At 36.6% G+C, this 72,089-nt stretch overlaps 2 protein-coding genes, 1 long non-coding RNA gene and 1 pseudogene across 9 annotated transcripts; 3 read left to right on the top strand and 1 right to left on the bottom strand.

The window, feature by feature from the left end:
- Positions 1-235: 235 nt before the first annotated feature.
- On the top strand, positions 236-3,878 carry LOC147516148 (uncharacterized). The gene is made up of 3 exons (XR_015213602.1): positions 236-1,402; positions 1,964-2,782; positions 3,337-3,878. It is a non-coding gene; the product is annotated as an uncharacterized LOC147516148 (long non-coding RNA).
- A 16,603-nt stretch (positions 3,879-20,481) lies between these two features.
- Positions 20,482-34,440, bottom strand: LOC147516149 (uncharacterized; annotated as a pseudogene). Its single transcript, XR_015213019.1, has 8 exons — positions 34,366-34,440; positions 33,624-33,989; positions 27,507-27,576; positions 27,312-27,379; positions 26,266-26,381; positions 26,071-26,194; positions 22,385-22,513; positions 20,482-20,907 (listed from the first exon to the last, which is right to left on the bottom strand). The product of XR_015213019.1 is annotated as an uncharacterized LOC147516149 (transcript).
- Positions 34,441-35,975: 1,535 nt separating this feature from the next.
- Positions 35,976-40,795, top strand: LOC147516150 (uncharacterized). Of its 6 annotated transcripts, none has more exons than XM_086588804.1 (10): positions 35,976-36,447; positions 36,593-36,674; positions 36,785-36,875; positions 37,281-37,424; positions 37,873-37,931; positions 38,477-38,544; positions 38,642-38,693; positions 39,034-39,186; positions 39,450-40,010; positions 40,454-40,795. In XM_086588804.1, the coding sequence occupies exons 1-10, from the start codon at positions 36,440-36,442 to the stop codon at positions 40,667-40,669; spliced, it is 1,434 nt and encodes a 477-aa protein (XP_086444930.1). In that variant the 5' UTR covers positions 35,976-36,439; the 3' UTR covers positions 40,670-40,795. The 6 variants fall into 6 exon arrangements, with proteins under 6 accessions (XP_086444930.1, XP_086444927.1, XP_086444928.1 ...); XM_086588801.1 differs by having other exon boundaries at positions 36,010-36,447; positions 36,776-36,875; positions 39,037-39,186; XM_086588802.1 differs by having other exon boundaries at positions 36,027-36,447; positions 36,779-36,875.
- A 522-nt stretch (positions 40,796-41,317) lies between these two features.
- On the top strand, positions 41,318-48,187 carry LOC147516151 (histidine kinase CKI1-like). Its single transcript, XM_086588806.1, is given in 9 exon segments — positions 41,318-41,461; positions 41,548-43,577; positions 43,665-44,354; positions 44,507-44,882; positions 45,051-45,625; positions 45,818-46,724; positions 46,726-46,922; positions 47,138-47,358; positions 47,636-48,187. Coding segments are annotated over 7 exon segments (2,784 nt in total). The 5' UTR covers positions 41,318-41,461; positions 41,548-43,577; positions 43,665-43,877; the 3' UTR covers positions 47,667-48,187.
- Positions 48,188-72,089: the final 23,902 nt, after the last annotated feature.

Genomic DNA, 72,089 nt, shown 5'->3' on the forward strand with positions numbered 1-72,089 from the left:
CAACTACTTGCATGAGCTAGGACAACTGGTGTTTGTAAATCCTTTCTCACACGAAACTGTGAGTAATTTTTGAAATGATACTCGAGGCAGGATGTAAGTTTAGATACAACCCAATATGTTTTCTTATAAATACTTTGTGTGTAGTAGATGAACTAGCTATTCATTATGCCAAAGAAAGAGAACAAAAAATCTTTGATATACATTATTGATTGTATGGCATGGAGCCAAGGATCAAGTTTTAATGGTCTTAATTACTCTCAATGTCAAACCCAGAGACAATGGCATAGTGCTACGTTGCACTTTATTCATTCTCATACATTGAAATTAAACATACTTTGCTTTTTATAAGTTGGAAATAAAGTAAAGTAGTTTGCTTAAAACCTTAATCTAATTTGCCCATTAATCTCTCAATTACGTTTAAAACCTTAAAATGTCTTTCTTCTTCTTTCTTTGTGTTTCTTTCTTTTGCCCAAAATCTCACGTTAATTGTCTAAGCTTTCCAAGCATAGTCATGATTGCAATTTTGTCAATGGTAACACTAACACCACACACCAGATAAGGGGTTATAGGGTTTAGTTTGTCACTGAAAACAAATGTCTGAGAACCACTTGAACTATTCTTCCCCAGAAACGTCTGTCTGTTCTAACTTTTTTAAGGTACTTTCTCTTTTGTTCAAACTGTATTCATTTTCATTTGGAAGATTTTGATTCCAATTTCAGAGTTTGAATCCATTATGTAGGTATGTGCTTCCTTATTTTAATTGTTTTATTTTCCCTTGGCAAATTTTGACTCAAATTTTTGAATCTACAATTTGAGTAATAGCTTTCGATCCCATTTGGTAAATTTTTACATCCATTTTTCGCTTTTTAATTGGAATTTGGTTATTTCATTCAGATTTCAGCTTGAGACGGAGACAAGATATTCATTTTTTTTTTTTCTGGTAAAGATATCAATTTTAGATTTTATGTTTACTTTGATTGTCGTAAAAGTAGCTATTAGTTTCGACTTTTTCTTCCAGCACAGATATTGAATTTATGTATAGTTGTTTATGTGTATTTTATTTAAATTATGATAAATTTTCTATCGACTTCAAACCATTAGCTGTTTTTTCTAGAAATTGACTTTATGTATCAATGAATGATTTATTTGTTAATTGCCTTCTATAAGAAATTGTTCTCACTTGGGAATGAAGTCTTTGTATTAAATTTAGTGGGTTTTTGGTTAAATTATATTTGATCTTCTGAATTCAATAGTAGGTGCTTATTGAAATGGATTCTATGTACTAACTTCTGTCTTTATTTGCAGGTTGCTTTTGATAAGGAGTTAGCCAGCTAATTCTCCCGCCTTGCCAATCTCTTTGTTTTCCACTTTTATCAGACCTCCCATCAAGCCAATCATTCAGGTACATCATGTTCTAAGCTCTTTTGGGCTATGTATTGAAGTCATTGCAGGCTAAATTTTTTTAAAGCCCTACCTCTGACTCAAATTCTACCTTCACAATAATTTGTCCTCTCTGATGACTCCTCCCTCCCCTACCTATGTTGAGTATGGAAAGTATTGTGTTTTGAAGAGGAATAAAGTTGGAAGATTTTGGGTTTCTAAAATTCAGTCATATGGTTACTTATTAATATGCAATTAATCAATTAGGTCTTCCTCTTGCTGCCTTAGATCATTGCTCATCAAACATAGTGAACAATGGAACTTCGAAGCTGCGTGCAAATGGTCTTCAGTAGCATTTGAAACTCAAGTAGTTTAAGTGTCAGATATTCTTCCTTTGCAACTTGATTTGAGTAACATCAGATTTTGACTTTTACTACATATGTTCAAACTTGATCTAACAGACATAACATTTCAAAAATGTATATGATGTATAATACACAATATCCTAGGTGTTTGTCATATATAAAGATTAGTTAATATCAACTTTGAATTTTAGGTTTACCGGTGATATTTTCTCTAAAAGTTATATTATGCCCTAGAAGGAATGTTCTCCGTCTCCTCAGTATTTACTAAATCAAGAACAAAATTGCGTAGGGTATTAAGTTAGGTGGGGCATACCCATGGGAATGGCACATGCACCTTACAATTGCAAAGCTCTTCCACTGATATGGCAGAGTGCTTACATACGGTATTAAATATTCAAATGAGAAGGGCTGGTTTGAGCCTGGTTTGAGTTATGGTTATCCTTATTACCCATCACCAACCCCTCCTAGCTATTCAAAGCGAATTATTTTATCATAGCTAATAAGCCAGCTTTGTCAATTGAAGTGCCTAATGGAATTATGGAAATGTTAAGGGAAGTGCCAGTGGAAACAATAATGGGTTAATGCCGTCGAAACCAAGCCACCCAAACTCAAAGGGGTTTGTAGTATGGAGGCATCCTTGCTTCTGGCTATCAGGACCCCATATTCAATTTTGATGGGGTGAAGTCGCTCTTATACCTTGGCTGGGGCCCAACTTTGATTGATGGGAAACATACACCTACACCTGCCACAAGTTTGCACGCTGTATTCTCCAATATCACATGCCAACAACATTTAGGATGGAAGAAATTAGAACCTTTGCCCCCTTCCGAATCTTATGGTGAGCATTGTCTACTTCCATAATTTATTTTCTAACTTTCATGTGAATTAACTTGCTATGGAACTGCTCATTAAACTGCTTTACTATTTGAGATTTCATTACATTAGTACTATTGTGTTTAGCGTGCAATCTCACTTGATACAGGAGGTTGTCGATTGATAACAAGTACAAACCTTAAAAGCCAAGGAACTGGTTAGAGGTTTCTTACTCTCTTTTTCTCCTGCTCTCTCTCTTCAATCTTATTTTGTTTTATTTTTCTTTTTGTGTGCAAGTGGTGATTCAATGTTTTTTCTTTTAAAATGTGTAAATATTTTAGTTAAGTGGAAAGGTTGTTTAACAAAGAATCCAAGTATTGGGTATTTGGTACAGCTTCCTTAGGTAAGGTCCAAAAGTATAAATAAATTATTTCTGATAAGTATTTCTTTTCTCAAACAAACACAAAACCATCTTTTTTTCACAGTATATATGCGGTTAATGGTGTACCAGTTTTGATGTTTTGATGTTTCTTTTTCTATTTTTGGATGAACCGTTTTATATGGTTGTGTTATGTGATAATTGGTATGGGTTATGTGAAAATAGGCGCCTTTTCACATGGCTTTGAAAGAGGTTTTTAAGAGTTTGTGAAAATAGTTGTTTTTCGCACCAAAGCATTGTGCCATTGTTCTTTTGGTTTGATTTGAATGCTTAATAATTTTTTGTGCAAAAAATCTATTAAATTAGACATAATTTTCATTGTTTCTGCCTCTATTGCAGGTTATCTAAACATAGACACAATGGATTGGGTTTTTCACTTCGCTAGAGGAACTGTGACCTTCCACCCTTTGAACCATGTGACAGATTTTGTATGATAAATGCAGTTTGTCACCCTGTAACAAGTGTTCAAATATTTTAAATTTTGTATATACATATTACATTTTGTTATCATGGTGTCTTATTAGTTCATATCTTTAGTATGCCAATTTCAAATACTACTCTGAATGGTAAGTATGCATACACAATTTCATAAAAGAATTTTTGAAACCAAAATTATGTCCACAAACTCTTCAATGTGTGATTATCAAAAAAAAAAAAACTCTTCAATGTGTTTTATTTGCTATTTGTTGCATTTTGAATAGACCATAACAATTTATGTTGTTTGCGCTGGTTTAGTATCTCTTTTTTATCGTTGGATTTTCTTAATAATTCCCTATATATCATTTCTTTTTCTACTTTGGAAAAGTGGTGTATGAAGCCAACATATTTTCCGTTTACAACCATTTCGATATGGATGCACATGAGGGCCACCCAAGTTTGAGTTCCCTTAGTGATCGTGACGTGCATCAGCAACAACAACAAAACCGGGCGAATCCGAGAAGAGAAAAAAGGAAGCAATATGAGCTCAGAACTGATAGCCCAACGAAGGGAGCGTAGGCGAATAAATTATTATCAACGAATCCAAAACCAAAGAAATGAAGAATTGACTGAACGCATTCGTGTAGCATGGCGTGCCCCTTAATCGATTCTCGCTGATGGATCGTTGAACTCCAACAATTCGACGCCTCACGAGTTAATTCAAGGCCGACACCCATCTAGAGATGTTTCACACCTATTACTTTATGGAGAACGTGCAATGGTGTGCAACGAAGACGTCTGACTCATATAAAACAATATGCTCGGAATTGTATTAATGCAACGTCAGCTACATCAGAAAGTGCTGGCAATGACGGTAACTACCCCTACTAATTACTTATCCGCTTAGATTCACAACCAATTATTTATCTAGGGAAAAAAATGTATTTAATCAGGTTTGGGCATCCTTGCTGATGATATTCCTGACGACTATGCTATCAATAACGTTGGCTCGCATGGGGTTGACAACCAGATCAGCAGTTAAGTTGCCAAAGAGTACAAGTTACTTGGTTGAATGATGGGTCATCCTTTCAGCGTATTTAGAGAGCAATGGAGCAAGGATCTCTTAAAATATGGATTGAATCTGAATCCACTCCAGCCATACAAACTTTGGACGTTAAGATGCAAAAAAACACGAGCTATGAAAATTTCACAAAAGACACTATGGTTAAATATGGAGCAGCTTAGCTTTCCTCTTGATAACTATGTTCACATTCTCTTCAATAAGTTTTGTGTATCATTCATGTGCAGAGCACGTGCATTTTGCTAGTGAGTAATAGTTGGTTAATGAGTTGGTAGTTGAATAAGTCATATAGAGGTCATGTAGTGGATAAGTCTATACTAGTTTAGATAAGTCAGGTTAGTAGAGTCTGGTATATATTTCTGTTGAGAGTCATCTCCTATTTCTTGGGGATAGTTAGTTGTAACTCTTCCTATTTAAAGGATCACGTGAATAAACAAATAAGGAATTGACTAGTTTTCGAACCCGTCCTACGAACGGGTGTCGTTATATTAAATTATTTTAAAAAATATTAGCAACTATGCAGAGCTATGAAATAGGGAAATTATATTAATCACTCATTCAAGTTTCTTGCGCTACTCTCTATAAAAAAAAACACTAAACCTTGATAAAACTCATCAACTAATTTTTGTTGTTAGATTTAATAATATAAGTTTGATTGAAATTTTGTGCGAATGCCCAATGTGGCGAAGATGATATTAAAGCTACTTGAATAGCAAGACATTCCCAATTATAATAAAATAATTATAATAAACACTATTTGAAATGCAAAACTATACTTGTCGAGACATTATATTCTCCATATATATAATATAACTATGTTTCAGGGTTAGTTTAATGCATTTGCATCAAGTTTCCGATTTTACTTTAATTATTATTTGAGGTTAGTTCAATGTAGTTGCATCTAGTTTCCGATTCCCCATTAATTATTCTTTGAGGTTAATTCAATGTAGTTGTATCAAGTTTCTGATTTCCCTTTAATTATTTATTAAGGTTAATTCAATGCAGTTGCATATAGTTTTCAATGTTTCGTTAATTACTCTTTGAGATTAGCTCATTACATTTACATCCATGTTCCAATTTCCTGTTAATTACTCTTTGACGTTAGTTCAATACATCTGCATCCAGTTTCTGATTTCCCGTTAATTATTTTTCAAGGTTAGTTCGCATCTAGCTTCCAATTTTCGGTTATTTATGTTTTGAGGGTAGTTCAATGCACTTACATCTGGTTTTCGATTTCTAGTTAACTATACTCTGAGGTTATTTCAATGCATTTAAATCTAGTTTCTGATTTTCTGTTAAATATTGATTAAGGATATTACATCTAATTTTTTATTTCAATGCAGTTGCATCCAGTTTCTGATTTTCCGTTAATTATTGTTTGAGGTTAGTTCAATGTAATTGCATCTAATTTCTGATTTTCCGTTAATTGTTCTTTGAAGTTAGTTCAATGCATTTGCAGCAAGTTTTTAATTTCCCGTTAATTATTTTTTAAGGGTTGTTCAATGCAGTTGTATCAAATTTATGATTTCCCGTTAATTATTCATTGAGGTTAGTTCAGTGTAGTTGTATCCATTTTTCGATGTTTTGTTAATTAATCTTTAGATTAATTTATTGCATTTGCATCCAGTTTCCGATTTCTCATTAATAATTATTTGAGGTTAGTTCAATACATTTGCATCTAGTTTATGATTTATGATTATTTATGTTTTGAGGTTAGTTCAATGCAATTTCATCCGGTTTCTGATATCTTGTTAACTATTCTTTGAGGTTATTTCTATACATTTGCATCTAGTTTTTGATTTCCCGCTAATTATTCTATGAGGTTAGTTCAATAAAATTGCATTCGGTTTTTGATTTCTTGTTAATTATATTTTGAGATTAGTTCAATGCATTTGCATCCAGTTTCCGATTCTCCGTTAATTATTATTTGAGGTTTGTTTGATGCATTTTTGCATACCGTTTCCGATTTCCCGTTAAATATTTTTTAAGGATTTGCATCCAATTTCAAATTTCCCGTTAGTTATTCTCTAACGTTAGTTTAATGCAATTGCAGCAGTTTCTGATTTCTAGTTAATTACTTTTTAAGTTTAGTTTATCGTATATGCATAAAGTTTCTGATTTCCTATTAATTACTCTTTGAGCTCAGTTAAATGTATTTGAATCAAGTTTTCGATTTTCTTTTAATTATCCAATGTGGTTTGTAATACCAACTTTCTACTAATCTATATGTAGCGTCCTTAGTTGCAAACATGACATAAAAATAAATTATGCTTGATTTACTATATGGGATCATCAAAGATTATCCAGTTCCTGATTTTCTGTTAATTATTCTTTAAATTATACCTGACTCACTATGTGGGATCTTCAAAGATTATCTATGAACAGGTTCTATCATATTAATTATTCTGAAAAATACATGCAACTATATATGCAGAACTATTATATACAAATATTGTATTGATCACTCATCCAAATTTCTTATAACATGAAAACCCCACGTACTCTCTATTAAAAAAATATAACTCACCATTGATAAAACCCTTCAACTTCATTTTGTTATTTAATAATAGAAGTTTGATTGAAGTTATGTGAGATTGTTTAATAAGAAGTTCATATTGAAGCTACTTAAATAGCAAGGTGTTCCCAATCATAAGAAAAAAGATAAGATAAGCACCGTTTTCAATACAAAACTATACTTATCGAGACATTCCCACAACATATAACACAACTATATTTTGAGATTAGTTCAATGCATTTGCATCAAGTTTCTGATTTTCTGTTATTTATTTTTTGAGGTTAGTTCAATGCAGTTGTATTCAGTTTTCGATTTCTTGTTTATTATTCTTTGCAGTTAGTTCAATGCATTTGCATCCAATTTCCAATTTCCTGTTAATTGTTCTTCGAGATCAATTCAATGTATTTGCATCCAGTTTTCGATTTCCCGTTAATCATTTTTTAAGATTAGTTTAATACATTTGCATCCAGTTTCTAATTTCTCATTTATTATTCGATGAGGCTGTATTTGCATCTAGTTTTCGATTTCCCATTAATTATTGTTTGAGGTTAGTTCAATGAATTTCATCCAGTTTCCGATTTTCCGTTAATTATTTCTTGAGATTAGTTCAATGCTTTGCATCCAATTTATTTTTTGGAATTAGTTCAGTGTAGTTGCATCTAGTTTCCGATTTCCTGTTAATTATTTTTTAAGATTAGTTTCACGCATTTGCATCCTGTTTCCAATTTATAGTTAATTTTTTTTAGGTTAGTTCAATACAGTTGCATCCAGTTTCCGATTTCATTTTAATTTAATCTCTGAGGATTAGTTCAATGCATTTGCATCCAGTTTCTGATTTCCCGACAATTATTTTTTTATGTTAGTTTGATGTATTTGCATCCAAATTTTGATTTTCTGTCAATTATTTTTTGAGGTTAGTTTAATGCAGTTGTATCCATATTCCGATTGTTCATTAATTACTTTTTAAGATTAGTTTAATGCTTGCATGTGCATCCAATTTTCGATTTGCCGTTAAATATTATTTGAGATTAATGCATCTAGTTTTCTGTTTCCCGTTAATTGTTCTTTGACGTTAGTTTCATGCAGTATTATATATATTTTATAATATTTGTCATTATTGGTTTGCCGTTATTTTATTTTATTTTTATTTTCTATTATATATTTTGTGATGTTATTTTTTGTATAATTTAATTTTCCACATGTAATTTGTTTTGATTTGGTATAGAATTTATTTAAGCCCAACATCCACTTTAACTAAGTAAACAGTTATATAATTTATTTAAGTCAATGTCCGTTTTAATTGAATCTCATTATTCCGCTAAAATTGGAAATTATAAAATCCAGAAATTTAATTGGAATATGTCGTAATTATTGTGGTCGGAATTGTAGTTTTTGAAATCCTTAACTATGACTAAATGTCTAAATCCCACGGTGGATGACACATAAAATTGATACAACTTTATTTGTTAGGCCCATATATATAGTGCATACAATACAATTTTATTTGTTTTGGGTGTACACCCGTACTATTACTTATTTTATGATTAGTTTATTTTTTTTTCCCCAATCACATGTGTGGTTAACAATTGCATAAAGTAAATGTTCAAGCAACTCAATTTATTTTTTCCTTTATTTTTTCATAGTTTCATTGTCATTTTCTAGAAAGAAACTTTGTTATGTTGAACTTCACCTGAGATTAGTGTGGAAACTATTCTTTGTCACGTAAGGGTTTTAGGAAAATCATTTTTGGTTAAAACTATTGTTTTTAGCAATTTAATTTTTTGTATATTTTTTTTTTCCCCATAATTAGCTATATTGTTTAGGAAAAGTTGGAGACTTTGTGAAACTCTAGATGGGATTGGTTCTTTATTTATATCCTACTTTTTCGTAATTAGTAAATAGTAATAGACTTTGGAAAAAACTGGAGTCTCGGTGAGTGTTTCAAAAAATAGATTGGTGAGGGGTATAACTATAATATACTAGCCATTTGGCCCGGCCTATGGCCGGACTTGCTACATAGATAGCTAAATACTCAAAAGCCTAAAGTCCACTTAAATAAATAATATATTTATATTGATAGAACGGGGTGACGTGGCTTTTTGGGAGCATTCTCAACTACTCAGTATTAATGACCAATAAAACAACAGAAAAAAAAATATAATAAATAAATAAACTAACTCCCAAAATAGCACTTCATCTAAAACAAAACCAATCTACCTAGACAAAAAGAGGTGTTTTGTTGCTTCAATAAGGGTCTTGTCCAACCATATCTACCCACTAAATCAGCTTCGAGTTTTTGCCTCCCTAAATTTTCTATAATCTTCGGCTAGCTGTTGTAGACTGTAATAGGGTACCTGACTTCCATCTAGCAATTAGAACAAAAGACATCTTCTAACCACTAAAGGCAAGCATCTTAGGCTTGAAATATGTTTCGGTCTATAACTTGCACTAATTTTTGCGTAACAACATTCTCCATTCTTGTATACTGTAAAAAAACAAATGTTAGATACAAAAGTGAATTGAAAACTTGAAGCCAACTGAAGGAAAGCATGCTACCGGTACATACGTTCCTGAAAGTCTAAAGAATTAAAATGTAAATATTATACTTTTATAGCTACCAACTCACCTCCATTTCTATTGAAGAAGGTGTGAGACTGATACTCAACATTTATGTCCTTGCAAAGAGTAATAGATGTAAAGCATCAAAGCTTGATGAAAACACTCTCCATTGTTCATTCAAATAAATTCTCTTTTGGATGATCATACATGGTCTATATCTCATAGTGTCATACGTTCTTACAATTATAGCATATCTTCAATTAATCCTGGATTTTTTTTTTTCGCTAAAGTACGAAAACAACTTTAGTCTGATGTGCCTCATGGCCCGCCGTTAACGATATGTGCAGTTTGTGCACTCTTCTTTCTCTATTTACATGTGACCCTCCCAAGTAAAAGATTAGCACTTGCTTGATTTGAGAGAATAAGAATGTTCAAGAGAGGCCTTGAATGTGTTTTCCTGTGTCATTAGAACATTTATACGAAACGTTTCTCAGATTTTTCTTCGCCTCATTTTTCACATGGTTATAGTAGGATTTGAGTTGCAAACTACTAACTAAATAATGATTGCATCATTAAATTCGAATCTTAAAAGCACACATATTATTGATCTTTGGGATCAATTAGGTTCAATCCTTCACTGATCCTAAAGACTCAACTAACTGTGAAGGAAACTTAACTATCTTAGTTCGACTAAGCATAATCTCCACTGAAAATGGCCAAAGAAAGGTTCAACAACTAAAGAGACTGGAGAAGAATAAATTTGCACACCCAAAGGACCCAGTGTCAATAATCTTTGTGACTTACACTAATATCAGTTCAGGAAGAGGTGAGCTTCCCACAATCAAAGTCAGATTTCTTGAGTAACAAACCAGCTAGGTACGACGACAAAAACTTGTCTCTAAAGAAGTTCATGATCTTCCCATTGCTCTGTTGTAACATACCAACAATATAAGATGTAGCAATGAGCTCAAAACTTCTCCACTTTCTTTCCTTAGCAAACTTCTTAATACCTTTCCTCATCCTCTTATATTCTTCTTCATCATCTGTTTTTTTCTTTAGTTTGCTTTTTCGGAAAGACTTCAGAAAGACATCTTGCTAAAACAACACCATCTTCTAAGGCCGCACAACCCCCTTGGCCAATATCAGGAGTCATACGATGCAGAGCCTCTCATGCTACACATAAATTTTCTTTGTAGATAGCACCTGGCCATAGTACATTCAATGGATGCCCGGATCTTAATGGAGCTGAGATAATGCTTTCCAAACCGGTTTTTTCTATGACACCCAGTACTTCTTTGGGAACTTTACCAAGATTTTTAGCACGAATTGTTTTATTTGGCTAAGGTCTTCTTCCTCTCTTGCTTCTTTCTCTACAACCACACGTCATACCATTAGTTTAAGAAAAAAAAATTGTTGAGCAGTGTCCTGCAACAATGTAGTTTCTGTTTCAAATCTCAAGACGAAAAACATACGTTGTGTTTAAGTACAATACTTGTTGATGTTGAAATGTCAAAGTAGAAAAGCATAGTCGAAATTAGATATTTACCAAAAGAAAACCACGCAATAGAAATTCTTACTTATATTGAGCAGATGGAGTGTAAGTGAAGAACCAGTACATGTGCTTCGCTTTCGCAGGAAGGAATCCCCGAAAAAAAGCCATTTCCGAAAAACAGCAGGAACTTTGGTTCAAAATTATGACCATCTGGAAACTCTACAAAACCTCTGATTGCCGCCCTTATGATTTAAAAGATCTCCTCAAGGAAAGCTAGGCTCCTTTCCATTGCTTTGAAGTGTACCAATATATCAAGAATGACTTAGTATCGACTACCTGAAAACCACATTAAGACAGAAAACCATGAGAAAAAAATATAAAAAATTTATTCCACTCATAAAAAAAAATGGAAACAAAGGATAAAATAGGATTATAAGATTTTGAATATATCATTATTTTTGTATGCAGCCTGAAAAAAAATAAGTTTCTCAAGAAAACCTTAAATATTAAAAGGTGCAATCACCAAGCAAATGTACTCCACTGAAAATAGATAATTCGAATAGAAAATAACTAAGCAAGAAGAAGCTTGTATGAATGGAAACTAACTTGTTAGCGCAGCTAGCTAGCTAATCAGAGTGAACCAAATATAGCAAATGAGAGCAATATATATATGAAATTGGGGTGTAGTTAAGAAAAAAAAAAGTCCATCCTTATATAAGGAGGGTTGCCATAGATGGGACAGTTCGAACTACTACTAAGAGTATTCTCAAAAAATCTGAAAGGGTTCCTGGATCTAAAGGAATCCACAAAGGATGGAATAGCCGGACTGTGATCAGATATGGTACCATTAAGTAGGAATTATTCCACTGTAGTCTCCTGTGGAACATAGACCATTATCCTTAATGAGAACCCTCTCAAGTTTTGACCATTTTCTAGGAGGCACATCTCCCATACTTGACCATCGTAAAACTTGCTTCTTGTGGCTCTATGATCAAAGAGTCCTACAACATTTAAACATGATGAAAAGGGTTGAGTTTCTCTTTGTAAGGCGATCATTTGCACCCACCCTTTCTGAAGACAAAAAGTGATTCAAATTATAGAAGTGATCCAAATTACCAATACATTGTTTTTTTTCAATTGCACACAGTCAATATGTTGATAAATATATTAGCACCATAAATTTGATAACTGAGCTCGTCCATAATGAGTCAAGATCTTTGTAGTTCTTGAACTTAGGACGATTAGGTTACAAAGTCTGGATATTTGTTACATTCTATTGATCAGATGTGTGTGTATGGAAACACAATAGACCCAATTAGAAACGGGACTTCAACTATTATTAAATGTATTAATACCGGACTGTGACACAACAATGTCAATCAAAGATATCACATTCGCATTAGGGGGAATGTTGGCTCCTAAAACACCCTGACAAAATGTAAGATAAGAAACACAGTTGGTGGTGGGCACAGTCTCAACCGTAACACCTAGTAGTACTGGTAAATTAGAGAGTTAAGTTTAGGACCTCTTAGAACCTGATTCCATTCTTCCTTAACCACCTTGTGACTTTCCGCATCCATATAAATTACAAACAAATACCATGGGAAAACACCTAACAGCTCATATCCGTGGCTAAAAATACCGAGAATCCGTGGCATAAAGTCAATTTTTTTTGTAGTGTATCATAGACATTTTTTAGAACACTAACCGAAATAGATGACACCAAGTTTCATAGGTAACTGGACATTGCACAGTCTCCCTATACTACAATATAGAGTCAGTGTTGAATAAAGAATCACCTAAGGATCTTTAAGAGTTTCAGTAGCGACCATATGGTTCTTAGCAATAAGGATTAATAATTGAAAACCAATTACATCAATCTAATCCTTGTTAAGTACATAAAGTAGCGAGCTGGCCATATGGTTCTTTAGGAACGATCCACTCTCCACTAACTATAATCCGACTCAATTTTGATTTGCATCATCTGCAATTACCCATTGATGCCTGCAACTGATCTCCTTCAGAGCCCCCATGATACACCTTCCTATTTCCCATAATACACCTGTTAGTTAGTTTCTTTAAATCAGTCAATGGGCCAAGGATGGTCTTTTACTTCAGCAAAGCAAGAGAACATAATATGCAATGAAGATCCAAAACATATATTAGGCTCCAAAACACCTTGTAGTTGGGTTTCCAATTTTCTGCCGTAGCTCTCAAAATTTAGTAGACACTAAGAATTAAATTTTCCAACTCATCATCCCAGTCCTCAATACAGCTATTTCAGTGCTCAATGACAAAGAGTACCTATTCAAGCAAATTCCAAAACAATTAATACCTGATTTTCATTGGGAAAGAAAGTTTTAATAGCAGCTTTAACTATCTCAACTAAATAAATAAATGAAAAACAAACTATGAGAAAGAGAATATATAAACAGTCTTTCCAGGTTACAAAAGTGAGGAGAGCGGTACCAAAATGGGGTCACATTGTAAGAGCAACCACAAAAGTATGCCCTCAATACATCATACAAAAAAGACAAGAGAAAAAGAGTACACAACATCATATACAATCATAACTTTCCCATAAACCCCATAAGAAGACCCTAATCAGGACATATCCTCTACATGATGAAGCAATAAATAGGTAGCATGCTGTGTTGCATGGGTACGGGACGGAGTGTCTGGTTTGGACACGGGTACGACGATTTGGACACGGCAAGATCTGAGAATTAGGGTACTGTTTTGCTTGTGTCCGTGTCCGTATCCGTGTCCGCACGACACGGGTACGCGATACAAAGGAAATTAGGGCGTACCCATGCAACAGAGGTAGCATGTGTGTAAAGAGGGAGAGTAAATAGAGAGAGAGACAATTTTGATTTCGAATTTTTATGTAGAATAATATAAAGTGTTTTTAATTTTCAAAATGGATCCATATGAAATTCATCCCACACTTATTTTGTTCTGCCTTATCCCCTTGTCTGAAACTTTCCTTCCTCTTTCTTTAAATTTAAGAAGATTTAATAACAGTACGCTAAAACGGAGTATAGTGATAACGAAGTATAGTGATTAATAGAAAAGTAAGTATACATAAATAAGTAATTCATCCGCAGAGTATTTCTAATGTTTGTTTGGAATGAAATGTCTTATTGTTCATCTTGGATTTGTATCTCTCTTATAACAGTCTGATGGCCATTCTTTTTTGTAACATTCTTTAGTTTGTTCCACACAATTATCCGTCCGACTACATCTGTAAATAAAAAGAACAGCGTAAAACATTAGATTAACGTTGGAAATAATTATTAAAATATTATAGTATGTAGGTACATACCTATAAGATGCTTGTCGTTAATCTTGGATGATATTTGATCAAAATCGACAAATTGGAATGCATGCTCTGCGAAGTTTGTAGCGCTGATTTTGGCTGGTTTTATCTTGGTGCTCCAATTGAAAGTGATAATATATTCTCTAGATGTTACTTTATATGCCTTGTCGCTTTTTATCAAAGAAAATCTATAGATTTCATAAATCTCTTTCTCAACTATGCGGTGTCTAAACTTATCCATGAACGTTTTATAAATTCTTGAATGTATCTAGTGTACCTGGTAAAAGTGCAAATGTTGTTATATATTGTGTTTGATAAAAAAAAGTAAAACAAAAGATATATAATTATACATACCTGTTTGTCAATGAGGAGCATGTCTAAACTTGTTATTTCATCCGAGCTGTAGTCAATGGCTTCCCATAATCTACTTACTCTAGCTAATACCTTCCAGTCTCTATCAGAAGAGTCAATGGCAGCTATGCAGTGATGTTGAAGAAGTGCAATTCGTAGAGGTATGTATACACAATCATACAATATCAAATCTAAGATAAATAAATTTCGCTGAAAGTATTGTCAAATATCTCACTCAAAAGAAAGTTTTATGCAAGCGTTAGTACAACTGCAATAGTACATCTCCTTTAATAAGAGAAATGAATTTGGTTGAGAGGTGTCGAAAACATTCTAGACTCCTCGCCTTGTAATGGGTAGTGTTGAGAATGAATGCAGTCGGTTACGTGTTTTTTGTTAACTGTTTGGGCCGAGTGGGGGAATGGCCCATATTAGCGTTCAATTTTGGACTTTACATTGAGATGATCTTGCGTGATTTTGCATTAGTACATTTTCATTAGTATAGCTTCTTTTATACATGAGCAGAACTTTTGATATTGCATTAATACACTTGCAGCAGTAAATGACTCTTTTTTCAATGCATCAACAGTAAATGACTAATGTTCAAGATGATGATACGCAGAAGACACAACTGACTGGTGTAGAGGGCGGAGAGAGGTATTGCTTTAGCAGTATCCGATGCTGCCCTGGATGTTGTCTTGTCAAAGAGCTATGATCCAGTTTATGGTGCAAGGCCAATTAGGAGGTGGCTGGAGAAGAAGGTGGTGACTGAGTTATCAAAGATGCTGATAAGAGGGGAGATAGATGAGAACTCATCAGTCTATATTGATGCTTCACCAATAGGCGATGAGCTAGCATATCGTAGAGAAGAATGGGGGGCCTTGTGAATGCGAGCACTGGTAAAAAATCAGATGTACTGATTGAGATACCGAATAGGCAGAGGAATGATTCTGCTCAGGCTGTGAAGAGGATCCAGATTGAAGAAATTGATGATGATACGCAGAAGACACAACTGACTGGTGTAGAGGGCGGCAAATTAAGAGAAGCACACTTCATATTGGAAGTGGATATATATAGTTATTGTACTTACTTACAGAATAGGAGCATATCTGTCCTATGAACATAAATGATGTATGTATCCAATATGAAAAGCATCTGAAATTGGCTATAAATGCATAATACGAACCCAAAACTGGTAGACAGGTGAGAACAACAAAATCCCAACAAACAAACAATAAGTTTAATGCAGAACTCAGCTAAATCAAAATCCAAAAATACTCTGCAAAATGAAAACTGAAACCATATAGTCATAGCTCTGATAATATGAGCAATTAAAATCCACATAGTGTCCGAAACGAAAAATGAAACCATATAGTCATAGCTGTGACAATATGAGCTCCTTATCTAGTTCATCCGCCTTATGAGCTCATTGATGTAATCTTTCTTATTTCCAGCATCTCCGCCTTCAACATAGTGGTTTCTCTTCTTCTTAATTCCACCTGATGGAGCAGTCAACTGGAAAGGCCATAAGAAGTTGTTTGGTTCCCTGAAATGAGGTCCTACAGTCATGATCTCATGAATCAAATCTTCAACGCAGATCCGAGTAGAACTCCCAAGCTTGACTACCTCTACAACACAAACAAATCAAACCAACCAAAACATATAATATATGAGATTGTATTTTCACAAAACGAATCAAAACTAAATATCCAAATATTAAAGTAACTTACGCACACCTTCATTGATACAAAAATTCTTCCTAAATATAATATATGAGATTTGTATTTTGATAGGTAAAATTTTCTGTATTTACTCAGATTTGATTTTCTCAATATAAAGTTCACAATTCTAGTTCTCTGGGGGTAGGGAATGGAGACGAATATAAAATCACAATGTTCATGGCAGGAGATGGAAGCTATCAGACAAAAAAGAAGAGTTTCCTTTTCAATATGTGGGTTTTGTAAATACAAATCTTAAACAACTAAAAGGAAAACAAAAAACAGATCGACGGAGTCTATTGGACAATTTAGAACAATTTAAAATCTAGAATGGACAGGTGGTGCATAAACTAAAACAGTTACAGATATGTATCTTTGTACAAGTTTTAGAAGAATCGGACTCAACATATTATTGAACCAAATGCTTCAAAAAAAATATGTACAATACCTAATGAAAAATATTGCTTACTTCTATCTTTCCTCTTCCCATGGTAGCAACGGCAGCGAAGCAGGCAAAGATCTTTAATCAGCGATAGAGCAACAGTTTGAGCAATCCTCTTGGCCTCATCAATCGGTTCCATTGGGTCCATCATACGGTCTCCTTTGTGGCGTTTCACGTCGCTCTGACTCTGTCTTCTTAGGTGTCAGACCAAGAGCAGTCATCCAATTCTATGGAGTCCATTGTGACTTGAACCTCCAAAATAACCGCCCGTCAGCCATCCTCCATCCCACCAGCTAATTGTTTTTTTTGTTGTTGTACACCTAATCGAGAGTAACTGCATTCCCTTCACTTGTGAGTCTCCTTTCCCATGTCATGAATATAATATGATCTTCTTCATACTTCCCATACTCAAGAGGCTCCCACACTCAGCTTCTCACACACATGCAGCTGCTTTAAGTTATATAGCAAACTCAAAAGAATATGATACTGGAGCTACATATATATTACTACCACTATCAATGTTCACTAAAACTTGTTATGCAATATTCTAAGTAGAAATGATATTATGCTGACTTGAGTGAGTGAAATAGCAAATATACTTTTCTATAGCGAATGGAGAGATGAGTTATCCATAACGCCTCTTTACCGCATACGGCACACATCTGTGCATACCTCTAGACATGTTTATGCAAAGATCCTCGAGGTTCACAATCAGAGCGGAGTTTAGAAGAGTAGGACTAAGTTAAAGCTCCAAGTGAAGCAACATTAGTAGTGACGAAGAACATTTTTAAAGGGGATCTTTCCATTTGTTACTTTCAATAGGCATCTAAGCATAAGTGGAGCAAAAGTAAGCTGAAATATCTCTGCCTTCCAAACTTCTCTGTTCTGCAAATGTAGTTGTCATTGGACCTTGATTATTTCTTGCCAAAATCATAATCATAACTTTGTTCTAGACTTCTTTTCCTAGAAAAATGTCTGGGATTAACCGATGAAAACTGTGGAACTCATTTTATTAATTGAGAACTGAAAGATAGACTTTAAAACATGGGAATGTGTACATCTTCCTAAGTAGAGGTGCAAAATAAGTACTTTTACCATTTAATTATCTTTAAGAAAAAGATTTGAACAAATGGAATGATATGAAGAAAGGAAATCACAAATTCACAATTGATATAAGCATATCAAAGAAACTATCTTACAAAACCCAGATTGCATGGGTCATCCCAATAATCTCCACATCTTGTTGGGTTACCGGTTTGTCATTAGGCAAAATGGCGGTTGCATCCTATAGATAGCCGAATATCAGTAAGTCTCCTTATATAGACCCTTTAAATAATGTATAATTATGATTTAAGTTGATATAAACACAATTTTTACCATAAGGGCATCGCAAGCTTTGTTTTGTCCTCATCTCGATCTATCCTTGCATTCATAGTTGCCGCAGATTTAGCCATGGCTTCCTACACCACCGGGAGTGATGACATTACTACGGGTTGCTCTAACCAATTCTGCTTGAATCATTGCTCGATCGACCGGTATTAATGTAGTTGCTTCGAAAGTGCTTCTCCAATGCTTATGTTGAACTATGCCATCCACAAAGACAAAGAAGCCATAAATGAAAATATGTGGTGGGGGCACTTACATGGTTATTTTTCTTCCATTGATATCCAATAAAACCCATTTTCATTCTGAGTTTAGATTCTTGGCTGCAAACTGCATATCTATAAGCACCACCGCTACATCTCTATTACACTCTTCAATCGCAAAAAAAAATATATTAACAGATAAAGTTTGAAGTTTTATTTTAAGGAGAAGAAAGATTATTACCATCGGGTGAAAGCACTTCCATCTTTGGCACGCTTTGAGAGAGTTACTGGTACTGTTGATGTCGGTTTAAACTTCAACCTTTCTTGTTCTTGGAGGATTCACAATCTTGCTCGAGCCATTATTTTCGTGAGAGATTTTGAGAGATGGTTTGGAATTTGGAAGTGAGAAAGGGTGAGCGGTTTGTTTAATAAGTTGGGTGAAATGTTTTGGATTTTGAGTAGCCCAAACAAATGCAAAGATTGGTTGGGGAGAACCAACTCAAAGATGGTAACACCATTAACAATATGTCAGCGTACCTGGAAATGAGATCAATATGGACAATTCGTGTAATTTCAGCAATGACAGTTTCTTTTGCGATCAAAATCATTTAATCCCACGAACCGAAAGTCTATATAGTAGAAGAAAGATTATAACCGAATGGATATAATATTTAAGAATGGAGATAAGATTTAAGAAAGAGGTTTTTATCTACTTATCTATTTTGGGTTTTTATGTATTTTGGACTACGAACAATTGAAATCGCCAAAAAAAAGGCGTAGAATTCATTTTTTTAAGTAAAATCTGATGTGTCAGTCTGAGAGAAAAAAAGGAAACTGGCGTGGGTCACTGGGAGCATTCTCAACTACTCAGTATTAATGGTCTTTGATATCTAAGGATTTGGAATTCATTTTTTTTTTTTTGTAATTAGTATTAGAGTTTACAAAAAATTGGAGACTCTGTGAAACTTTGAAAAATCGAGTCAAGAGGGTATAGCTATAATATATATCTAAATATTATTTGAAAACAGACTTGTGCTGTAGAGGTCAAAGGCTCCTCCATTAGCCTTACTTCATCACCTTCTTCTATTTTCATTGTAGTTTCATTTACAATCTAGTTTGATTGTAACATGCCGCCACAATCCTCTCGCCTAGCTTCATCAACAATGTGATATTTATAAATGCCAACCTACCTGTAGCCATATGATGAGAGGTAAGTGGCATTTCTCAGTATTTCGTTGAACACGGATGTTAGTATGTACTACTGAGTACTGACAATAATAGCCTATATATGGAAGTGTTTAATATGGCTACAATAGTTCTCTGAACTGGCAGTACGGGTGCCGCAGACAACATGTTAGGACTACAGCCCAGAGAATATATACTGATTAAGGACCTAACCATCTGATCTATTTCCACGTTCAGATGTTTTGTTGGTTATTCAGCTACCAACAAAGTTGCACCCGGTAGATTGATCGTAATTTAATAACAAATAGCTTTGCGGGAAGCGGAGATGAGGCACTGCCCCAGCAAATAATGCACTGGCATAAGACAGTGCCGTGCATGTGTGGAAATTTTGTTCTCAGGTTTCACTTCGCATGTTCCCAAGAGTTTAGTTTATATGAATTAGTTTGAAACCTTGGTCTTTTCGATGGTCAAGAAAACAAACTACATCAAGAGTCCAGACCAACTTTTGGACTTGTGATCCCTAGACTTTTCAACTTGGCTACATGTTCTCTTCTGTAGAAAATTATATTCTCTTTTACTAGTTAACCATTACCTTAGCTAGAGTCCATGAAGGCTTCAAAGGTTTCCGGAGCATATGTAAGAAAATTATATTTCCCTGACATTACATGAATCTATAAATCTTTGGTGATACACGGTTGTTTTCTAGATTTATTTCCCTATACACAGAACTTGCTAATCATGCTGCACTTTAACCTCTGACATTGCCAAACTGAAAAACTTCTACCCTATCTAGTATTCTAGTTTGGTATTATATTCATCTACTAAAGTTGCAATAAAAAATAAAATAATACTCCAAAATATTTCCAGAAACTCAAAATTCTAAAGTACTTCCTATTTTTAGGAGGCCTTGAAAAAGTTCTAGCTACACTCAAACAGGTTCTACAAATAAGATAAGATCCAATTGAACAAACACTAAAAGCCCGGTTCATATGCTGGAACTTTCTCACTTGCTGGTCTCATCTTCATAATAGCCTGATGCCTTTCCAGTTCTTCCAACGACGAAAGATCGAGGCAATGGATCTTCATTTTGCATATCAAGACCTTGATATGAACGGGCACTGAAAAATTCTACCCCGGATTCAGCAATTCCTCTGTCAATGGAATTTGAGTACTTGTCCCGCACTTGCAGAGCTTTCTGTGTTACTTCTGCAAGAGTTGTTGCTCTTTCCTCTTCATCTACACCGTTCGCTGAATTTGCAAATAAAGTTAATCATTAGTAGAGTTAATCTCCAATGTTGGCAAAGAACATGCCGACTAAACAATATATCAACATATATTTATAGAGCCTGACTAGTGAACTACTCAACTACATGAAGTGACACGGGGACTAATTAAAAATGAAACTATCACTATTGTTTAGTTACACAACTAATTTTTGGGCTCAAGAGTCAAGACCTTACAAAGCACTTCCTTCTAAATAAATTACTATGAAAGTGGCATATCAACGAGTTATAACTATTTTAATAGAATATGATCTTAGTCTTTCGGGGTTTAAAAGAAACCCTAGTTTGAAATTGTAAATGCATAACGTGTCTGACACACGGACGGATTTTTTTAAGAATATGAAGTGTCCAAGTTACAAGGTTAGAACACTGAGAAGGATGCTTAGCCTCCACCCTTTTCAATTACAATCATCTAAGGACTGATAATATCATTTTACCCCATTTTCAATTCTGAGATTCAGAACCTGGATTCTCAGATTTTACAGAAGGCTTTCCTAATATGAATAGGGTAATGAAGAAATAGTCAAGAGTAGGTATGTTCTCTTTGGAGTAGATACGGTTAGCTAGATATAAACAATGATTTGAAAACTATTTGCCTACTGTTGCAGCTATGACAAACAATGCCTTGTTTTACTTCAACTCTTGGTGATAGAAACTTCGAACGCTGGATGCCACCATAAAATAGTCGAGAGTAGATATGTTCTCTTTGGAGCAGATACAGTTAGCTAGATATAAACAATTATTTATAAACTAGATGCCTACTGTCGCAGCTATGACTAACAATGCCTTGTTTTACTTCAACTCTTGGTGATAGAAACTTAGAACGCTGGATGCCACCATAAAATTGTCGAGAGTAAATATGTTCTCTTTGGAGCAGATACGGTTAGCTAGATGTAAACAATTGTTTATAAACTAGATGCCTACTGTTGCAGCCATGACTAACAATGCCTTGTTTTACTTCAATTCTTGGTGTTAGAAACTTAGAACACTGGACGCCACCATAAAATGGCTGGATTAAAGCTAATTTCGGGGCCGGTTTTTCAGTGACTCGTTGGAACTTGGAAGTAACTGCTGGGAACCTATCTTGAGATGACCATGGTAAGTTTGTTGGTGCTGCTTGAAAAAGCTGGAGGTTAGGGACGTTGATGAAGCCAAACTACTGGCAATGGTGAGTTTGCACTGGAGATTGCCACTCAAAGAAACAACACAAAGGTGGAAACAGACTTAGCTGCTCTGACAACCTTAACTCTCTTAGATTATAGAACCTCTTCTGGTCCCTTTTTTGGCCATGGAAGCCTCTTTTGTTTGGAAGTTAATATTTATAAGACAGTTTTTGGGCGTCCTATTATTGTGATTTCACAATTTCAACTAGTATATTGTGGTAGAATGCTGCTTAGCCAAAAAACAGCACTTTGCCTTCATAAATGGTAAAGAGGGAGTACCTTGCAGCTCAACATCTTCTACATAGCCCCCCTTAAAGAAGGAAAACCGAGCTTCTGAGCTTCCATTAACTTCTAATGTAAATGAACCAATCAAATCCTGAAATTCCAACACATGATCCCATTCACCGGCTCCCCCTGGAAATCAGAAAGAAAGAAAACTCGGTGAAGGAAGTATAATGCCCATAATTTAAATATGGTTCAATGGTTTATGCAGCCAATGATAGCAATGTACAATGTGTTTTTTTTTCGATTCTTAAGAAGAACACGAGAGAAACAAGAAAAGCATGAGCGAAAAAATGGTTAAAATACAAAAGTCTAAATATCAAAATGGCCTATTTAGCCTACAACGGCAAAGTAACGACCTATTTAAAGTCTTCAAAGGTTGAACCAAAATAGGTCAATCAAGTCAACATTGTAGAAGTAATGGGAAAATTTATTATGAAGCCCTTCAAAACTCAAGAATACAAAGTTCTGGATAGCACATTATGTGTAATAAGTCATAACATACCATGTAATACAAGAACTGATAACTTCTAAGAAAAAAATTAATTGTATGAATGTATGTAAACTTGTAAACACTTTTAGAAGCTACGTTACACGAACACACCATATTTTCAAAATAACCTATGTTGGATACGTATCCATGTGTCCATACACAAGGACACATTTTGTATGTGATATACCCCAATTTTTGACATTTCGCCGTGTCAGACACTTCGTATCAGTGTCGGATACGGACACGTGTATCCGGATCAATGTAACTTAGGTTAGAAGTAACAGGGGAATCGTTTATGAAGCATGTGATGGCATATTGACTGGCCTATACACTTCCGAAGCTCATTTAACCCTTTAAAACTCAAGGGGGGTAAAGTTATGGATATCACATTATGTGTACTATGTCATAACATACCATGTAATACAAGAACTGATAACTTTTAAGATAAAATGAATCATAGAAAGATTAGAAACATAGGAAAAAATGATATGGCGATATACGCGACTTTTCTAATCTTCATATAAGCAGTGTAAGTTATGAAGAAGACAAATTGAAAAACTTTGGGAGTAGGGTGGTCGGACATGGTGGCATAAAGCATAAGCAACAATGCATATACAAAAAATTATCTTTTGGGACATTAAAGCACAACTGGTTTTCACTTGCCATTTATGTAAGCTCCCTAAAGTACCATACGCATATTGTTAACAATTTTTTTGTTTTTTTTAATAACATGTATTGAAGTAGAAAATATACATGGAGAAAGATCACACAAGGTTTTGCATGAGCATGAGGGAGGTCCTCATTTTCTATACGACATAATAAAATTACCAAAAATCATCCCCCGACTTAAGTTACAGTTCCCTTAGTTAAACCCTTGAGAAAACTCATATTCTTCCCGACATGACATTTGTTGAGTTCTATCACCAATTGGTTTTAAGTTGGATGTGAATCTTTAATATGGTATCAGAGTGGGCTATTGTGTTTAGCCCAAAGGGCTTGTTGTTTACTCAACGTAACCCAAGTATATTTGTCCATGTGTTAGGCTCAATTAAAGCCACATGTTGGGGGTATGTTGAGATGTTTAGTCCCACATGGGATATGTTAAGCCACACAGAAATATATAAGTCATGGAGCCTCTACACTTATTACCAATTGGTTTTAAGTTAGATGTCAATAACATCATTCCAATTATTAATGAAGTCCTTGAAGAGATATTGATTCCTCTCCAACCATGCTGCTGCCCAAAACCAAAGGAAAGCATTAACCTCCAAACTTGCTCTATTAACAGAGATTACCTTATTCCTAAACACACAATTATATCTCGACTTCTAGAGAACCCATATCACTATATAAGGTGTCAACCACCAAATTTTGTATCCAATAGACATTGTTAACAATTAAACAAACTAATTTGACAATAAGAGCCAACTTTTAAGCTCAATTCATCAAGAAACTCCAGCATTGACTTTGTCAACTTGGAACAGTAAGAAAACGTTCAGTTGCAGACGACTTGCACACGAGATAGATTCTATAGATCCTGAGTCTACAAGCTCCACCAAAATAAATTTGAAATGATCTACGCACACAAAGTTAGTTAAACCAAGAGCGACCTACACACACTCCAATGTTAGGAAGATGATTGTGCAAGATGTACAAGTAGTGCCTTGTGACTACATTTCCCTTGTATTACGGGATCAAGTCTTATCTGTAGTTCCTTATAGACAAGATGATGTTGTATTTATAATTTAGTTTGTATAGATTTGAATATTAAGCCCCCACTTTTTGAACGTGGAGATGGATTAAGATTGTGCATCCATGTTTCGTAACTGAACGAGTTATTTGAATTGTGGATAAAACAGTTAGGTCATGGATATTAGTATGAACTGTTCATCAATTTATTTTGTATGCATGTGCCAAGCACATGCCTAACATGGATTTGAACTTTGGTCCTTGTAATGTTTCTATAAGGAACTATTGGATTATTGATAACTTTTTAAATGAATTAGGCATGTGGTCCGTGGAGTAGTATATGTTTGGCATAAATACGAATCAGTGTTTGGGTCGCGTAGTGGGGATCTTTATGCCTCCATCTACAAGACTATGAGTAGTCATTTTCACAAAGCATTTCAACTAAAAATCAAAACCCTTATCCAGCGAAAAGATTGGGAAAACTCTAATATATTTCTTCTTCAACAAATCAAAAATTGAACAATGGATGAGATTTACCTTGAGTATCAAGTCAGCAACAACTTCAAGGAATCTCAAAAGCATGGACAGTTCGTTTTCAACACACTTGTTTTCCCTCTTTAAGTTCGTTCTACTCTCTGTTAAATTTTCTCCGTCTATCTAAGAACCAAAACGCACTTTACTCTTTTAAAAGTTTTGATCCTATGCTCTCCCCTTCTACATCCTAAGCTAAAATACTTTTATTAAATTCAATTATTTAAAACATATGCACCCTACTTACAATTCTCAAGTTAAAACAATGATTTAAATATTGTTCTTCCTTCACATTCTCATTTCTTCTTTGACCCACGTTACACACCTGTGACAAAGAGGGGGGGATGTATAGACCCCCAATACATGACCCAAACATTGATTCATATTTATGCCAAACGTATAATAATCCACAGGAACAAGCCCCATTCATTTAACAAGTTCTTAGTAATCCAATAGGTCAGTACGTAGTCAGCCACAAGGCACAGTCTCTACATCTTCCACCACCCTCTTCCCAAAATTTGAGAGTGTGTAGATCGATCTTGGTTTAACTCATTTTGTGTGCTTCGATCATTTTTTGTCGAAATAATAGGCATCACTCTTATTTGGAAAAAATCGAATAATACTCAGACTTTTCGCGTTCTGAATGATTATCGTATGCCCGAATTTCTAAATGGGAACATGCGAACAAAAGTTTCCAATGAATGGAATATTAACAAAGAAAAAAAACGGCAAACCAAAACAAAGCAAAAGCAAAAGCTTCTTAATTATTCCTACTATATGTGCGTGCTTGGATCAGGGAGAAAAGTTTCACCCAAACTACATTTGCTGATCCTAATTCTATATCCAAATTAGATTCTGTAGGTCCTAATTGTAATTGGATATAATCAAATAATAATCCAATAAATAAAGCTTCGTTGTAGTTGTTTTCTAAAAGAAAGATATGAAAATGAAAGAAATTATGCTATAATACATTACCTGTTGAAAGCAAGTGTGGCTTCAAAAGGTGTTATCACTGGAGCTAAGAACTTTTTGCTATCGAATAGAGCAGTTTGCGCACAAGAGACATAGATAAAAATATCACTGCCAAATCAATTCTTATCAGAATACAGTCATTCCCATTGTATAAGGCCATAAAGAAAAATAATCTAGACTATATATAATTTACCTCAGGGAAGTTTGCCAATTTTGCAGGGTTTGGTTTTCCCATGACAAGAGTATAGGCTTTTTTCCCAGCTCGTGTGATCAATTCTTTCATTTGATGAATCATACGACGATAACCAGCTGCAAAGGTAGTTGTGTAATAGAATACTTAGATTGGATCCGAACTCAAAAGGATGTATAAATTTAGCTGACAAACATCAGACAACATATTTGTTTTATTGGTGACATCAATAGTATTCAAAATCTCAGAATTGCATAGTATTGATCGAAAAATCATTAAGACTTGAAACACCCCTAAAAGCATACTCTGTTACCCAGATACAGATATTAGACCAGCACACGAGCACAGATATTAGACCAGGATACTGGATACGACACGGAGTTATCAAAATTTGGGGGGTACCAACAAACTACAGCTATTTAATTTAATATAGAAAAGTCAAATAGTTATCTTCACACTGGGCCCATTATTAATTTTTATGCAGAATAAGTAAATATCTCTCTGGCATCTGAAATTTGTAATAAAAACTAACCAAAAATTAAAAATAGCCTAAACAAGGTAAAAAGATGACATGTACAGCATGTATGCCTTCAGCATAGTGGCGTATCAAGTTACCAATAATACCTTGTGCACTTTGCTGATCACGATGATACTTAAATGAAGCAATTGAAGAATAACTTCGTTTTTAGTAGGGAAAACAAACGTAAAGTCTACGACTCTTATTTGGTTCTGGACATTGATAAACACTGAGATGAGGACCATAGTTCAATGTTTAGTTATTAAAAAGTCAAACTATGTAAAAAGTCGGAGTGGGTCTTTTGACATTTGGGGTTTTCGGTTTCAGTTCCTTCTATGCCATCTTTTACTTTTTAGCTTTCTTCTGTATCACCCTCGCCCTTTTATTTTATGCTTTTAAATACAATGCTTGCTTATATGAACTGTCCTAAGAAGCTGAGAATGATGTCAACAATATGAGCTTTGACCAGAAGACAACTCCAAGTAAATATAACATGAAGCAAGGAATAAAAGCAACTTGCTAGGGAACATGCCTACACCAAGAGTCCCCACCAAAATCCCAATAATGTTCGAATCCTTTGCTTTCTCCACTAGGTAATACCTATTATGGAGCTCTCTCGTGTGAAATACAAGCACAGTTCTCAAAATGCTCAAGCATAGGTGGCACCAATATTATTTGAAAAAAATAAAAATAAATAATAAAAAAGAACCACAGATCAAAACAATACCTACGCATGAGAATCTTCTTCTGCTGAGACATATCCTTCACCAAGTGATTCATCACAGGGTCACATCTCACTGAAATCATCGCCAAAAAAAAACCCCAATATGAACAAATTAAGTACATTAACGAAAATGGAGTCTTATTTGTGGGCGACCAGTAGAGACTTAACTTAGTTTGCTTCATGATCCTGTGGTCCTTGTTAGTTCCTTTTTTAGAAAAAAAAAGTAGGTATCGATAGTTTTTATCCTTCTATTCCTCTTTTCTTTCCTATTTCGGTAAAATCCTGCTCTGGTTACAGAGTTAGTTCGAGTAGGAAAGGTAGTTTCTTCTTGGCTTGTTTTGTTATTAGGCTTTTCGGGGGTTTCCTTATGGCTGGTCTCGGGTCGGTTGTTGAAGGTCCTTCGGACATGGGAGGACAGGGCTCCTGGAGAGCTTTGTTCTCATCTGGTACAAGTTCACGAAATACTTCTCTGAGAAGGTATGAGACTCATCAGGTGGATGGAATAGCAGAAGTTCCAGCAAACATAGTAGAGCAAGGTGTCTCTTTGTGGAGTGAATATGTGGTTGGGTTTTTTGTAGAAAAACGGCTACCTTTCCCAATGGTTAAGGCGGCTCTGGCTCGACAGTGGAAGGTTAAAGGCAGTTACTCAATATCCACAGATCGTGAGCTCTTCTACTTCAAGTTTAATCAGGAAGAAGACAGAAAACAGGTTTTGGAAGCAGACCCGATATTTATAGCAGGCAAGCTATTTGTGATTCGTCAATGGTCTCGTGAAGTCGAAGCTCAAAAGACCAAGATAACGAGTATCCCAATTTGGGTAAAACTTATGGATCTGCCTAAAGAATTGTGGACAGCTGAAGGGTTGGGATATATAGCTAGCTTAATTGGGGAACCCTTGCGAACTGATGAGGCCACCATTGAAAGAACTAGGTTGATGTTTGCAAAGATCTGTGTTGTGGTTCCTATAGACTATGAATATAAGAGCTCGATTCAAGTGAAAATGGGAGATGAAGAAGTAGACATAAAACTTGAATATCCCTGGGTACCTCTGTCATGCTCTAGGTGTCATATGTTTGGGCATAAGCTTTCAAGCTGTCCCTCTCGGCCAAAACAAGTTTGGCGTGTTAAGCCTGTAAACTGTACAGGGAAAATACATGAGGAAGTTCAAGAGCAGGAGGATACTACTGATGGGGGCTCTAACTATGCAGAATGTGAGGATGAAGGGGCAGGAGAACAGCAGGGAAATGGATTGAGCATAGTAAACTATGTCACAATTTCAAAGGAAGGAACAGGAAGTTCTATGCAAGCGACCCAGCAAGTAGCTGTGGCTGACGGTTTTAGAAGGGATAGTATGGCTCCAAACCAGAGTGGACTAGAACTAGTGATCCATCAAGAGTCTCCAGCTGGTGCTGATCAGCTCCAACAGAAAAACCTGGAAATTAGCCAAAAGGAACAGTTTCTGAAGGAACAAAATGCGTTTCAGGTGTTGGCGACCAGTGACGAAGAGATTGAGGACGATATTTCTGAAGGAAATCCTGTTGAATTCTTCACAGATCATGAGCCGGTTAAGGAATATGTGGTGAAAGCTAAAACAAGGGCTCAGAAAAGAGCAGAAACAAGGGAGGAAAACAAAGAGGATGGAAGTATAGCTCAGGGTAAGTATGATCAAGTAGCTGAGAGGAAGAAAAAAGGGAGACCAAAGGGGTCAGGCAGCAATAAACATTAAGTAAAATGATTAAGATCGGTACATGGAATATCAGGGGTCTAAACGAAATAAAAAAAGCTAAGGAAGTTAATAAATTCATTCAGAAGAATAATCTTTGCTTGTTGGTGCTTCTGGAAACGAAAGTTAAGGAGGGGAAGAGGAAAAATATTAGCGATATATGTGCCCCGAATTGGCATTTTGAGAGTAATTATAATAGCAATCCTGGGGGTAGAATATGGATTCTTTGGAACCCAAATTTTGTGGACGTGAGTAAGATTCATGAGTCAGCTCAGTTTGTACACTGCAGGGTGACTATTCGTCCTACCTCAGCAAGTTTCCTGTCCACGCTCATCTATGCGAGTAATAATAGCCAGGAGAGATTAGGTCTGTGGCAGGATTTGCGGCAGCTTCACAGTAGCTTTACAGGACCTTGGTGTGTGCAGGGAGATTTTAATAATGTGCTCTTTTCTCATGAGAGGATAGGGGAGCAGGTTCATCCGCGAGAAACAATTCCTTTTAGGGACTGTTTAGTTGATACAGGATTGATGGATTTGAAAGCATCAGGGTGTTATTTTACGTGGACTAACTATGGAGTAGGAGTAAATAGGAAATGGTCTAAGATCGACAGGGTTCTTACCAACATCCTCTGGTCGTCGTTGTTTGTACATGCCTCAGCTGAATTCCTTCCGCAAGGAATTTCGGATCACTCTCCCATGATAGTCTGTTTGGCTGATGCTGAAAAAGGGAGAGTTCCTTTCCGGTTTTGCAACTCATGGGCCCTCCATGACAGTTTCAAAGAGTTGGTGCAGCAAGTTTGGGATATAGAGGTGTCGGGCAGTTGTCTATATAAACTGGTCAAAAAATTGAAGATTCTTAAGTCCAAACTGCGAGGTTGGGCAAGAGTGCATATGTCCGATATTCATATAAAAACTGAGGCAGCAAGAGCTGAGCTTCACAGTTTACAGAATGAGCTACAAAGGTCCCCCACAGATCTCCAGTTATGCGAAAAGGAAAGAAAAGCTAGAACTCTCCTGTGTAAACTGATTGATATGGAGTATATGGAACTTAAGGCTAAAGCTGAAAATGATTGGCTAGATTACGGGGATAAAGGAAATGCATTTTTCTATCAAGCAATAAAAGAAAGAAGGAACCGTAACTTTGTGTGGACTGTTTCAGATTTGAGCGGGGTTAAACATGAAGGTGTAGCACAAGTGTCTAATGCTTTCATCAGTTTCTTTCAGGATCTACTGGGAGTTGAGGCTCAGACGACGAGTTCTGGGTTGTTATTGGAGGACATACCAGTTAGGGGGGTGGTGGATTCGGTACAAGCAGAAAAGCTGTCAGAAGAGGTAACAAATGGGGAAATTACTCGAGCTTTATTTGATATGGAGGATTTTAAATCCCCAGGGCCTGATGGCTATACAGCGTTTTTCTTCAAAGAATCATGGGATATAGTGGGAGAAGATTTCCTAAGAGCAGTCAAGGAAGTGTTCAGTCAAAAAAATATTCATAAAGGCACTAATGCAACATTTCTATGTCTGGTTCCTAAAAAGTCTATTGTATCACAGGTTGATGAATTTCGCCCGATTGCATACTGCAAGATTACATATAAATGCATTGCAAAGGTCCTCAGTAATAGGATGAAGCCTTATATGGAACAGTTGATAGCACTTAATCAGTCAGCTTTCGTTCCTGGAAGATGCATACAGGATAATCTGCTATTGGCTCATGAATTGCTCAGAGGATACAACAGAAAGCATGGGCCGCAGAGATGTACTATCAAAGTTGATATCCAAAAAGCTTATGACACGCTTAGTTGGAAGCGCCATGTGGTGCTCAAACGATTGATTCCCGAAAAAGTTTATTGGTTGGCTAGTTATGTGCTTCTCCTCTCCAAGTTATTCTCGTCCTTGTTAATGGTGCTCGTGATGGATACTTCGGGCGGAAACGAGGGTTAAGGCAAGGTGATCCTCCTCGCTCCTCGTGATTTGTTTGTTCCGTAATGGAACTATTAGGAGGTCTGCTGGAAAAAGGGCTTCGATTGAAAAGCATCAAACCTCATTCCAGATGTAAGAGACTTGCAATAACTCATTTGAGTTTTGCTGATGATGTGCTACTTTTCTGTAAAGGGGAAGCCGGATCTATATTGGGCCGTCCAAGTCGGCAATCAATGAGTTCTCTTCTCTTACAGGACTACAGATAAATACTCTGAAGACGTCCATACTCACTGGTAGTATGACATATGATGATGGGCTTGCTCTTGCGGACTTGTTGGGGGTACAGCTGGTCACTCCTCCCATAAAATATCTGGGGCTGCCGCTCACTTCTGCAAGAATCAGCACCAAGGATTGCTTGCCTCTGATCGAAAAAATCACTATGAGAATGTCCAACTGGAAGAACAGGTCTTTATCTTACGCGGGAAGATTACAGCTGATACAGTCTACCCTATCCTCGTTTCATATATATTGGGCTAAGACTTTTATTATTCCCGTTGGTGTCTTGGACAAGGTAGCAAAACTCTGTAACAGATTTCTGTGGTCTGGAGGTTTGGTGCAGCAGAAGATGCATAAAGCAAGTCATGCAACTTTGAGGTTGCAGAAAGAGGAAGGTGGACTGAGTATTATTGATCCTAGGGTATGGAACAAAGCAGCATACTGTGGGTTGGTCTTCAAGGTTGCTACTAAGGATGATACTCTGTGGACTAAGTGGACTTGGGCATACCACATTCGACAGAAACATTTCTGGACTATGAAGATTCCGTCGGATTGCTCATGGGTGTGGAGAAGTATACTGAAACACAGAAAGATTGCTCGGAAATACATTAGATGCTTGATTGCTGACGGAGAAGGTACAAGTTTATGGCACGATCCTTGGATTGCCTCGATGCTGCTAATCCACAATGCACAAGCTAGAAATATCATCCATGAACCAGATGATGCAAAAGTCAGTGAGCTGATTACGAACGGCACTTGGAACGAAAAGGTACTCAACTTGCCCGACGGTGAGCTGAAATCAAAAATCTTATTGACTCCCATCAATGTCAATATGGCACAGGATTTGGTCGTGTGGACTGCTACAAGTTCAGGTAGGTTCTCCACTAAGTCAGCTTACATGTCAATCAAGAAGATGAGAGAAAAGGTGGGTTGGTATAAACTGGTGTGGGGCAAATATAATGTGCCGAAACATTCTTTCATCACCTGGCAACTATTTGCGGGATGTCTGGCTACTCAAGATCGGCTGATTCATAGAAAAATCCTATCTCACTCAGAGTGTTGCTTGTGTGACGACAAACTTCCAGAAAATTCGAAGCATCTCTACTTCAATTGTGCGTTCACAAAAAAGATTTGGGCTGTGGTAAAAGAGAAACTGGGGCTGGGAGTGGTGCGAGAATCTACTGCAGAGTGGCAGTTTCTGTTGCGTTCGACAAGAGCGAACTTGATATCAAGTGAGATAATAAGGGTGATAATTTGTGCAACGGTGTACGGGATTTGGAATGAGAGGAATAGCAGGAGGTTCAGGGATAGAGCACACTCTGCAGAGTCGATAAGCAGCTACATTATGGAGAGGATGAAAACCTACTTGCAGCGAATAATCAAGTTCACTGATGACTCTTCTCCAGCGACAAGGAATCTGATTGCGAGACTTGGGATTGAGATCACTATAAGGCAGCGAGTGACTGAGCAAGTTCAGTGGACAAAACCACCTGCTGGGTTCGTCAAGGTGAATTCGGATGGTTCGGTGACTGAAGAAAGCGCTGGCTATGGTGGTATACTGAGGAACCATGAGGGGACTCCTATTCTCTTATACATGGGCCAAGTGAACTTAAGATCGGTGATAACCCAAGAGCTAAAAGGAATTGAGGCGGGTCTTCTGGCAGCTCTAGGTGTTAATTGTAAAAAGATTCAGGTAGAATCCGATTCACTAAGGGCAGTCCAAGTTATAAACAGAAAGGAGATAAGCCCTTGGTACTGTCTAGATACAGTGGAAGGCATCTGGAGGCTAATGAACCAGTGTGAGTCGATTAGTGTGTCTCATGTGTATAGGGAACAGAACAGAGCGGCAGATTTGATGGCTAAGTCTAGTACAACTTGGGATGGAACTATAAATCCTGGAGTAACGGTTGTAAGTATCCCTCCTCTTATGTATGAGCTTAATGTTATAGTTGAGGAAGATGCTATAGGTAAGTTGTACCAAAGAGTTTGATCAATACAGGTTGGGGTCAGCCAAAACCTCATAAATGTTTCAAAAAAAAAAAAAAAAAAAGTACATTAACGAAAATAGTATTTGTGAAGAATATGAAAATTCAAGAGACTGACAATGAAAATTCCTGTTAACAAAGATACTGACATTGGACCAAGCGATTCTAGCAACTTGATATATAAATCAACTACTTAATCAAGTAACAAGAGACTTACCTATTTCGCTACCGTTAAATGTGAGCACAACATTAGTAAATGCTGCATTATCACAACCAATCCAGAAAATCAAGTATTCCTCCATCTTGTCGCCTTCTGGTATATCCCATGTCAAGCCTCCAATACCATATCTGTTTTCAGCTACATCGACACCAATTTGCTTGCACTTATCAAAACTTCCATGAGCAGAACCATAGGACTCGAGTTGCCCATTAAATGCTTATCATCTTCTGATGGATCCATAACTGATTGAATAACATTGGCATAATGCAGTGCTGAATCAGGTTTTGATCCACCAATTGTCAACTTGATCACAGCTTCTTTTATATGATGTATTGCATGTGAATATTCAAGTCCATACAAAATCTAGATTCAAAAAAGTAAAATGATAAGTAGAAGCTACATTGGAAAATGAAACACTAAAGAGATGAACTGAGACAATAGCTACCATAGAGGGGAAATATGCATACAAACCCACCCACCCACACATATACTTTTTTTGTTTTCGCTAAAGACACACACACATATACTCAAATAAGGAGTTCAACAGTTCTATCAGACATGCTTAAAGAAGCAAACATTTTATTTAAGCTTAAAAAACCATGGTCCATTTTTTCAGAGTAAGAAACCAACAATTTAAGTACCAAGCATTTTACAAAATTAAAAACCGCCCAATAGTTGGCCTAGGAACAGAGTTTGATTGAACAATTATGCATTACATACATTTTTATGTAAAAAAAACAAGAGGGGAGTTCCCTTTTCCATCACTGACAATGTCAGACTCTGAAACCAAAACTTTGTATGTCAAATTGTCCATACAGTTTACTTCATTTGATAAGAGCTGCCTAACTGGAAGTACTTTACTCAGACTATAGGATCAATGAGATAACCCGTACAGATCCAAACTGGGGGGGAGGGGAATAGCTGAACACATAAAATATGTATGAAATGGTATTTGCAGAAACAGTAATTTGGTACATATTTGGCATATTGCTTGAAATAGAAAATCCTTAATAATGGTGCTACAAGCCTGCAAATCCTACAATGAAGAACAAGGCATCCACTCGAAAAACAGATCGTGAATGAAAGCTTATTTATCTAACATACATTAGTGAAATCATATGCACCAAAATCTCAGAGCTGCCTCTTACATTACACCATTACAGTAGTTACACTTCACTATTTCCTCCACTTAGTAATTGTGCACGCTCAAACTTACGAGACATGTGAAACTTGATGAACACTTGTGATATTCACTGGTGATAATATTAGAATTAAGATTGCTATTCTTCTCTGATTTTGGACTGGATTATCTTTTAGGAACCAAAGAAGAAAAAACAAAAGAACATTATATTGAACCATATCTACTTAAAATCAATCAGAAATTGGAAAAGAGACTACCTCAGTCGTCAAAAATGCTATCTAAGTAAACAGTGCTAGTGCTTGTATTGCCCCTAAGATAACTACGATGTCATGTACTGGTTACTTGAACAAAAGATGATTGGACTCCCAATAATTGCACTCTTTGCCATACATTAGAAGAAAAAGTAGATCCTCTCCTCTCTTCTTCACTGTGGTCACTATCTGGGAGATCACTTCGTGCTTTCATAAGCCGTCAGCTCCTCGTAACAGAATCATGTAAGCTTTAGATAATAAACTCTTTATCCATCGGTTTCCACTTGGGCAAAATGTACTCATAGCATTTACCCTAACCATTATTTGGGTTTGTTGAAGAAAAGAAATAGAAGGTTTTATATCATGAACACCATGATATCCATCCTATCGTCATTGAAACCAAGAGACTATGGGGACTTCAACATTTAGAGGGTCATAAAAATTCCAAAGCGTTGTATTTAGTTGGGATACAGTTCAGACGTAGACCTCTGCTTTCTTTTTCTTACTGCCTTGAAAAGGGAGCAAAAGGTGCGATGGAACCTAATATTCATGAGGAGCGCGTCTAATGCGGCTTTTTACGCTTCGTGCATCGACCAAAAGTGCAATAGGGGTGTGCCTTATGTTTGCACTTGCAACTGGGTCAAGGCGAGGCACCAAAACTACACATCACCGTGCCTCATGCCATAGGCGCGCACCTTCCTGTGCCTTGACTATACCAATGGCACCTGATGTATGGGGCGATGGGCAATGCGGTATCAACCTAGTTGGGATGTCTTAGTTACCATGCAGATCCCAGTAGACCCTCTCTCTTGATTATCTAGTAGATTGGAGACAACCTCATCATTAATGAAATCCGTATTTGATGATTTAAAGAAAAATATCTAGTAATGAAAAGGTTTGCAATTGTATTTCCTAGTGACTAAACCATCTAAGTTACCTGTATCAACTACACTTCCAAATCCAAAGGATTGAAAACTAGCTCTCGTACACCCCAACTATGGTGTATTGGGGTCATCAGCATCCAAAAAAAATCAAAATTAAGTAACAAAACCGTCTAAGAGTCTATATTAACCACACTTTTTTCTTTAGCTACTAGTGCTAGACTTGGATTGTACAGTATGTAGCCAATAGATATGCCATGTAAACTTTTTTCTCTCTCTCTCTCTCTCTCAACGAAACCCTAACTCTCTCTTTCTACCCACAAACCCATCTCTCCTTCTCTCTCTTCTCCACCCTCAGCTCCCCAATGCTTACCAGTTATCTAGAAATAAATCAAATTATTAACGGTAAACAAGACCCGGGGCACTATCGTCCTTTTGTACATTTGGTTTCTATTCTACGCTGGTCTAATAAGAAAGCCCGCACTCGATTCACAAACACGGAGTCAGCTCAGATTCTCAGATTCTTGACCAACGCCCAAAATGAACAGGTACGATTTTATGTACAAGAAATTAGAATCTCCGAAATGCATTAAAATGAGAACCATTTTATGTCATTATTATTACTCAGAATCTCATTCCCAACCAAAATCTCGTCATAGTTCTATGCCCATTACATTGTTCTTTATTTGACAGGATTGTCGCGAGAAGAGTTATTGCCACGATACACGCTTTCAAGGTTCCAACAAGGGGTTTAACTAGTGCACAACAGAATTCTGTAATCAATTTACATTTGTTTGTCTTTTTTACTTTCTTTCAGTTAGCAAGAATGATTTTTTTTATTGCATAAACTAATTGGTTTTTCAATAAACATCGGAGGAGAACAAGGAGAAGCTTGGCTCAGTAAATGGTAATGACCAATATGACATTGCAATTGTTGGGGGCGGCATGGTTGGCATGGCCCTTGCTTGTGCCCTGTGTAAGTTTCTTACCCCTTTGGTTCTCACTCCCTGATGTAATATATAAAACTGGTGTTCTGACATATATTACTTAATGGTTTACATAGATTTAAGTAATTTACTGGTTATAAGTTTTATACATGTGTATAGAGTTAGTATTACATTGCATTTATTTCCATGTGTAGTATGACGCTTTCAAACTTTTGAGACTCACATATACCTAGGCCAATGTGTATTATATCATAACAAGTTGGTTTTGAGTTGGATGTCCAGATTTAATAATATTATCATTGCTTATTGAACTTAAAAGAAAAAGAGAAAAAGAAGAAAAGCAATATTGTTGAATCTTTCATTCTGTTTATACTTTGTTGGAATCATTAACGGTTTCAGTCTTTGTACTTATTTTTTGTTTACTGTGTGTGCAGCAAGCTCTCCATTGACGAAGAAATTGAGTGTTGCTATTATTGATAGTAACCCGGCATTGGGAAAGGAAGTTAACGTCAAGAATGATGACCTCCCTGACCCAAGGGTCAGTACTGTCACTCCTGCTTCTATTTCCTTTTTCAAAGGTATAATTGTGATATCTTCTAATATACCCTAATTGTTGTGTGTATATACTATCTCCAAGCATTTTTTATTTTCTTCTCGTAATTCATTCTCTTAATTGAGCATCACATCATTTATTTCTTAACGGACAATTTGGAACCTTGTAGCTTATATTTGATAAGAAAGGTGAGAAAATTACGTACACAATGATGTTACTATACAGAGATATTGTAATTTGCTTGCATCGTATTCTCTTTTGCATAGCTTGTCATTTTCTCCTTTCCACATGTTTTTTTTTCAAAATTTAGGTTTATCCCATATTCCTCAGTATCCATATAAATGAATCTGGAGGAATAAAAGAATATCTTAGGAGCAACTATTGCAAACTAAACTATTATTGCTTCATTTCACTAGTAGCCTGGTTAATCCTCTTTAGTTGTTATGTCAATGTACAAGTTGTTCTGTTTGCAGATATTGGTGCTTGGCAATATGTAATGCAACATCGACATGCATATTTCGATGCAATGCAGGTAATTGTTCACTTCCATTGTACAGTTATGATATTTCAAATTCACGTTCAAATTTTAATCTGTAGAAGATAGTAAGAACTAAGAAGCCTCCTTTCGTTAGTATCTAAACACACGGATTTAAATAAAATTTGGCACTGCCCATTCGGCTGTTTGTCATAATAATGTCTAGGGCGACCATTTCAAAATTCAAATTGCACAACCAATCTAAAAATCTTGTCATTTATACATTTGTGACATTTAACTCTCTAGAAATGGTTCTTAAAGGTACGATCTTAAAGCTGGACACACACATCTAATTATTAGTTACACAACTAAATGCTCTGATTTTAATGCGTATGGTCATCAAATGGATACCCGCACATTATATGTTCACTCTTCTAAAATGTGTGCCATGTGCATTAAAAGCCGGGATCGCCATAGCATGTTTTTTGTTTCCCCCCTTATTTTGTACATATATTGAAATTTTGAAACAGTTATAATACATTACATCTTCAAGAAACCTTCTAGTATATATCTCTTGTATCTTTTCATATTTCTCCTTGCAGGTTTGGGATTACACTGGCTTGGGATACACTAGATACACCGCAAGCGATGTAGATGCAGATATACTAGGGTAGGATTTGCATATCAAGAAATTAGAATTATTTTGCTGCTTTAAAGGTATTGAAGTAGCCAAGTAGGTAACTATGGTGCATCTGGTTGTGATACAGGTGTGTAGTAGAGAACAAGGTGCTTCATAGCTCTCTCTTGTCATGTTTGCAGGTATTCTCTACATTTTCGTTTATTTATTTTTTCATTACAAATCTATATTGTTCCTTCCAAATGGTGATGAATATTGTGTTTTCAATAGAAATTGCGAGTAGTTTGTAATATAGTTGTCATGTAAAGTGTGATTATTGAGCTTTACCTCTGAAATCATTGAATATTAGTAGTTTGGTTTGTTTGAAGTGTGATATTAAGCTTTGTCTCGATTGCTACTCTTGTTGTTTTGGTTCTTCAGTTTGTTCAGCTTCTGAGTATTGATCTTAGTTCATTCCATGTCATGTAAAAACTTATTTTTCATTTCTTTGACACTTTCTGAAACTTAATGTATTAGAAATAGCAGAACACAGATTTCCAGAAGATAATCTATCCTTCCAGATTGACGAAAATGGTTGTACAGCCAAATACACCAACTAAAGGGATCGATTCATCATGTTCACGAATGGCAAAGCTGGAACTTAGTGATGGACAAAGCTTATTTGCAAAGCTGGTGGTAATGTTTTTTTCTTTTTCTTTTTGGTTTTGTAAGAGTTTTGATGTCACATGCTATTATTGTACGCACTGGTCAGACATGTGCCAACAATTTATTTTAGTAATTTTCTACTTGCAAGTTTCATAGGATTGGTGTTCAACAAACGTTGTCTTTTCCAAATGTTGGCACTGGCCACATTTGCGTCATTGTCTGTGTCAAATAGGTTATGCTTTGTCCTACTCATTTGTTATTAGCTAACAAATGACCAATTGATATTTTTGCAGGTTGGAGCTGATGGGGGAAAATCACATGTTAGGGAATTGGCGAGAATCAAAACAACTGGATGGAATTATTCACAGAATGCAATCGTCTGTACTGTTAAGCATACTGTTGAAAATCATTGTGCTTGGCAGAGATTTCTGCCTTCTGGTCCAATTGCACTTTTACCCATAGGGGACGAGTTCAGTAATATTGTTTGGACTATGATTCCAAAGGAAGCAACAGAGCGTAAATCGATGAGTGAGGATGATTTTGTTAAAGCAGTAAACCATGCTCTTCATGATGGATATGGTCCCAATCCTCAATCGAACTCCCTGGGGTACTCTGGAGATTATTCCTGGGAAGTGCCTCCCAAAGTAGTCGAATTGGCCTCAGAGAGAATGGTGTTTCCTTTGTCACTAAAGCATGCCAATGAATACGCAGTCAATCGTGTGGTTCTTATTGGTGATGCAGCACACACTGTTCATCCTTTGGCTGGCCAAGGTGTTAATTTGGGATTCGGAGATGCCTGTGCTCTTTCAAAGATCATAGCTGATGGCATTGCAGTAGGTGCTGACCTTGGGGAGGTATTAAATAGTTTCTTATTTCACAAACATGTCAGTTTGATCTTTGAACATCAACAAGTAACATCAGATAATTCACGTGTGCACTTGAGAAGAAGAAGACCTGTTTTTTAAAGAGTGCTAGCTCGGTTGACATTGAAATTTGTCGTATGAATGTCAAACTGAAGTGAAACAGTATGTCGTTCCTAGACCAAAGGAATTATTTGCTATTTAATTTGGCTTGTTAGGTCGTAAGGCAAACGTCTTAGGAGCAAGGACAAAATCAACAGTTCATTTCCTCTTCTGGTAGTAGAAATCGCGATGACTCCTAGGGGGCAGCACGTTATTATAAAAACTAACAAATGCAAATTTTGATATATAGTCTTTGGTTAAAGCTCATCTAATTATGATATGTTATATATTGTTCGTATTTAGTTTGTCCTTGATGGTCTGTTTTTTTAATGCAGCTCTCATTATTGAAGAAATATGAAGCAGAAAGGAAGCCAGCAAATATTATGATGACCGCAATTTTGGATGGCTTTCAGAAGGCATACTCTGTTGATCTGGGTCCTTTCAATGTTTTACGAGCAGCAGCATTTCAAGCAGTGCAATATATCTCTCCGCTAAAAAGGAATATAATCTCATATGCTACAGGTCAACAGAAATGGCCACTTTTCTTTTAAGATCAGACAGAATAACCCTGAATCCGAAATGTCAGACATGCTGTTCATTACTTTGTAAATATGAAATAGTGCAGTAATGTCCCTTCACCATTATACGTAGAAGTGAGAAATAAAAAATATTAATCCTCCCCGTCTTTTATTATTGGAGCATGTGCTGGACCAGTTTGGTTATATTGATTGATTACCCTAAATATCTACAGTGGGCATGCCAGAGCTCGTAATATAGATTTTGTGACACCCTTTTTGAACCGTTTAGAAGATTTCACGAAAGGCCATTGTTGAATTTCTATTTTCAGGTTGCAATTTGCTTGTACAAATTGTGAAGCCTGACTAAGGAACTTTAAATGTCTCTCATTTGGTCCTTTGACAAACTTGTGGAACATGGTTCCTTCAAGAGAAGTACTTCACATGGCAGGTTAACTACTGGTGGGTCATCTACTTTGGAATTCAAGCCGGTAGAGCTTCAGTATACCCAGAAGATGTCTTTGCAGATTTGATGATAAGCCTTGCAATATGATCATGGATTCAATATCATAATCCACTTGTCCCCAGTACAATTTCTGCAGTCAGTTTTTTATAAGGACTATGTAGATGCTTATTGGTCGCATATATTGTCTTTCTTCTTCGTTTATGCAAATATTGTCTTTCTTCTTCAGTACGATTTCTGGTACTAGTCCCATTAGGTTAGGGTGGTTGGGGGGCTTGGGGAAGGCGCTGTTTCATGTCAGAAATACGGTTGTTGTTTTCTGAATGGCGACTGGCAAGTGCGATGCTAAGCCAAAAGTCCTGAAGGTAATCCAAAGATTCAATTAATGCTTAGACCTGGAAAGAGACGCTGCCATTGTCAAACTTGACTAAATTGTATGTTTGTCAATCAGTTCTCATGTCCATGCCACTGCTGAAATGGTGTTTTATTGCTAAACTTTGGGTTACACTAGAAAGACACTGCTAGCTAGTCGAAGCTCAGAAGAGAAGATGCTGACATTGATCATGATAAAAGTTTCTGCTACATATTTGTGCCAGTCAGGTAACAGAAGCTACACCCTTGTCATCAAAAGATTATGACCTGCCCCTTCACTTCCACCTCCATGGTTTTCGAGGCATTACAATTTACACATGCTCGGGATGTGCTGCCTGTGGCCACAGTCCAAGCAGCCCAGTACTAAGAGGCAAAGATCTTATGTTTGAACTTTGAAATCATTTTAATTTGAACGAAACTCAAAACCAGTAATTTGAAAACCAGTAGAAAGGCCATTTGCAACCATTCAGTAATAAGAATTCAAATTGGTCCATTTCGGAGACATAGATAACTGTTCGTCACATCAAGTGTTCCGTATTGCCTAGAACTAGTATTGGCGAAGTTTCAACTTGAAAGAGCTCTTCCACAACATTTCAAACACTTTCTAGAGATATTTCAAAAAAATTGAAGACAAAAGGATTAGAAGTGAATTTGATGTTGAATAATGCACTGGATCATGTTTGTCTTACTTTTGACCGGTGAATTTTTTTTTCATCTCTACATTCTGTAAACAGGCTAGTTAAAATTGAAATTATTTCTATTTGGATTTAGTATCTAGCTTAATTAGATTTCCTAATCTAGTCATAATCTGAACTTGATGTCATTCTAAACTTGATTTATTAGAGAAGATTTCTTATATTTCTTTCTGAATTTAAGCAAGTTCCATCTAAGTAGCAAATCAAACTACGGAATATAAGAAAATGCACCATCATCAGTAGTATACATGTTCTACTCTAGTGCTCTTTCTAACATCACAAGAAGTGCACCAAAATCTCTATGAGCATTGAGTTTCCACCATTGTTTTGTTGGCTTTCTATTGGTTATAGTAGTTTCTTGCAATCGTAAGCAGGTAAGTTCATACTATGTCCATGTAATCTGGTAGAATTGCTCAACATTTTACTTTTCCGAGTTTTGTTTTTCAAAAATTGTTTGAAATGTCTAGGAACACAGAACACTAGAAGTCCTACTCTTACCATCCATTTAGCAATTGAGTAATGTGACGTCCTTTGATCTATCTTTGGGATTCGATTAGAATTTATTAATCCTTTTTGACACTGAATAAGTCTACTTTCTAGGATTATAGACATGTAGTCCTTTTGCTTCCTAGTATAAAAATGGTGTAGTGTCCCAGTAGGCAAGTCGAATGGAAAGTGGCGGGTTATTGTTAGTATTGCAAAGTTTAGCTTTAAGTTATCAAATGAAATGCCAGATAGAAGTAATAGCTTCACAAAATCGATAGCCAAATTTCATTAAAGAGTTTGTCATAAACTTCAATTTACGATGTAGCTGTGCAAATATGTATGTCATTGTTTGGAGACATAACAGTCTTCGCTGCCTTGGTTATGGTATTTGGTGAAGGCATAAGGTGTTCTAGAATCTATTGTTCTCAAGTATGTTTCACATTTTTGGAAGGACTTATCCCTAGTATAGTTCCAATCGCAGAGTAAAAACAGAAACGCATTTACCAAACAATAACACCAATGAAGCTCAGGAGCTCGGTGTCTCAGCAACCCATATGTTTGTTCGTCGTTCTGGTTAGTTATCTATTGTTTTCTCAATCTCTCTATACACTTCTGTTTTTTTTTTTTTTAAAAATCTAATGATGAAGTATGGTTTCTGTTTTTGTGTACATCAATTAACACTGAAATGCAGGCATTTGTAGTTTTCATTATTCCTTCCTTAGTAATCTCTAATTGGTTTGTTACAACCAAACAAGTCGAAGATGCTTCCAAGTTTGCTACTCACTTTGTCCACAAAGAAGCAGTTTTGGGCATTGAACCTGCCGCAACATTGTTATTTCCAGCCAACGCGTCTGCAGTGAACTTAGCAAGACTTCTGAATTCATCATTGAATGCAACCAAACCATCACTATCTACCATTGAAACTAAGGTCAGCATCCAGTTGTTTACATGCCCCAATGCTATGATATAAGTTATAGTAAGAGTCAAGGTACTGATTACTACTTTTGTGTTATAGGCGGCTCCTCATCTGTTTCTAGCACTCAAGACAAATAGTTTATCACAGATATCCTATATTGGTTCAGGCAGTTTTATCTATTCATACTACACTGAAGGCAATTAAACTCGTGTTCTATACTCCAACACTAGCACTCCTGACACTTCAAAGGTCGAAGATACCAGCAATGTCTCCATAGTGTACAACTATTACACCCAGGAAGTAGATACTTATATGGGGAAGCGATATGACGAAAAGAAACGTCTGAATTCACTAATCTCCATTGACTCAAGCTGGCTTCGAGAAGCCTTAATGAATAACCCGAATGGTGCTTCATTAGGAAGGGGATGGGGCAAGGATCAAGAGCAGTTGTTTCTTTCCACAGTGGCTATTGATGGATTGGGAGTTGTCTCTATCGGGTTTCCAGTGAAAAACTATATGGATGCCATCTCAAGGATTGACCTTCATGGTGGAGACATGTATTTGGCTACAAAAGATGGGATATCTCTAGCACAAACTGGGCCTCATCGAGTGAAGCTCAATAATGGATCAGTCTCAATTGTTGGCACTAACTCTAGTGAAAACCTAGCCACTTCACAAAATATTCCATGTGAACCCAGTGATGAGACACTTAGAGTTAAAAATGTGGACATCAGGGGAAAGAAATACGTGGTGTACTGTTTGCCGCTGAAGATAGCAGGAGTTCCATCGGTATGTCACAAAGTAAACAGTTTACATATTGGACGTACAGAAAGGTTACTTAAAGTGATCAAACATTAGATCATTTACTATAAAGTAGGAGCAGTCCATTTTTTGGATGAAGTGTAAAACTGTTTTGAATTTGGGAATCTTTTGTTTTGCAGGTCTCAGTAGTGGTGTACCCCCACAAGGGATTAGTGGGAGTGGTACAGAGACATAGCAAGACCGCAGTGGTGCTTCTGATTTTGTTGCTTATATCTCTAGTTATAACAGTTTTCTCCTTCATATACTTGATTACTAGATATTTCAGAAGAGAAATGTTCCTCTGTGCTTCACTCATAAAACACATGGAAACAACACAGCAGGCAGAAAGGAAGAGCGTGAACAAGAGTTTAGCCTTTGCAAGTGCTAGTCACGATTTACGTTCTTCCCTTGCAGCTCTGGATGGTATAATCACCCTTTGCATTGCAGAGGTTATTCCGAATTCAGAGATACATATGAATTTGGAGCAGATGAGAACTTTTACTGCAGACCTTGTAGGTGAGCTTTACTATTCATACTTCTTCTATCCAAAAGACTTGCTTAAAATAATATATTTACATTTACAATTTAATATTTGTTATTTTGATAGATGACACTCTGAGAAAATAAACAAGTGCATGAAGAACTGATTCTCCTTTTCTTTTATGCGTGTAAAACTTATTGCAGGATTACTAAACTCTGTCCTTGATACTAGTAAGGTTGAAGCTGGGAAGATGCAACTCACTGAAGAAGAATTTAATTTGGCACGATTCCTCGAGGAATCTGTTAATTTGTATTATCCAGTTGGTAAGAACAAAGGCATTGATTTGGTGTTGGATCCTTGCGATGAATCAGTACTTAAGCATTCCCTTGTTAAAGGCGATCGTAGAAAGCTTCAACGGGTACTGAATAATTTACTCCACAATGCTATAAAGTTCACATCAGATGGCCATATCATCATCCGTGCATGGGTAAAGAAATCATGTGCAGAAGATCCAATTCTTGTTTCTAAGGATAGTGGTGCCTGGAAATATATACCGCGGCTTCTTTACAAGAATAATGAAACTTGCAGTGAGTTGCGATCACTACATGTGGCTCAACAACATCAAAATTCTGTTGAATTTGTAATTGAGGTGGATGACACTGGAAGGGGAATCCCAAAGGAGAAACAAAAATCTGTCTTTGAGGACTTTGTTCAAGTTAAAGGAACAGCCCATGAACACGAAGGCACTGGCTTAGGACTTGGAATTGTGCAATCCCTGGTAAGTACTCTTAGACTTACAAAAACTCTAAGATCATTGTATTGAATATTTTGAATATTTGTTAGTGTAGATTTTCCATGATTACTGACGTTTCAATATTAACTGAAAATAGTTTCTTTTTACTGGAAATGTTTCATATAGATCGATCGATCAAGTGTCGTGCTGCATAACTTGTTTTGAATTATGTATCAGGTGCGTCTAATGGGTGGAGATATTGGAATTATGGATAAGGACCTTAGTGAAAGAGGAACTTGTTTTAGATTCAACATTTTCCTTTCTTCCTGTGAGGCTGCATACGGCACTTCAACTGCTGAAGGAGAGGACACTAGATTACTAGTTGATCGGTTTCCCATGGAGATAAGCCAGAATTTAGACCTAAATTTTATAAACCAGAGTCCGAGACCAGAAGGTTCGCATGTTGTACTATTTATTGAAAGAGGTGGGAGAAGAAGAATTGTACAAAGATTTTTGCAGAGCACAGGGGCCAGAGTATGGACAGTGGACCGATTGGAACATATTTTTCACACTCTTGAGAGGATAACACACAAATGTCACCTTGATCATCTAAGTTCTTCTGGAAAGTCAAATTTGGGTAGTGACTACTTGAGTAACTCGGCATCTCTGGGGAAAACAGATGTGTGTATCAACATAAGAAATGAAATGGATTATCAATCACCTTTCCGCAGAAAGACAACTAGTAAGACTACTTCAAGTTTTGTACTCGTCATTATTGACTTCAGTGCTGCTCATTTTAGTGATGATCAATTCTCGGAGTTGAATTCGATGTTAGAAAGTTTTCAGAAAGACATCTGTGATTCTCGATGTAGGGTTGTCTGGTTATACACGCCTGAAACAAATGTTGAAGCAAGAAGACTTGATGAGAAAAAGCTAGCAAAGTGTGAACTCATTGTGAGTAAACCACTTCATGGGTCTCGCTTGTTTCAATTGCTAAAACTGCTGCCAGAATTCGGGGGTGCTATAACCATTGATGGATACAGACCAAATTTTACAGAAGAAATTGCACAACCTTCTAGTTCCCCTGGTCCATCTACAGGTCGTATCCAAGAGGTTGTTGGTAGTGTTCCAAGGAATGACAACAGCAGGGAAAAAAGTTTTGGTTGTTGAAGACGATAGGATGTTACACAAGATAACCATTTTTGCTCTTAAGAAACTGGGTGCAACTGTCGAATGTTGTGAGAACGGGGAAGAAGCAGTGCTACAAGTGTGTGGCGCTCTTCGAGAGAGTGATCAAAGGTCTTCAAAGCTTCCTTATGATTTTATATTCATGGACTGTCAGGTAAAGTATAATTTGTGCTCCGTTATGAATACTTCTTTCGTTTTTTCCTTCAAAATATGCTCTCATTGTTGATGTTATTTAGAACATGAACCTATCATAATTAACATAACAAGCCTCCTCTTGTGAACTATCATAGATGTTAGAACTGCATTTTGATTCATTTCAAGAAGAGAAGAGGCTTTGCTGCTGCTAACGTCGTTTTGTTACTTTATCAGATGCCAATCATGAACGGGTTTGAAGCAGCCAGACAAATACGGTTGGAGGAGAGACTTTACAATGTTCGCTTCACCATAATCGCACTAACCGCTCATACAGAGGCCGAGCAACATAGAATGATCGTTCTGGCTGGCATGGACGCTATCATAATTAAACCAATATCAGGGCAGAAAGTTTACGAGGCCATCCATTCTATCGAGAACTATAATGAGGAATTTGAGTAAGTTCATAAATGTCCTGTGTATATCCTCTCTTGTAGTTCCTTTAGTACAGTATTCAATAAATTACTTTCTACACATTATCACCTGGATGAAGTCTATGCTTAAAACTCGACTAATTGCTAATGAATTACAGTTCGTAACTACATGGCAAAGATGTCTTAGACAAACTTTCTGCTCAATTACACAACTTTGCTACTAACTTGTGTTTCTAGTTTGCTTCATTGTTTTTCATAATGTGCTCTCTTTCTTGTCTCTCTTTATCTGACGGATTAACAGTTTGGGTGAAGTCTTTAGAACATCTTTCTAGGTGATTCGGAGCTCCTTCCAGAAACCCAAGGCTGGCCTGATTGCTGTTGCCTGTTCTAACAATGGAACTCGGTTTTATTGAGGAGCTGGTTGTCTAGGGCACCTTGGTGCTATGGCTGTATGGCATATCAATTGCAGGGTGATTTGTAGTATGTGCTGCACTGTGCTCAGTTGGGATTTGTGAAGTGATTTTTAATACGGCAATCAAGGTGATGATCAGTTTAACTGATACAAGTGAATTCATATGGCTAGAGATGGTTACGATTAAATTCTGCATATTGAAAGAAGATTAGTACCTTGTTAATTTGTTCTACATCAAAACTAGTAATTTATTACCATCTCTCCATGTAAAACGTGATATTCTCTCATTTTATGTTCTTGTTGATCGTTAAGCGAAAGAAAAAATATGTTCATTTTTGGTCTACATGTAAGAGCCTACAAATATTATTGCTGCTGCGTAACACTTCTCATTGTAACGCGAATAACTATCACAAATGATTAGAAGATAGTGTTTTTTGTTTTGTTCGGGTCTTTTTAGTAGTCCCTGCTGTTTTTTTTATTTAGTTATATGATCGAGTAAATTGCCAAAATATAAGCTGTGTTCTTGGTCATTGAGACTTTGATCAAAACAGAAATACAAGACCATGGCTATCACCTTAATTTAATTGGAGTAATGGACACAGAAATCCATATGTGATTTCACAATTGGTAATCAAGTCCAAAGCAATTTATGAATACTCATAGTGACAAGATTTTGAAAAGACACTCATTTTGCAAAACAGCAACAGCCATTTTTATTGGTGATTTAATCGTGCACTCATCAAATTTCATTGGGCAGCCTCCGGCTCAAATCCGACAATTAAGTCCAACAACAATAGCCCCCCCCCCCCCCTCAACACATACTGGCTACCATTTTTTTCAAACCTCGGGACAAACAAACCTAATTTTTAAAAGTCCAAGCGACCTAGCCATGTCGCCCAAGAGAGTCCCCAAACGACCCCACCATGTCGTCCTAGAGACTACCCAAACGACCCCGCCATATCGTCTAGCTAAAAACCAAGAGTTTTGTCTAAAACGACACGTGCAAACCACTTGAGTGTACACTTAAACTATATGGTGAAGACGTTTGAGTGTACGCTCAAACTACATGGTGAGGTCGTTTGAGTGTACATTCAAACTACATGGCAAGATTGTTTGAGTGTACGCTCAAACTACATGGTGAGGTCGTTTGAGTCTACATTCAAACTACATGGCGAGATCGTTTGAGCGTACACTCAAACTACATAGTGAAGTCATTTGAGTGTACATTCAAACTACATGGCGAGACCGTTTGAGTGTATACTCAAACGACCCGACGGTTTCGTTATGGCGAGACCGGTTGGATTGGTTGTTGGGCTTAGGCTTTGATGGCAAACTTGTAATATATTTGGCGGGTTTGGGTTGCCCAATCCAATTTGATGAGTGCCCCATACAGGACCCTTATTATTTGGGCAGTCACCACCTGGATATCCTCTACCCTTGCACATACCATTACAACACTATCGATTGCAAACAAAAGGAGCAACGTGGTTGTAGCATCCCGAGCCGCAATGATTATACTTTTCTGTTAAGTTTTTGCGAGCAGCTACAAAACACATAAACCTTTTGGGTTATCACAATATTAATTAGTAATTGTCATTTCTTTTTCTATATCATTGTGAGGGAGTAATATTCACATCCAATGAATATCAAGCATGTGTCCAGCACAGACGTGAATACAGATCGACCCTCGATCCTCGTCCTCGTAGCTTGCTTCATAGCGACTCAACTATGGCAATCGATCTGACTAGACAGTAGTCAACCGACGTGAAGTCTTCGTCACACAAGCTCGCTCCATAATGACTCGCTACACACGAACAACCTATATCAAATAGCGATCTCCAAGATTCTCGCTCGCACCAACGGACAGTAACGTAAGTCTTAAATACCATCATCAAGACCGGAGCTTCAAGCACACTTCACCATAAATGTCCTTAACTATACTAATATAGCAAATAAAACTGAAACAACTCTATAAGAGTTCCACCCGTTATGGGGTTAATAAGAAATAAATTGCTTGGGACATAAGCAAACACTAACTGAAACTAAAAAATTACATTATCTCCCGCTTAATCGTCTTCCTCATCTCTTTCTATAAAGAATTGAGGTTCCTTCGCGTCCATTAACGGTTCCCAGCCTACGTGTATGATCACCTAGCGAAACCAAGCACCATAGGTGGTGCTTTGGAACAAATCTTCGAAAGACTGTTCCGGTATGACTGTAGGAGATGTCATCTCAAAACTACCCTCTGGAACAGCTGCAATCGATCCTGGAACAACCCACAAAAATCAGAATTTTTCGTGCCCTCACGGGGTCGTATGGCGGGTCGCCTCAACCGGCCCTTGTATGGGCGAGGGTCGCACTCTGGAGAATTTGGACTTACAGTGTTTTGGGCGCGGGTCACACTCAACCTAGGCACGGGTAGTAGGCTGGTCGCTCGTGGTAAACTGGATTGGCAAAGTTTATGGGCTTGGTGGCACTCCACCGAAGCAGCGCCCAAAGTCTTTGAAATCTTTGAGTGAGAAGGAAAAAGAAGGAAAACTTGGGAGTGAAAGGTGAGAGATGAAAGTGAGAGATGTGAGTTGTGTGTAGAGAATGAATGAAGTTTATATAGGTTTTTAGTTTCCAAAACGAATCGGGAAGTTGCCAAAAAGTTTTAAGGCAATTGCTGGAAACAAAAATGTCCAAAACCGAAAACGAAAACAACCCATATTCTTGATTCTAAAACAAACATAATATATTTTAGGTTGAATTTAGGATAGTAACTGCCTAACTCATTGAGATTTCATCTTACCACAATATTTACTCATAGTCATGCCAATATCAGCAATATTCCCAACAATCATCGCAAAATTACATAATAAATTGTGGATCATATAAAAACCATGCTAAAAGAAATAATACCACCCCTAAACAATTCGGGAAGATGGGATTAACACTAAAATCAACGCATAATTTGAAAAGAATCAAATTAAATTAAAATCGAAATTCAAATACAATTAACTACCGAATTCAAATTTAACTACTGAATTTAACAACTTAACATCCAATCTACTAAAAACAATAAAAACAACATCAAAACAACAAACAACAAGAAATCTAGCTACGAGATGAGGAAGGAATAAGAATAGGAAGTCGAGTGATCAAGAATGGAAAAACCAAATACCCCACCCCCAAACAAATTTTATAGAACAGAGTTTAGAAAATTTGTTTTAAACGTGGGTCTTTTAAAGTCAGATTCCCCTAGACTTAATATGGCGTCGTTTTAAGCCAGATTCCCCTAGACTGTGCACACCCCTAAACAAGCAAAAAATTGGGGTGGCACAAAATAGATGATGCGTGGTCAACTATAAACTAATAGTTGAAAGAGTTGGGGGTTTAGCCATAAAAACATGATACTAAATGCACCTCCAAACAGAATGAAGTTGTATAATTGGAAGCAATCATGTAGAAGAATTGTCACACCCCGAATTTTCGACAGAATTCGGAAAAAACAATATTTGTTCCCGACTCTTCGATCTCCGAGGTGTGACGCACTCTCCACTTCTAAAAACCCATAAACAGTTTAAATATGCGGATAATTAAAAACCAATAAAAATTTTAATTTAAACAAAAATTCTCTTCATTACAAAAATTCACAAATAAGATTAGGTTATAAATCTCTTTTCAATAACTCTTTAATTAAATTTACAAATGAAAATACAAAAACATTGTCTAGACTGAAAATCTATATCACCTCAAGGGAAAACAAAACATATCCTGAGATGCAACGCTAACGCAAACCACAAGCAGCAACCAATCTTCTTCAACACTAAACCTGTCAAGACTTATCAACTATGTTCATTTAATGAACACACTCGATAAGCAAACATGCAAATCGGGTCAGCATTATAAAAATGCTGGTGTGAGTAGCTCTAAAATACAACATATAATTATACATATATATACACAATCCATACGACAGTTAGTTCCTCCATCGAGGCGCCTTAACTTTCAACGACTAATATAACATCCTTAAGTACAATAATTAAGGCAGGTAGTTCCTCCACTGAGGCACCTTAACTTCCCACTAACCACACAACAAACTATACGCATCATAAATAAGGCATGTAGTTCCTCCATCGAGGCGCCTTAGGTTCTAACTAAACAAATAACCAACCAAACATATTATATCCGTACCGCATTTCATGCTCAATAACAGAGTGGGTCGTCTCTGCCCAAGTAATTAGTTTGACCCACCCTTCTGCAAAACCATATACAAACATCTATCTAAAGATACCTCATTAACCAACATATTACCATAATTAGATTATTTCAGGCTTTCTTTGCGTGTCCCTAAAATCACGTAGTATCTATGTCTTACCTAGTTTCCCTGGCTACCATAATCGCTTTCCAACACCGAACATGTACATCCACATGTCTCCCCTTACATAATGAATCACTCGCGTAACTAACTACCACGAAATGGGATGCCGCACACCAGGTAACCCTCACACGGAAGCCATTATGTAAGTACTGCCACTATTCGGCATAAAATATCGCGCGTCTCGTTCTAATTTTGCGAACGGAATAATCAAGCCACTATTCGGCTACGCCAGAAGGGCCATTCAGATTCACTGAAACGCTAGAAGGGCCAATCAAATTACTTATGCCCAAAGGGCCATTCAGATTCACTGAAACGCCAGAAGAGCCAATCATATTACTTACGCCCGAAGGCCATTCAGATTCACTGAAACACCAGAAGGGCCAATCACATGAGTTGTGGTAGCTAGGTTCTAGGATTTTCATTACGTAATTTATTCAAGTGTCATACATTTATGACTCATAATAATTCCACTATATCACGTGTAGGTCAAATACCTTATTGCACTAAACCACAATATTTAGAAATATCTCAATTATATATCGTAACCACTTTCATTCTTTCACGTGCCAATATATTATTGCACTACGCCACAATCCCGTGAGAAATATCCACAAATACTCTACTAGCATCTCACAGATAAAATAATGGAGGGTTTATACATTTATTTCTCCACAACTATTGCATTTAATATATATATCCCAACATATTATATAATGTCGCAATTGCTTCAAACGTATCGCATACATTTTTATAGCGTTTTAGGAATATTATACCTCCTAAAGTTTCTATCTCGTCACGTGTCAAAAATACACAACCTCAACGTCAAATCTATATTATATACTGACAAACAAGTTTATACAAGCTTCTATAGCATTTTAATATTTGATTTGTCCATACAATTTAATATGTAAAAACGTAACACAATTAAACAGTCAACAGTCCACAATCCAAGTCCATGAATCTAAGTCCGTATATAATTTAATTCTCGTAAAAACGTATATATCTAAGTCCTATAAAAATTCCCCGCTTGTTACGTGCCAATATATTTATATATTTTACACACTACTTACGTCAAATCTTAATTAGATAATGACAAACAAGGTTATACAAAGTTTGACAATCTTTTATTGCTACATTTGTCCACATTCTTAAACATGTGAAAAAAAACTGGAAAAAGTCAACAGTCCACAGTCAATGGTCAGCGGTCAAAGTCATGGTCAAAGTCAAAGTCAACACGTTATGGTCAAAGTCAAAGTCAACACATCATGGTCGAAGTCAAACTGTTGTTTCTATGTTCAACAGGTTCAGGGTCGTCGCCATGGTTCATGGCTAAGGTCAATGTGCATGGTTCATGGGCTCATGACTAAGGAAACGGTTCGGACCCAATTGGCCAAGCCTAAACCCCAAACCTTAGAACCCAAAAGTCTAAATGTTGAAAGACCCATTTGGATCTCTATTAAGTCCTATGGGCTAGCCCCAAACAATCAAGCTAAACTGGCCCAACAACTTAAAACAAAATCGGGCCCAATCAAAACAAAACAAACCGGCCTATTGAACTAAACCAAATTGGTCCAAAACTTAATTGAACTGGTCCGGCCCAACAACTTAAAACAAAATCGGGCCCAACCAAAACAATTAAAATTGGTGTGGACCCAAAGAAACCAACTCAGGCCCAAGCCCAATTCGTCATCTCCCTCCCCAGCAGCCTCAACCACCAGCTCGCACGCCGGCCACCACAACCTCCACACACCACCCTACACAAACCCACCGATTTTAATCCTCATAGAAACCCCTACAACTTTAACAAAACCAAAAACTCTAATACTTACATTCCGAATTCTTCAACCAAACTAGATCTGGAAGTTTCTCGCCGCCATTAATGGCTTCTACCACCTCCTCCAAACACCTCCCTACGATTACAAACACACACAACCAATAACCACCCTTAATCCAACCACACTTCAACAAAACAATCAACAAAACAATCAACAAAATACAAAAAAACGATACTGGGGTTGCACTGCCATTAACGCTTGTCGACGCTTCTACCGCACCCAACCAAACTTCAACACACTTCACACGTACACCATCAACCAACATCAAAACTAAAGAGTTCAACCAAATTAATAGGATTTCGTTCCCCTTTTTTTTTTCTATGGGCGACGCCATTAGCGCCTGTTCAAAGCGTGAACAGAGCTTCCACAGGCGATTCTAAACCCACATCAAAACAAAACAACATAATATAAGGGCAGTACGATTCATGGGCTAGCGCCTCCATGAACGCCTGTTCATAGCTTCAACAGTTCAAATAAAAACTAACATATATCGACAGAACTAAATAACTATAAAAACTGGTCGGAAACACTCGACAGTAAATTCGTAAATACTAAACAGACGGAAATCATAGTTTATGAACTTTGTAAATTCTAAACAAACAAAAATTATAGTTTTAGTAGTGGTGAGAGATAAACTCTACTCACCTGTATCAAAAGCTCAACTCGACGAAACCCTCATCGTCCAAATCGTCGCGCTCCAACGCTCGAGCAAACAAGTTTCTATCTCTGCCTCCATTTTTATTATTTTTTTATTCTCTAAAAACCCTATTATCTAGAACAATGTGATTATATACTTGGATTTGAAACCCATGCCCAACACAGACTCGGGCCCAGAAACCAGGCCCACATATCCCAAATCCAATCCAGTGAATTTTAAATAAATAATTAAATTAATTAATTAATAAATATGTATTTTAAATACGGGCGTTACAAGAATGAAAGAAAACTTATACAACCCATCAAAGAACATATGCAAACCATCATGTTGTAGCTACGTTAAAAAGTTGGAATGACCCAAAAGATGAATTAGCGATACTTTAGGTGAGAAAGGAATGAAGTATGGATCCTGATGTCTTTCATGAGGCTCAGATGAGGAAAAATAAGACAAACTAGGTGTCTCACTACACTCGGTCAAAGCTTGGTTCTCAACTACAAGAATGGTGTACTCATGGAATTGTGTGCTAGGCAAACACTCTTTACCGTGAGGGTTGAAAAAATTATAGAGGGTCTCTGAGACAATTGGCTCAAGGGCAAAATCGAGGTTCCTTTGAAATGGTAGGTGAATGGATAACTTAGTTGTGGTAGATGGTTGGATTATAGGAGGTGGTAACTCAGGTGGATGGTGGTTGGTTGGTGGTTCATCAGTTGGTGGATCCTCACACGCTCTTAAGAAATCATAGAAGTCTTCATCTAGCTTAGTTGAATCCATAAAGTTGTGGTTCGTGGCTTTATCTTTAAGAAATTCATCTATTTCTTCCATTGTTATTTCCTTAGCTGCCAAACTAAATTGAGATTCACATTGGGATAAAGAATTGAAGTTATTTCCTTTAATTCATGCATATGACCTTGTTCATGCCTTATATTAGAATTGTTAATCTCTATTTCCTCACCCTCTTCCTCTAAAACACTATAAGTATCCTCAATGGCATCATTCGAATGTGTCAAGGAATCATCCAGCCGAGTGCGGTTAGCAAACACAAAGGCCTGGACATGCTCAACCGGAGGGTCCATATTAAGAGAATGCCAATGGTTATCAAATTCTTCCTCGCCATATCTTTATAAATATCTTCTAATGTGTCATCATTATATTCATCTTCAGATGGATCAGTGAGAGGTTCCTCGGAGGCATCTATCGAATTTGAGTGGTCATCCAAAACATGTCCTAAAGAGTCGTCTTCAAGAATTTCCTCATCCAGGTGGGGTGTGGAGTCAACATAATGGTTAATGGGAGGGTCATGAGAAGGTAATGATTCATGAAATTCATGGTAGGTCTTAACTAGGTCGAATGGTGTGGTTATGGGAATAGGTTGTTCTAGTTGTGTGTCAATCTCTGGCAAGGTTGAAAGTTCTTTGTTAGGCGAGGAGATCATGGAAATCATCTGGGCTATGTTCTGAAGCATAGTTAGGTTCTGAAGCATAGTTTGGGAAATTTGGTCTGGGAAGGGTGGCAAACTAGATGGGTGGGTGATTTCTGGTATGGTGGAAATGTCTTGTTTGTATGGTGTTTGATAGTCATAGTTATTGGTGTTTGAGTGACTCTGGTTGATCTCGTGTTGCGATGGGATAGGTTGAGGTTGAATAAATATGGGACATGAATAGGCAGTGTGGTCTGGATCTGAACAAATTATGCATGGAAAAGTGTTTGGTTCGTTATACATACTCATTACGGAACTAGAATTATACGACACTGGTTGACCCCCTGTATAGTTTAGATGACTAGAAAACTCTTGATTGCATGGGTCACTATAAAAATTTGAAAATTGAGGTTCATAATTATTATTATATCATATAGTAGGCTCAAACTTTTGATATGATAAGCAATGAGAAGCCCAATAGTAAGGACTACCACAGCATAAATATGGTGAAGGGTTGGCATAATAATCATATGATTGTTGGTCTACATATTGATATGCCATATTGGTTTTACAAATATATTATATGACAATTAATATGAAACCAAAACTCTAACTATAAATTTCTAGATAGGCATGTACGTTGATGTTTACGATAAACAAGCCTGATTATACTAGAATTGAAACTCTTCTGACAGAAGAGGCGAGGAGTGGAAGAAGGAGTACCTGAATGACTCCTTGCTACTGCTGCGATGATGAATAAGCGTCTTGTATCACAATCTCTCGATGTAATGAAGAAGTTAGAAACACCGAATAACTTGAAGAAATGGAAGTTTGGACTGACCTGTGAAAATCGAGCTGCTCCAGAAGAGGGCGCAGGGTGCGCTCAGAATTTGCCTATGAAAGGCACAGGTCGCGCTCGTTCCTGAGGCAATTTTCAGTGAGTTGAGCGCGGGGGGCGCTCAGAAATTTGCTGTGAAGAAGCGGCTGGTCGCGCTTCGAGGTGGAACTTCGAAGTTCACAAAGATGTTTTGAGCGTAGGTCGCGCTCAAACTTTGCCTTGCATGGGTGTGGGTCGCGCTCTCCAAAAAATTTGAAATTTTTACAATAGTTTGCTAAGACATGCAGTAAGTAGCCTGAAAAAGTTCAAAACAATCGGAGCTATGAAAGTCCTTCTACTGCCCTACAAAGTTTGCAAAATAGTTTTCGGACACAATACAAACAACCGAATGGTTAACCAATCAAAATAGAGCCAAAAATCGCCAACATTTTACTAGATACTTCTGACAGATCATGAGTGTTTCTGTAAAAAATTTAGAGAAATTGGAGTTCTACAAATCCTCCTTATTGGCTATTGTTCCAGAAATTAAGTGTTGCAAAACTGCAGAAACACACTGGAAACACTCCACTAGTTAGGAGGTCAAAACAAATAAAAAACTCGTAAAATTTTTACTGCAAACTCCTGACTTAGAATAGATACTCCTATAAAAAGTTTAGAATTTTTGGAACTGCCTAAGTAACCTTACTTGTCTGTTTTTCAAGAACTTACAGTTTGAAAACTGAAATACAGCACTGTAAAGATCGTATTTGTTCACAACGTAAAACAATTAGGAAAATTCTGAAAATATTCCAGTAAATCAATAACACCTTATATATTATGTTTAAAAAAATTTAGAATTTTCGAAAATTTAAAAATACCTTTACCGCAGTATTCGTCACTGTGATTACGCAATCTTAAGGGAGCGCAGACGCGCTTTGTGCAAGGCAAAAGGGAGGGAAGATTAAAACAATGAATTTCAAGTATGAACAGTAACAAAAATATGAGAAACAAGAAAGAAAAATTAAAAGGGTGGGTGGGTAGAGAATGGGGGATTGCCCCTTGGATTCAAGCAATTGAATTCTTGTCCTAAAAAAGTTTAAGATGGCAGCGGCGCCATTTAATAACCAGTAAAAACTCAATTAGATTACTCTAACCTTTATTCTTACGGTATCAATTATTTATTTCATACTCTCATATATAGATTTATGCAATATATATATAGTACGGAATCGTTCCACTCCTAAACTACCAAGACATAAGGAGACAATGGTGAGAGCAATATTTATAGAGATGAATTTACACTATGAAACTAATTATATGAATTTACTTATAATAATTTAACTAAGCAATTGAATATAAATTGAATAAAATATAGAAAAGAATATGGATAAGAGATTAGGGGGATTTGATTTCACTTAAATAAATTCCTAATATGCCAGTGTAGATTATTGCAATCATAACCAATTAAGATTAATTGTGATCCCTAATTATTCATGGCAATCTCTGCCAACTAATAATTAGCATGTGAGGAAGTTCAACCCATTCTCATGGCGAATCAACTAACCTACTAGAGTGAACTCTTACATGCAATAATTAACTAACACATCAAGTCTTCATCAAACCCCTCTAATGGAGATTTAGCTAGAATTCACTAGACTATCATTTCTAACACAAGAACAGTAAAAACAAGTCATTATTGAATAACTAATTAAACTTTCTTAATCTAAATTTAAAATAGTCTAAGATTCAAACATGGATTACAATTGAAATTTAAACTAATTTTGAACTAAGATTATGAATACTAATTATCAATTTAAAACAACTAAATATATGAATAAAAGATTGAATTCGAATTTAAATATTGAAATATAACTAAGTAATTTATTCTAAAATTCAAAACTTGTTCTCACAACTAATAAAATTGACAACTAGCTAGATTAATCTATATAAACTAATTTAATCAATTAAAACTAATTTTATATTACCAAACTAAATTTTATGAACTAGAACTAGGTTTTGATCTAGATAGCTTAAGAGCTAAGCTTTTGTCTCTTAACTAGCTAATTAGTCCACCTGCGGCCGGACCTGCTACATTGATAGTTCACGATTAACTATTTTTACTTTTATCAAACTATTAACAACTACAATACAACATTACCTACCGTTATCTGCCATTAGTTGCATTACCCTACCATTGGCAGAGTATTAACTGACCTTCCTCCTCATAAGCCAATGTAAATGAATCCTTAGCTTTTCAATAGATTAGCTGATAAATTGAATATCGGAGAGTGAGAGCGATTAAGGTTTTAATGGAGACAACAAAGGGTTTACAAATGCTAGTATAAACCATGACCACTGACTAACAGTCAAAAATGATCATTTCACATGATTTTAGTTAGTTTCAAGTAATGAAAAATAGCATTTGAAATCATTCGGGTCATAGATAAATGCATTTTAAGATTTTAATTCAATGCAACGAAATACAGATATATAAACCGTGAGAGCCAAATATAGAGTGGGGTGAGTGCTGTTTACTCCTTTGCACGTGAAAGCATGTGGAAATCTTAGTGAATAGTTGATGTATAGCTGTACAATAGTTGATGTATATTACGTGTTAAATGCGTGTTCATTATAGATTAAACAGTAAAGCTAAAAAAAAATTCGTGTACAAAGCTATTGAGACAGAGTGCAGAGACAGAAGGCACAAAAGAATGCCTAAGAAAATACTAACACCATTTACATATACAGAGTAAGTAAAGTTAGAGCCACCGAAGTTCTTTTTATGTCCGTAAGTTCTTTGTTGTAGATAGTGACAAAATGTCACAGTTTGTCGAGAAGCAAAGAAGAGATTTGTATGAATGATTACATTAAAGATAATTGAAAAAGTTCCTTGTACCGCACATTATAAAATCTAAAGTTTGTCCGGGGTTTAACTTGTAATCTTATGGTTCGACAAAGACCATCTTTAGCAAACTTCATATTTGTATTGTAGAAGTTGAGCCATTACTTGATTTAGAAGTGTTTTGTAAGTAAGCGGTAACACGATGGGCGATGGCTTGTGGCATATGCCCATTAATGTAATAGTTATGTGATATTGGTTGAGACTTGAGAGTCTAGCTTAATTCCAAGAATTAAATCCAGATTCCGTTTTTTTTTTTTGTTGGGCTTTGAGCGACCAACATGACACCTTTGTCTCTTTATTCAGTCTTTTTCACACTTCATGTACTAAATCATGTTGCTTTGAATTTTGAGGCACTTATACCGGGCGTAACTTGTTGTAGATATCTAGGCGAATATACAATCGGATCTTTGTGATTGTATTACGCCTACATACCCAAGATCCTAGCCTTTCTCTTTCTTTCTTTGGGCCACAGAACGTCTGAGGAGGTTTTCGCCTAATCATCTTTCCATTCATTTCGCTTCACCTAATAAGAAAATGTATACTTTTAAGAGCTCATAATGTATTATGTATGTATGTGTGTGTGTAAATATGGTGGGATCAAAGACGATATCTTTGCTTTAGCAAAGATCCTCGAGTAGAAAAAATGCAACAAAACCATAGCCCATGCTCTGCCCTTGCATATCGCTTGATCTGCAGAAAACCAAAGAAGGATGTGGTCACATACATCACAAGAAAAAGCGAATGAAATAACATGAAATAAATTTTCCATAATGCTAGGTCATACCGCGTGGGGATGTTATCGTCGCAAATTGAGAAAAAACAAATCCTTCCGGTTTCTCATCACTAAAGTCATCATCAAGATTTTTCAAATATAAATTAGCACCACAGTAGTTTATCGACTTTACCACTGCTTTCTTGTTCAAATTTGGACTTCAACTCGGCCTTTCTTTTCGGTCTTGCTCTTAGCCCCCAAACGTACGGACCTTATCATTATGACTATCCGTTCATTTTCTCAATTGCGAAGACTTCTCAAACTTAACAAAACCAAAACCTTCGCTCACATCCTTCATAATTGGAGATTTAGATTTAAATCTCAACTCAAATAATCCAAGAGTTAAGGTATATCCGTTATCTTTTCCGGGGGCTTGATTGATTTTTTTACTTGGAGATTTAGATTTAAATCTTCTTGACATAAGGTAACCAACCGCATCGCTCATGCAACTCCCATGCGCGCCTCTCCCCTCGGCGTTGGTGTTTCCTCTCATTCTTCCTCGGGTTTTCTCACGCTTGTCATTGTCGAAACCGGTATAGCCTCCTACTTAGCTATGGCGGAGATGTCTTATCTTTCGATCTTCGACTCTCCGCAACAACTACCATTGTTGGAGACGAATCATACTCAACCCCAAGATGCCAAGTGAGCTACCCGAATGATCATCCTGTCTCATCTATATTCCGAATCGCCATTGCCGTGGGGAGGTGGGGAAGATGCGAGGTGCCGTTTCAAGGGTATGAAATGTTCCCCGAAAGTGGATTGTATGCACTTGCTGTTATGCCACTCCCCTGTTGTTCCATTTTGCGTAGGCTTGGAAGAAGCCTCCTTGGCCTTAGATTTGGATGCCGGAGACATTGTCTTGACCTCAATAACAACGCATAATTTATAAGTATTAAATGACTAAAGTGTTGAACAAGATCTTGAAACATTTGAAGGAAGTGACTTCCTCATGATCCAATTAAGAGCGATCAAAATTAAAACAATGGAATTTGAGGGAATAAGAAAGGTAAATTCAGTTATTTAAAAACAATATGTAGAAAATTATTGGTAAACCCCCCGGGGTATGCAACTTAAGTTTCAGCTACAAACTTAGCGTGACGGTTTTGGTTTTGCAAGCTCATCTCGGTTAAGTCCTATAATATTTCATATGATAAATGAACCAATTTCGTTTAAGGCACAAACTAAACAGCCAATGACTGTGACTATTAGAACACCTAGGAACTCAAACCTAGAAGTATTGCCAAATGCCAAAAGATATATATATATAAAAATAACAAACCATAAATCAAAATAATCATGAACAGCTGATTTTTGTCTTTCCAAAAGCTTCTATCTATATGGCATTAGACATGAACACCAAAAAAGTGGTTAAAATGCAAGAAATAGTACATTATTAATGAAACCACGAAACCTACTGAACTATGTGGCAACGTTGATCATAAAAATGACACAACCCGAGTGACTTCCAAGGACGATCAACACTGGATGTGTCAGCATTGCAATATAACAGGGGGCAAAAAAAACATACCATGCAAATGTCATTTCTTGAACACATTGTTATAACCGTAAATTAGACCAAACAATTATGCCCAAAAGTACCATAGAGGAAAATGAAAAAAAAATCTTCCTTCCAAATGATGCCGGAAAACTATATAATCCTCATTTGAACACTAAATACAAAAACTCTTGATCAGCAAATGCACAAAATACAACAATCAAACAATTAGATTCGAATAATCAGTAAATCCGTAAAATTCTCAACCGAATCATAATTCCAAACCGATCTACACATAAAACCCCAAAATCTAACCTTTTTCAAAAGCAAACCAGAAAACAATCCGTATAACTTGCAAAAAACAGGAAAGAAAGAGATTGTAGTACAATAAAGAAACTTACCTGTTTAAAAAAAAGGAGGATGGACCGCTTAGAACTTAGGGGTTACCTTGACTTCCTTCAGCCACAGGCTCTTTAAGTCCAGACTACTAAGGATGGTTGACACAATAAGAGCACCATGGACAAAGCGGGTTGTTTGTACATAGGTCCGGGTAAGCCGCTGTAATTGACTCTTCACAAAGAATCGCTTGTTTTTCATCTTCACAAAGGACAATCGCAAAAATAAAAGGAGCTCATTGTTAGAAAGCATGACAAAAAATCTCCTCCCCGTAATAATCAAAATGAGATGAAGCGACTATCATTATCCGGACTTCCGACTTCGGACTTCGGACATCAACATATCATTTTAGTTTTGGAAGCCAACAAAAGAGTGACTAAAAGTACGTTACTTTCAGAGGGTCTATGCTATTCCAATTGGTTCGTACATCACTTATATATATTATTTAAGTATTCATTCATGTCTTGCAACATGGAGGGAGAGTATGGCCACATACATGCTTCCACAAAATTATGATGAGAATTTTTTTACTGTAGGCCGGGGTGGAACATCTTTGGATATATTTCTAACTTACCATCTGTGCCAATAGTAAGCAGACAACGGAATCATTGTCACTCTATTAGCATAACTATAAACAAATAGGTGTCTCAAGAAAGATAATAAAGTGAGGAAGTTGTAAGAACCCAACCGATTTTTTTCTTAGGTTCTTAAGGCAAAGGCTTAAATCTGTAATATTAAAAAACGTTGCTCAAAGAATGGAAGGAAGCGAAAGCAGGAATGAAGGTTGCTTAACGATACACTTAATTTACCACCTAACTCATTAAAGGAGTCAATTTAGATCATAGATGAGATGCTCACATCTATCAAGGACTTTTGGTTATCAGTCAAGTTACTTTACCAAAACATAATTAAAAAATATATTTGAAAAACAAAAAAAGAATATGGGATTAAGTGCTCACATTAAGAAGCAGGAGAATGTCATTGGCACTACTGATGCCGATCGAAGTGCTTGTTTTTCCTTAGCTGTTAGTTCATCTCTTTTTTCTTTGTAGCTGCATTAATTGTCAAGATGTTCGAGCATCTGGGATACTTAATCCGCTCATATTCTGAGAACAAATGCCCTGCAAGGACTTTACCAAAACATAATTAAAAAATATATTTGAAAAACAAAAAAAGAATATGGGATTAAGTGCTCACATTAAGAAGCAGGAGAATGTCATTGGCACTACTGATGCCGATCGAAGTGCTTGTTTTTCCTTATCTGTTAGTTCATCTCTTTTTTCTTTGTAGCTGCATTAATTGTCAAGATGTTCGAGCATCTGGGATACTTAATCCGCTCATATTCTGAGAACAAATGCCCTGCAAGGTATCAAAAGGAAACACGCATGCAAATGCGTAAGTACCACTATAGTACTCAAAGAATCACAACCATAAAATTAACAATGCCGAAACTGTTGGACATTTACGGCACAAAACACCCAATAATATTTTCTTCGAACAAATTGCCATTCATGATAAAGTTCAGTGATTTACCTCTCCGTTTTGGACGGGAAGAAAGGGTTATTTTATGCGATGAATTGTTTATGCATTTATACTTTTGAAGAGTCGCAAGTTTTTCGAGGCGTTTTCCAACGTTAGCAGGTGAGCATTCTTTTCATCATCTGCACGCAATATGGTTGGAAAGATTTCAAAATAGTTACTTTGCATATACGCTCTTTAAAACCAAAGATAATACAACTACCACCTTCCCTTTCTTTGGAATAAGTAGCACAACGTTTTGACCATTAGTATAGCTCCCATATAGAAAACTTTTCAACATCTTTTTTGAATTTTAGACTGAATCTCAATAATCGAACATAGACAATTCAATCTCCAACGCACTTACGTATTTCGTTCAGATGCAACAATATCATTTACAATTTTACCTTCAAAATAGAAAGTGACTTTTTAATCTTCGAGGAAGAGAAATTGCATGTATAGGGAAAGAGAGTATGTACTTGGGTCTCTGACGGTGGCATGAACCATGTAACCTTTAGATAGAAGCAACTTGATGAGCCACGATGCTTGATACCCTCCACCTCCTATCACGCATACTCTTTCCTTCTCCATCATTATCTATTTCTCTGTTTTTCCCAGTTTTGCTGAAAAAGCATTTGTGATTTGTTAATAGGTGCTACAGCTTTATTGCCGGAAGACCCCTGACCAGGAAATCTTCGAGAGTCATCTCACCGAGAGTGGGTGGCTTCTCCTGAGCTTTATCCTCTTGATTACTGCTAGGCTTTCATTCTTAAGGTCGGACTCTCAACACCATATTGGGGGTCTGGATTATTTTTCCAGGAAGCACTCCAAAAACCTGTTAGAGCAGTATCTTTTGGTAACTCTAGACTATCAGATGTCGTGTTTCATGTTTCTTTTTGTTTAAGAATGGAGATAAGAGGAAGGGAGAAGTTTTACTACTTAGCTCTCACTTTTTGAGGATTCCTTTTGTTTAAGAATGGAGATAAGATTTAAGAATGGGGTTTTTATCTATTTTGGGTTACGAACAATTGAAATATGCAAAAAAAAATGGCGTAGATTTATTTTTTTTAAGAAAAATTTGATGTGTCAGTCTCAGAGAAAAAAAAGGGGCTGACGTGGGTCACTGGGAGCATTTCCCACTACTTAATATTAATGGTCTTAGATATAGAAGAGCTAGATCCCCAAATTCGTGCAATTTGTTGAATCCAAGACTTCCCATTCTGGTCGTGTTACTGTAGCGCGAGTTTTACCAACGTATACTACTTTGATCGAGTCAAGGTCTAGACCATTGGAAAGAGCTTTCTGAGCCAGTCATTTTGATATAAAATGGGCCAAAATCTGAGGTCTGAGTCCAAAGATATGGCCTTTTGAAGTTCTGTTGACTTTTCTTCAGCTTTCTAATCCGGTTTGACTTTCACTTAACAGCTTTGACTTGAGCTTTTTAAGGGTTTTTTATTTATGAAACTTGGGCTTTCTTCATAGAACTTTCATAGCAATCCCTTTAGCTTCTTTTAGCACCTAATTAGTAACGAATTTACATTTATTCAACTCCAAAGCCTGAAATATTTAAAAGCATGTAATTAGTGATAAATCTATATTATTAATCACATAATTGGTCTAACAGCAATATTGTTAAAGAGTTAAAACTATAGTTTTGGGCTCTTATCACTTTCCCAAACGCATTTAAGCCCAGTATATACACTACATCTTCAAGCGTAATAGTCATCTCGAAAGCAGGAAAATGAAAAGAATTAGTCTCCGACCTCCAACGATCTACTAAAGCAGATACAAGGTGTTTATCTACTTGAAAATGCCCAATGTTCCTCACCTGCTTGAAGCCCATATCTTCGATCATCTCCTCTTAGGTCTTCGGCTCCCCATAACTTTAGTTTCAAATTGTGGTCATGTGTTAGCCAATTGGTCTAGGTCATAGTCAATTAGAAGAGTTACTGATTCTAAAATAAATTAACAATCTGAAAATACTAAAAAACTAATAATAAGATTAATTAATTGAGGATAGTTACCTCTTCAACCAAGAGTAAGGAAGAAATATGGTCATCCTGCATATACAAATGTGACCTATTTATTGGCACTCTATCCATGGAGATTTAACAGCACCTACATCAATAGAGATTACAAAATTTAACAAAGCTTTGTCTGTTCATGCACACACACATATTGTATCCATCGACTACAAACCGGGTATGTAACATGGCTCCTACCATACTGCTTGTCTCATGAACGATCAAGATAGTACCAAGAACTTCACTCATTTATTAGGATCACCAATTATTTCAAGGTACGGTCAGGTACATACTACATTCCACATGACAGGTGAGCGATGAGAATCTAAAATACTAACTAAGGTATTATACAAAGAAGATGAACCATCACGAGACTCAAAGAATGGCCCCAAGAACCTTTTGAAGGAGAAGGAGACAAAATACATCAAACATCATTTAAGGGTCCCTTAGTTTTGTTTATCTAGTCTCAATGAGGTTAATACTTTAAGGGGCCCTAAACATTGTCTACGTACAACAACTTAGTGTATAAATTTGCATATATTTCATTGAACTGAATTATAAGTTTGACAGAGTACTGTAAGAAAGTAGTGTGCACCAAGAAACTTCAAATGTATCTATAGAAAGCAGAAACATTCATTAACCTTGTAGTAAATTATACAATTAGTCACTTGTAGTAAATTATACAATTAGATGAACCATCACGAGACTCAGCTTAATTGTATTTGCGCAACACGTAAATTCAAAACATGCTTGTTTTTAACCATATGTTGGAAAATTAATCAATTCAAGTTTTCTTTACCTTTCACATTTGATAACCAACAGATTACTAATTACTGATCCTAGACAAATGACACATCAGAAATGCTAACAATCAAAATTATCTATACCCATCATCTCAAATCACCAAAAAAATCTAAAAACTAAAACTTTCACTTTAAAATTGCATGTTTTTCTATTGAAGAAGAGCCTGAGGTTCATCCTCAAATGGTTGAATACCCCAGGATTGAAACGCCTTTATCTAGTGAGACTGAAGAGAAGAGAGTAAGTGAGATAGTGAGTGAAGTGTGGAGATAAGGTAGTTGTGCTGTCAAAATGCACTTCAACTATGTGTGCGGATCATTGTTGAGGAGAACATGTGAGAACGAAAAAGAATTGTGGGTTACCTTGGAATAGTTTAGAGAGAGAGTAGTTGAGGGAGGAGTTATTGAAACTTGTAAGTTAGTGAGACTAGGGAGAGAGTAGTTAAGGGAGGAGTTACTGGAAAGTTGAGTCAAGCGAGGGGAATTCTGAGTTTGAGAACGCGGGTTGTAATGCATAGATTTCAAATTTCAATAAAATTTCAAATTTTGTTTCAGGTTATTTGGTGTAGGGTTCGGATCGACATTTAGCCCAAAATCGGAAACAAAGTCCAAGCCTAGCCCAAAAATGTTTGGCTTTGCCTAGCCCAAGACCAATGACCCGATGCAAATCCCAAGCAACTATGAGCGGGCTATGGACTCCTACCATGTTTACTCATTTACCATCCCAAGTACTCACTGCTTAGCCGACCCGGCTAACAATTTAATTCTCGGTCACAATTGGGCTCAAAAACTCCCCAAGTACTCCGCCAATTAGCCCCGATTAACCGATTAATACGTGCCAATTAGTCGAGTAATTGTACTAGATAACTGCTAAGCAGTAGGAGCGTGAGCGGAGGGTGGAGAAGAGAGAGGGAGAGATGGGTTTGTGGTTGGGGAGAGAGAGAGAGTTAGGGTTTGGTTGGGAGGGAGAGGGAAGGAAGGAGGGAGAGGGAGAGGTGAGGACAGACAGACAGAAACCTACCAAACTACCTTTTGTCCCACGTACCCCCCACTTCTCCCAAAAACGTTCACTCCGCTCACTTGATTAACTATTCCCCTATTAAACATCTAACTCGACATTTTGCCAATCAATCAATACTTCATTCTTAAAAATTATACATTTTAATCATATTTATTTTAGTTGATTGAGTGTTTTGATTGTTTATTGATTGATTGAGTTCTTAATTGGCTTCATTATGATGTTAAAGAAATATAGTGTTTTGAAAAATCACCCGATTAATGTCGATTAATCCCCAACCAATTACACCTAGTCGCTCTTCAAACGAGTAGTGACCGAGTACCGATTTAACTACGCATTCCCAACTTAAGCGCTTACTATATATATATATATATATATATATATATATTTGTTTGCTCATATTTGTTATCCCATCTATTTTATTTGCATTATTTGTTTTTGTTTTATTAGTTTAAACCCACCATGTATCACTTACAACACCAACACCATCACATACAAATAGGACACGAAAAAATATTGTTCATTATGACTGAGCCTATCTGACGATTAAGAATAGTAATCTCGTCATCTAAACTAACATGATGTTAATTGTTTCATTCCGAGCGAGAGAGACATGAATGAGAGAATTAACCATAGTGACTACTATCTAAACCACCATGTTGGGCTAGTATATCACACGTCGTCCAAAAAAAACCAAAAAGTATATGTGGTCATTTTGTGTATCCAATAAAAAGTAAAAAAGCTAAAAAGTGTAATGTGATCATTTTGTGTATCCAATTCAATCAGTTGAACATTTTTAATCAAACACAATGAATTGTAAAACCTACATACACCAATACACATCATGGTCAGTATCATCTCTGATGTGTACATATCTCTTATTAATTCATGGAATGCTGGCAAGGGTTGACAAAGCCCTTGTAACAGTTGTAACTTTGTAAGCATGGTCTTAAGTTTGGGACTTGATCTACTTCAAATTGGCTTGAAACAATATAAGAAATTGCATATTTGGCTTGTGATTTTCATAGTTGCACCTTTCAGGCGGAGAAGGATATCGTTGGATTGAAAACTCGTTATCTCTACCAACGAACTTTCTACACAATGTAGATGCAAAATCGGGTTTGAAGCTGGTTGGTGGACATAGATGATTACATGAAAATTGTGGGTTAAGATGGTGAAGTTCGGGTCGGACTAATTCTTATTGGTTTTGCAACAATAGCTGAACCGTAAGGCGGCTATAAGATTTTGGGTTTGGCTTGGTAATTTAAGATTATTCTTATAATGTAACTTGTTAGGCTTGCTTAATAGGGGATTAGTAGATTAACTAGTTTGTAATGGTTGCTCCCTCTAATGATCATACTCTTAGAGTGGAATGTAACTTTGGTTATATACAAGTGGGGGTCTGCCTTAACCCCAGCTTATTTTGAAAAAAAAAATGGTTTTACAACTCCCCCTATTTGACCGGGATTCGAAACTCCCCAAGTTGACTTTTTACTATTGAACCGGGTTGAACGAGTTTTTTGACGGTTTGAGCCATAGTACACAATATCGCGATAAATATCGAGATTTCAGCAAAAGATATATAAATATCGCAATAAGTTTAGAGATATATACAACTACTGTAAATATCAGCAATATTTCGATGATATTTATGATATTTTAGGATATATTGCGATATTTAGGGATATTTAGTTTAGATAACAATCTTATTTAATATTTACCATCATATTTCAAATAAATATAAATTATATATCGTGATATATCAAAAAATATCCACAATATTTGTCGATATAGCCTTTTAGATATATCTACGATATTTGCATATCAAACAATGTAAAATGTCCTCAAAGATGGAGATATATCCACGATACATATCAAGAAATTGAGTATCGATAAACACTAATATCCTGATATTTTGTACTATGGTTTGAACTGCCCGATTCAAGTTATGAACCGGTCAACTCAGTTGTTCAAATGTTAAAAAACGTGTTTAACTTGAGAGTTTTCAATCAACCCAGCCGTGTTGATTCAACCAAATACTTCCTTTAGTAGCCTCAATTATAATTACAGGTTATAATCATATCACTAAATCTACGGTGTGTGGGTTGTACCAAAACTAGTGGCGCGCGATTTTTACTTAACAAAGAACCGCTCTAGTGGTTTGAACTAGTGGTTTGAACCAGCAGTCTAACCTGATCCGGTCAAAAAACCAATTCTGACTTTTACCCAAATCGAGTAGACGAAATCAGTTTAGTCAAATACTCAAATTTCATAGGGTCATATTGTCAATACAAATTTCAAAATTTTGCAAAAGAGGGAAACCAAAGCAACCTGAAAATTTGGCGAAATTTGGAAACCAAAAATCCCGCTCTATCATTATTTTGGATTCTTTTGGAAACCTCAAAATCCCCGCTCATATGAGAAAACAAAACCTCCCTTTCTCTCCTCTCTCCCTCACTGGTTAGTACATACTCTTTTCTCACTGCTGTTGTGCGATATTCTAAACTAGCTAGGGTAAGTAGAATACTTCACTCATCTCTCTATTAATTGTTAACAAATTGTTTTTCATCTCTCTTAATTTATGGTTTTTCGTTTCTGTTGCTTAGATTTTGCTTGTATTGATTCTGCTTTGATTTTTCTTGCTTCAAAGGTATGTTTTATGAGGATGTTTTATATTTTGTTAGTTATTGATGTGAATTTAATATATCCTCCGGTTTTGCTTGGTTTGAAGATACTTTATTTTTATCTTATTTGTTTGAAATTAATTGTAACGCCCGTATTTTTAAATACGTATTTTATCATTTATTAATTAATTTAATTATTTATTTTCAAAATTCATCGGATTGGACTCGGGATACGTGGGCCTGGTTTTGGGCCCGAGTCTGCGTTGGGCTTGGGTTTCGGACCCAAGTATATAAACACATTTTTCTAGAAAATAGGGTTCAGAGAATAATAAAATAATGAAAATGGAGGCAGAGAGAGAAGCTGGTTTGCTTGGAGGGTGGAGCGCGACGACTCGGACTCGGAGGAATTCGTAGGAGCTGTTCATTCAGGTGAGTAGCTATTTTGCTATTTCACCGGAATACCGAAACCGTTTTGTTTTATTGTCTTAGGTTTTCATTAAATTTTACTGTTCATTATTCGGCGGCGTTCTGTCGTGTTGTTAAAAACTCGAAACTCCGAAAGTTTAGATTCAACTGTCCAAGCTTTATGGCCGGTTAAGGGCAGTTAAAGCCCCGTTAGAGAAATCGTCATTTCTTTTCCCTTGCTTTCTCTGTTTGCATTTTTATTTACTGTGAATTTGGTTGTTAATGGGGATCAAAACCCAACGAATTGTGGATTGAACTGTCGGGGGGTTGTGGGCTGGTAAGGGGCTGCCAAAGCTTTTAGAGGGCGTCAATGGCGGCACGCCCATCCTCCAGAAATTTTTGGTTGAACCGTTATGTCTTTTGGTTGTGATGAACTGTTATACAGTTTCGGAATGGGTGATTGGGAAGTGTGGGGTTTCGGTTTTGACGATGGAATGAGGGCTGTTAAAGCTTTGAACAGCGGCAATGGCGGCTGACAGTAAATCGTTTTTTTATTCAAACCTTGTTGTTGGGTTTTGTTTGGGTATTTGAATTGGTTGTTGGTATATGATGGACGTCGGGATTAGGAGTGGGGCTGTTCTAGTTAGGCTGAAGCTTTGAAGAGCCATTAATGGCGGCAGTAAACTCTCAGATCTAGTTTTGGGTCGATATGTGAAGTTAAGAATTAGAGTTTTCGGTTTTGTTAAAGTTGTAGGGGTTTTCTAAATGAGTAAAACCGATGGATTGAAAGGGGTGGTTGTGTGGAGGACTGGCCGGTCGATTTTGGTGGTGGTGGAGGAGAGAATGGGTGAGGAAGAAGCACTGTAGACGATTTGGGCTTGGGCCTTAGCTGTTTGGGTTGGGCCCGGGTGTGGGTTAAGTTATTTGGGCCAAAAACATTAGTTTGGTTGGGCCGGTTTTTAGTTAAGTTGTTGGGCCGAAATGTTTTATTGGCTTGGCCGAAATTTCAATAGTGGTTGGACCGAAATTTCAGTTTAGTGTTAGTTGTGGGCCGAGTTATATTCCGGATTTGGGCCAAACTAATTAGCTGTTTTGGGCCAGTTCAGTCTAAAGTTTTTGGGCCCGTTTCTAATATTGCTTGGGCCAGTCCATATAATTTAATATAGATCCCATTTGGGTTGGGTAGAATTAATAAATTGGTTTTAGACTTCCGGGTTTTAAGGTTTGGGCTTGGCCAGTTGGGTCCGAACTAGTAACTTAGTCAGGAGCCCATGAGCCCTGTACCTTTGCCTTTAGCCA

The sequence above is a fragment of the Coptis chinensis genome, chromosome 2 (assembly GCF_015680905.1).
Source record: "Coptis chinensis isolate HL-2020 chromosome 2, ASM1568090v1, whole genome shotgun sequence".
NCBI classification, from domain to species: domain Eukaryota; kingdom Viridiplantae; phylum Streptophyta; class Magnoliopsida; order Ranunculales; family Ranunculaceae; genus Coptis; species Coptis chinensis.

Coding starts and splice junctions, on each gene's coding strand:
- LOC147516150 (XM_086588800.1), top strand. Junction 37,425..37,872: donor TTCTATTTCCTTTTTCAAAG/GTATAATTGTGA, acceptor TTCTGTTTGCAG/ATATTGGTGCTTGGCAATAT. Junction 37,932..38,476: donor CATATTTCGATGCAATGCAG/GTAATTGTTCAC, acceptor TTCTCCTTGCAG/GTTTGGGATTACACTGGCTT.